This window comes from Phyllostomus hastatus, unplaced genomic scaffold, assembly GCF_019186645.2.
Source record: "Phyllostomus hastatus isolate PE091 unplaced genomic scaffold, TTU_PhHast_1.1 phas_scaffold_142, whole genome shotgun sequence".
NCBI classification, from domain to species: Eukaryota; Metazoa; Chordata; class Mammalia; order Chiroptera; family Phyllostomidae; genus Phyllostomus; species Phyllostomus hastatus.
The window spans coordinates 153005-217584 of NW_025334010.1; the positions used below are offsets into that span (position 1 = coordinate 153005).

At 51.8% G+C, this 64580-nt stretch overlaps 2 protein-coding genes and 1 gene segment (V, D, J or C); 1 reads left to right on the plus strand and 2 right to left on the minus strand.

The window, feature by feature from the left end:
* Positions 1-399: 399 nt before the first annotated feature.
* On the minus strand, positions 400-1355 carry LOC123830941. The segment is given in 3 exon segments: positions 400-494; positions 586-873; positions 1215-1355. Coding segments are annotated over 3 exon segments (444 nt in total).
* Positions 1356-29567: 28212 nt separating this feature from the next.
* EPHB6 (EPH receptor B6) lies at positions 29568-44553 on the plus strand. 2 transcript variants are annotated; one of them, XM_045857559.1, is made up of 18 exons: positions 29568-29879; positions 34915-35082; positions 37104-37303; positions 37575-37639; positions 37934-38687; positions 39385-39540; positions 39843-40193; positions 40299-40423; positions 40631-40793; positions 40999-41113; positions 41344-41396; positions 41611-41730; positions 41843-42090; positions 42362-42535; positions 43255-43404; positions 43659-43852; positions 43990-44145; positions 44252-44553. In XM_045857559.1, exons 3-18 carry the CDS (start codon positions 37204-37206, stop codon positions 44358-44360), a joined length of 3033 nt encoding a protein of 1010 aa, XP_045713515.1. In that variant the 5' UTR covers positions 29568-29879; positions 34915-35082; positions 37104-37203; the 3' UTR covers positions 44361-44553. The 2 variants fall into 2 exon arrangements, with proteins under 2 accessions (XP_045713515.1, XP_045713516.1); XM_045857560.1 differs by having other exon boundaries at positions 29568-29824.
* An 80-nt stretch (positions 44554-44633) lies between these two features.
* Positions 44634-59676, minus strand: TRPV6 (transient receptor potential cation channel subfamily V member 6). Of its 2 annotated transcripts, XM_045857563.1 has the most exons (16): positions 59594-59676; positions 59180-59334; positions 51064-51161; positions 50813-50935; positions 50317-50454; positions 49942-50040; positions 49679-49854; positions 49029-49175; positions 48727-48939; positions 48343-48429; positions 48178-48254; positions 47775-47940; positions 47365-47431; positions 46757-47025; positions 45537-45643; positions 44634-45350 (listed from the first exon to the last, which is right to left on the minus strand). In XM_045857563.1, the coding sequence occupies exons 2-16, from the start codon at positions 59305-59307 to the stop codon at positions 45080-45082; spliced, it is 2166 nt and encodes a 721-aa protein (XP_045713519.1). In that variant the 5' UTR covers positions 59308-59334; positions 59594-59676; the 3' UTR covers positions 44634-45079. The 2 variants fall into 2 exon arrangements, with proteins under 2 accessions (XP_045713519.1, XP_045713517.1); XM_045857561.1 differs by lacking the exon at positions 59594-59676 and having other exon boundaries at positions 59180-59556.
* Positions 59677-64580: the final 4904 nt, after the last annotated feature.

Here is a 64580-nt window from a genome sequence, read left to right on the forward strand (position 1 = left end):
CTGCACGGGGGAACGGCCCACGGACACCATGGCCCACGGACACCTCGCCCTTCCCTGGCCCCGGCCTCGTCCAGGCCTCTGCAAAATGTCAGAGCTCTCAGAGGAGGCTCTCCGGGTGATGAAGAATAGCCAGTTAAGTCCCCGGAAGTGGCGTCCTCACATTTGGTCATCAGCCCACCACCGCACCACCTCCGGCGCCAGGTGCATGCTTCCTCTCTCTCCTGCACCTGCACAAACCGCCCCCCAGCGCAGACCGACAGGGGCTGGGGAGAACAGCGCACTCTGAGGGCTGCAGTACGGTGTGGCCCGGGGCTGGCCATCCCCGCGTTGGGGACTTGGCTGCGGGTGCGGTTCACAGGTTCTGCAGACATAAGTCTTTTTGTTCTCCCTGAGAACTCCTCAGTAAGGTTCTTTGGGGAGATCTGGCTCGAACCCGTTGCTCTCATGCAGAGTGGCAGTGAGAAACCCGGTGACGAACACCCTGCACCCGGCCCCTGGGAGAAGGCCCCTGGAGAGGGTGGTGAGGGCTGGGGGCGGGGTGTGGTTTTTGCACAGAGGCCTGCCCCACCCAGCGCAGTGTGATACTCCAGGCGCAGAGGTAGAGGCCAGAGTCGTTGAGGAGGAGCTTCTCAGAATGCAGGCTAAAGTGGCCGTCCTGGGGCCTGGAGGCTGTGAAGTGCTGGGGCGCCTGAGACTCTGCGTGGCCAGCACTGATGGAGAAGAAGAGCAGCTGGAGGGCCCCACCTCCGGCCTGCCGGTACCAGTACAGGTTGGGGCTTGATGTCCCCTTCACTGTGCAGTCCAGGGAGAGTGGCCTGCCCACACGCTGGATCTTGGTAGGTGGCCACTGATGGATGGTCTGAGCTCTGGCACCTGTGAGGAATGTAAAGGCCACTCAGAGTGAAGAATCCAGCCCAGCTTGCCTTCTGTTCGGACAGAGGGGTCACTCACATGCTTCCGTGGCTCATGCCAGTGGGGTCAATTACAGGAAGTGCATTGGGAGGGCCAAGGGTGCAGAGGGTCACTGGGCAAGCGGACACCCAGAGAGCAAACTCCTTCCCAGGGGGACAGGGAAACCAAGACCCAGCACCCCAGCCATAAAGTCCCATATTCACTCCCGCCAATTAAAGGAAGGTACTCAAGATTATCCAACCAGTAGCTGAGGCTCTGGGTTCATAGGGTCAGGGGAGGGTGAGGACTTGGGGGAGGCTTACCAAGGAGGAGGGCACCCGCTAAGAAAGTGCCCAGGAGAAGGGCAGAGAGGGAGCAGAGCATGGTTCCAGCCAGCAGTCAGCTGAACCAGCCTGGCAGACAGGGCCAGAGAGGTGGCCGGCCCCTCCCTCTTGGAGATCTGCAGGCCCTCGGGGTAGAGGAAACATTTCCCCTCAGCTGGGGAGGAAATGAGGCCAGCCACCCCTGTAAGTGTGTGGTGAATCGCCCCCACCCTGCCTGGGAAGCAGCTTTACCCTGCACTGGTTTTCCGTGTGAAAATCCTGCCGGGGTCCTAGAGCGTAAAATAGGTTTAATGACTCGTCAGGTACCTGTAAACAAGAGATGGCTCTCTGGCTCCCCCAGGAGCCCATCAGGACTGCCACTGTCCCAGAAATCGTGATTCTGGCAGCCTGCTGGAGGGGGATTTTGATCTATCTGAAGTTGGAAACCAGCTACAGGACACGGCTCCCGGGTAGCTGGGGAAAAAAGCAGATCAAGGCTCCAGAGATCTAGGTCTTCAGGGTTTTCAAAGCCAAAGAGCTCAGCCCTGCGGGAAGGTGGGGAGCTGCCCGGCCAGCCAGCAGAGGGATCTGCATGCTTCTCATCCTGGCGGACAGGATCTGAGACCCTCACAGCCGGGTCAGCGCCTGCACTGATCAAACCGGGCCTCTGTTCCTTGTGTCACCAACAACCTCGCTGGATCTAATTTATCCTCTTAATACAGCGTGAGGTGGAGGACGCATCACGGGGGCTTGGAATCAAATAGATCTGGGTTCTAATCACTGCTCTGCTTCTTGCTGGTTAGAAACCCCTGGCAAACTCTGATCTCCCATTTTCTCATCTGTGAAATTAAAATAAGGATTGTAATGCCTACAGATGGTTGAAGGATGCCTTTTGCTTGGTGCACTGCATGCACTCCTAAGCGCTGGTTGTTTTTTTAGACTGCAGGGAAAGCCTGCCGCAAAGAGTGGAAGGTTTACAATGAGATGCGGTAGAGGGTGGAGCCGAGGGTGTGACAGAGACATCAGAAGCATTGTCTGGCCATTGATTCGTAACAGCTAAGGGTGAGAATCTGCTAGGCAGCTGGTATGACCTCATTCTGTTGAAATGAGACAAAGGAACCCTACGTGTTCCTGGGAACTGCCCCTTCTCTTTGAGATTCCTTTTCAAAACAATGACTCAGTTGGGGCTGGATGTGCCGGAGAGGAGAAAGCTGGGTACTTGGGTACCTGGGAAAGAGAGCAGTAGAAGCGGCCAGTGAGCCTGAAGCAAAGCACACATTCGTGATGGGTTCCCATGTCATCACGGTCTACTGATGTATCTGTTATTGTTGCTGAGGCTGCAGGAACACAATTTAAAGTTAATGTTGGGGTTCTTGCTTCTAACAACCTTTCAGCTGTAGCACATTTTTTGTTTGCATTTGAATACACTGTATTTGTGGGAGTGTTTTTACTTCTATTCTTTCTAAATGTAATGAATCCTCTTATAATATTTACTTAGAAGATGACGAAGGGCATGGTTAGCATAGCGTGCACCCTGTGAACATTTAGAACGTAACAGTGAAAAGTAGCTGTAGGCAACGAAAGAAGCCAGTGGTGTTCTGCCATTGTTCAATCTCAACCTTTATAAACCTGCTAATAGAACTCAATATAGTGTCTGTGCACGTCAGGATCGGGGGGAGTCAGCCCAAGATAGATGGTGCCCATATGGACACACACAAACTCCTTCCTCCTCTTCCTTCCCTTTCTGTTCTCCTTGGTCTTTGCTCCCGGAATTTTCGTTGAGTTAGTCCTGAGCGGGGGTGTGAATGGAGGGAGGGTGGACAGGAGAAGGCAGCAGATACAAGAAGGAGGGAACGGCTCTTTCTCTGGGTGGGACCATGTCCTCCTTCCATCAGGCTGGCAGACTGCCACACCCACGAAGGCCGTGTGGGTCTTGCATAGCTGAGGAGCGCTGATGTCACTCACCAGCTGCGCTGGCTCAGTGTCATCACCAGGGAGATAGCATCTCCAATGCTATCTTCGTCTCTGGAGATGGTGCAGCAGATTGGAGGGTGAAGTCGGATCAGAGTGGATAGCTGGCTCCTGACTCTCTGGTTACTGTTGAAACTTGGTAGCTTGGAGCTCCTTCCATGTGGCAGATGCCTTAGAAACACATCTCCTCATTCTCCATCCCGACCTGCCACACTGCTGCCTTTTTCCTCTGCTTTCTTTCCGCAGCCACTCCCATCCTCATTACCATCCCAGACAATTCAGCTCTTGAAAAGTATATCCAACAAAACAAATGTGTCACCGCAGATCAGCCCCACTTGGAAAGCAGTTCCATGACCACCTCTTCGTGTATGAGCTCAGTCCTTTCGGATGGTACCCCCTTCACCAAAATAACTCATCTGAGTATCTAGCAGACAAAATGAGTCTCTGTCTAAGGAGAGCTCTGCCACTTAGAAAATAAGGTTTTTCTCCCTTTTGTTACCCACAACAATTAGTAAAATTATAAGGACTGCTTTGGGACACAGGGGCATAATAAGTTACAGCGGACCAATTCAGTGGGAAAAGTGCCACCGAAAGATGGACTTTTAATGAGATGTCAGGACTAGCGATGCTGATTTGGGAGTCTTTTCCGCAAAGATAGTAGTTGAAACATTTGGCATGGATGCGATTTCCAGAGTTACTAGGAAGGTAAAGAACAAAGGTCCAAACACAGGAATCACTGAAAATCCACATTTTTATTGGCAAAGGAAGGAAACTTAAAAAAAAAAAACTTGAGGAAGACAGAAGTTAGTCCTAGAGGTAAGAAGAGATTTGGGATGGCATCTGGGAGTTAAGAGAAGTCAGTGACTGAAAAGAAAAGGCACTAGGACTTAAAGGCGCTTGGCGAGGTTAGGACTGAGGAAAACCCCTGGGATCAGTGATCAGGGGTGGTCAGAGGAGCAGATGGGAGCCCTCATATGACGAGTATAGGGGCGGAGAGAACAAGGGGGGAGTTGGAGGGAATGGTGGAGTTGAGTCAAGTCTTTGATAGCAAGATAACTGCAATCTGGTTATGTTTGGAAGAAATCTATGAAAACAAGGAAATTGAAGACCCTAGAGACTGAGAAACAAGGAAGCATGAGGAATTCATTCTTGGGCACCAAGAGGGGAATTCCTTCCTTTGAAACTGGAGAAAAAGAATAAGAGAATGTATACAGGACAGATAGTGTAGAAGGTGAACAAACATATTGAAAAATGCTTAAGCTAACTAATAATCAGTGAAATGCGAATATTTCAAAAAACAAACAGCATTTCACCCATCAGAGCGGCAAAATTAAAGGAATTGATAATATCAGACACTGGCATGCATGTGGGGAAATACATCTTCTCATCCACAGCTACAATGTGAACTGCAACAGCCTTTGAAGAGGGCGATTTGGTCACGGTTATTAAAAATACACAGAACATCTTGCTCCATGATGCCCTTCAAAGAAACAGTTCCAGAAAAATACATGTACAGGTAGGCAGAAAATTTTGCCAGAATTTATGTTATAGCATTATTTGTAAGTGGCAAATATAGCAACTATGTACATATCCATCAGTAAAAGAATAAACAAATAAATATCTATAACATACAATACTATGCAGGAGTACTATTGGCTGAAACAGAGCAATTTATGGTGGCATAAAAATATTTGCAAGATATGCTGTTAAGCAAAACAAGAAAGCTGCCAAGTAATATGCACAAAGCATATGATTTACATCAAAATGCATATGCAAATATATACACTCACATATGTGCATTCATTTATTCACCCAGTAGTAATCGGGTACCTGCTATCCATTCCCATGGAGCTTATTTTAGTAAGAGATGCAAACATATTTGAAGAAAAAGGACTGGAAAAAGTGGACACTGGATTGATAATAATGGTTATCTCTGAGAAATAAAGCAGGAGAGGTAAGTAATAAGAAAGCTTTAGTTGGATTTGCAGCGTTTGTAATTTTTTTTAGGTAGCCATAGTTATATAATGTATGTTGGGTACCATCAACTGAACCTCGGTCTCACTCCCCTTCACCTATCTGAGCAGGAATCTAAGTGAATCATGGTCATCAGGCTCAAACTCCATCTTGCTTCCTTCCATCCATAGTCAATGCCTATCGGGAACAGTGTCAAAAAAAGGTGCAGAGTAGTTCAGACCGACAAGAGTAGGGATGCCCAGTGAAGGGTGAATAAGTAAAAGAAACAGAAGAAATGATCCAAGAGAGGAAGAGGGACTATGTGGATTGGACATGCTGACAGAAAAGATGTTGAGAAAGAACTGTCTTGTAAGATAAAGGCTTTCAGTGCTTGGCCCAAGTGGTGTAAGATCTGGACCCTTGAGGGGTTCCTCAACATGATGAGCCTGAGCTCATAACTAAATGCCAGGAAGCGGGGACTAGAGAAAAGACCACGAACAGGTTCAGGTTACTGAATCACCTAAGGATGTGAAAATGGGTCAGCAGAGGATGCTGAGCTATAGATTTCAAGAAGGCTGTGGACATAAAAGGCAAAGACTTCAAATAATGATGAGCAGAGGAAGGGTGGTAGAAATGGCCCAGAGGACGGCCTGTCCCACCCCCACCCACCACGGCCCCTGCTCGAGTGTTGGTTTTGGAGAAATCTCAGTGGAAGCCAAGAGTGAGAGAAGGAGTTTCTACAGAGGACTAGATAGGGCAAGCGTGTGAAGCTAAAATTAAAAAGGTGGGAAAAGAAGAAAACAGGATGTACACTAACTGCATAATGTCACCAACATTATGGGGATGACGCTGGGTGCTGCCAGCAAGATGGTTGGGGTGAAAGGGCGGTGCCCTGGCCTCTGGGTGTGGTTAATTGGGATAATGGAAACATTTGGGCAGGCAGCAAAAAGGGGAGCCATTCAGGGGAAGTCAGAATGAGAACTTGGGTGTCCGCACCAAGATCAAGGTGCCTCAAAGTGGGAAAAAGATGCTCTATAGGGGAGAGGCCAAGGAATAGGCGCACACACACACACTCTCGCAGATGCACACCCTAAGTTCCTCAATGTGAGGCTGGCAGTGAGTCATATCAACAGCAACAATTATTTGACCTGTCAGGTATGTTTATTCTCGACCGTGTTACTAAGAGCAGTGAGGATGTGAGAAAGCTTCACTTACAGCTTCATTTAAAATCTTGCTGGGCTCTGTTAAAAGTCGTGTGCTCGGTTAAACTCGAGTTCTCTCTTACTAAAGGAAGTTGAGGCAGAAGCAGTTTGAAAAGGTTTCAGGCAGGTCAACAGTTGCTGAAGAAAGCACCTCATGAGCCCTGGGTGGTGTGGCTCAGTGGACTGTGTGCTAGCTCGTGAACCAAAAGGTTGCCGGTTCGATTCCTGGTCAGGGCACATGCCTGGGTTGTGGGCAGGTATCCAGTTGAGGGGCATGTGAGAAGCAACAGACCCATGTATCTCTTGTGCATCGATGTTTCTCTCCCTCTCTTTCTTCCTCTCTTCTTCTCTCTCTAAAAAGATAAATAAAATCTTTAAAAAAAAACAAAATGTCTCATAAAAATAAAACAATAAACTTCATATGCAAATTGAAGAAACCCCCCAAAGAAGCTTAAAAACTAACGGACTAAAGAGATGCAAGGAATGTGTCCAGATGCAATGTAGTTGTTTTCATATATTATTGCCCTGAACGTAAAACTGCTTAATCCTGAGAGGTGGTTGGTATTCGTCCCATTTAACAAATGAGGGCACTGAGGCTTGGAGAAGCTAAATCACTTGCCCAAGGTCACGCACAACACAGGCAACATCTGGGTTGCATCGAATGTGGACCGGCTCCAAAGCTCATGTGTTTAATGTGCTCCACTCCATTACTCCTCAACACGGAGCGAGAGCAGCGGGATTCATTCACAGGGCTGCTGGGCAGCGTGTGGTGTGTCCTGCTAGCACCTACCAGTGTGACTCTCTCTCAGACGCTCGAGCATTGAAGTGTTTAACAAGTCCATCCTGACAAAGACCCTGTGCTGCAGATGCTTTTATTACTGCTTCCGTTCCACAGATAAGAAAGCACAGATGGGTAAGATAATGCGGCCCGTGGTCACAGGATTAGTAAGTAGTTAGATGAGCCGAGAGACCAACCCAGGCAGGCTGGCTCCAAGGCTCTTAATGGTGGTGCTGGGTCGTATCGGGAAAAATGGTTGGACAGAGAAACAGTAAAAAGTTAGGAAAGGAGGCAAGAGATGAAATTTTTTAAAAAATTTTCCTCTTCACAGAAATGTTGAGCAGGCAAAAGAACAACCTGGGATTTCTGTTAGAATGTACATTTGCCGTCTTAAGAAATTCAAGCACTTGCACCTGGCTGGCGTAGCTCAGTAGACTGAGCATGGGCTAAGAACCAAAGTCTCACAGATTCGATTCCCAGTCAGGGCACGTGCCTGGGTTGCAGGCCATGGCCCCCAGCAACTGCACATTGATGTTTCTCTCTCTCTCTCTCTTTCTCCCTCCCTTCCCTCTCTAAAAAATAAACAAATAAAATCTCTAAAAAAAAGAAATTCAAGCACTTGAAAGACAATGGGAATTTCAGAGAACCTGAGAATTTCAGGACTCCCAAAGGACTCTCAAAACTAAGGGCCTGTAAGCAAGGCTAAATTTGGTCAAAGGAAGAGGTGTGAAGGAATCAGAGGAAAAGCGAAAAGAGAAAATAATCCAAGGTAAGTGGAATCAAAGTACAATGATAATAATAACAATAGTAAACATCTACTGAGTATTCATCACTACCAGCCACTGACGCAGACAGCCGGCCCCCCGGGCTGCAGTGAGCGGCAGTGCACGCACAGCCTCCTCCAGCACGTGAACAGAAGATGGGATTCAGCCAGCAATCATATCTCTTTGCGTGGAGTTCGTTTAAAAACTCAATGAAGTAAATGAAGGCTTATTCTCTGAATGAGTCTAGATTCAATGCTTCTAGAAACAAAACAAGATTCCAAGAACATAGCCAGAGAGACAAACTGCCTGGAGAGCTGTTGTAACAAAATAATAAAACAGGACACACACACACACACACACACACACACACACACACACAGGAGTTGGGTTCTGCATGTTTCATAAAAGCCACTACCTCTAGGCTGAATGAAGCTATAATTATGAAAGAAAAAAAAACTAAGAAGAAGCCTCTATTATGGTATTTTCACTAATAGCAGAGGCTTGTCTAGGTCAGATGAATTCCAGTATTTCCTCCTAACAATGTCCCAGGAAAGTAAAGATTAAGAAGAGAAAGATTAAAGAAAGAAGCTGGCACAGGCCAGCTGGCTTCGACTTCAAACATTCCGATCTAGTGAAAAACCAAGAGAGAAGTAATGAAAAGATATTGTCATGTGCATATGCCATATTATTTATATACGGTGCATATCTAGGATTTATATATGTTACATATCTAACATTAAGAGAAAGTTAGAATCTGCTGTAGAGAAAAAGAAAGAAAAGTAAAGGGTGAAGAAACTCAGCGTAGAGGCCAGTAGCGTGTGAGGCATTGGCAGCATTCATAAGATGTGCTAAATACAGATAAGTATATTAGCAATCTCTGAGACACATGCAACTAGATAAAACACAGCCTGAAGGTGCCAAACATAGATAGAAATAGATGGGGGGAAAGGGAAAGGAAGGAACAGAGGAAGGGAGGGAGAATGGAAGGAAGGAAGGGAGGAGGGGAGGAAGGGAGAATGGGAGGAAGGAAGAGAGGAAGGGAGGAAAGAAGGGAGGAAGGGAGGGAGGGAGGGAAGGAGGAAGTTGTTCTGAGTCCTGGTCATTATGCAGATTCTGCAACTGCCCTGAGCTACCTACACTCAGGCTGTGATAGGAAGGAGAAATAAATGATCTTGTCAAAAACCACAATGCAGCCTTTTTATCAGCTCTAGACTGCCTCACTCTGGGCTTCTTTCATGTAAATAAAAAAAACAATTCCTCTTTTTGTGTTTGCTTTAAGCACTGATTATTGAACATCTCGTACCAGCAGCAGAATGCATAACCTAATAGACAGAAGCTCCAAAAGGACACCCTTCCTGTGGCCACGTGGCGTGGCTCATCCGCTTCCTAAGGCGGCACCTGGGAGACGCCAGAGTTGATTCCAGGGCACAGATGGAGGGAACAAAGCAGGGACTGCGTGAGTGGGTCTGGTAACACTTATTCCTAATCAAATGCATTTTAGACCTGAATGTGATGTAAAACAATGGCTTCGTTTCACTGACTGGGTGTACTCCGGGACAGGAAGAGCAGAGGGGAAAGGAAGGAAAGAGAAGGAAGAAAATAAGGCTCTTGAGGTAAAAGGCTTCATGCAGCCAGTATTTCATACCAAAGATCCTAAATGTACAGAAAAGGTCAAGGCAGAGGCACAGCTGGGACAATTATTCTACCCGTTCAACCCAAGTTCTCTTGATCCTACAATTTCTGGACTGAACTCTCCATTATTTGTATATTTACCTTTCTGTATCCAAGATCATTCCTTTAAATATTCACAATGCATATTATGCTAGTTCTTTTCCCTTTACCCTTTTTAAAACTCCGTCTTGCCCACTGATTATCAAAATCCCCAAGTTCTCTTGAGTGAACCAGAAATGTGTCTTCTCTGTACCTCGGTCACATTCATATAAACACGCTCGGTGGGAGTGGGGGATGAGCAGAAAATCTCTTTGCCACAGGGATGGGGTACAGGGCGGAGATGACAGCAGTCCTGCAGAGAAATTGCTCACACACAGATGCTCAGATAAATCTGTAATCAAAAGAAAATCTGGATGCTCAGCCAAGGGGAAGTGAATGCCCCAAGGCCAACCCTTTGTTGGTCCCTTTGATCTTCGTCAGTAATGGGTCCTTCCCTCCAGCTGCCCCCAAGCTACCCACATGATTACTTGCTCTCCCTATGACCTGGCCAGGGCTCAGCTTTCGAATACCCTTGCATTCAAGAGACCTGGATTAGAAAGAGAGATAACAATAACACATAACACTATAATACTATATACATACCACTTCTGTTCATGTAAATATGTATTAATATTCACAATGACCTTGAGAGACAGCCAGCTTGTTCTTCTGTCTTTGAAATAATGTGTTATTTTTTAAACAAAATTTATTCCTATTTTAGTTTGCCATAGGCACATCTGAGGTACATGCTTAATCTTTACAAGACTTCAACAGCAAGGCCACATTTTACAGCTGAGGAAACCGAGGTAGCCAGTTAGTAAGTGAGACTGGCATAAATACACTGATGAAGATTTTTAAGCCCTGGCTGGTATAGCTCAGTGGATTGAGCGCGGGCTGCGAACCAAAGTGTCGCAGGTTTGATTCCCAGCCAGGGCACATACCTGGATTGCAGGCCATGACCCCCAGCAACCGCACATTGATGTTTCTCTCTCTCTCTATTTCTCCCTCCTTTCCCTCTCTAAAAATAAATAAGTAAAATTAAAAAAAAAGAAGAAAAAAGACAAAGATAAAAAATATGAATAATAAAATGGCAATAATTACACATCTATCAACAGTTAGTTTAAACACAAATGGATTAATGCTCCAATCAGAAGGAATAGGGTAGCTGAATGGATAAGAAAACATGACCCATATACATGCTGTCTACAAGAGACTCACTTCAGATCGAAAGACACACACAGGCTGAAAATAAAGAGATGGAAAAAGATATTTCATGAAAATGGAAATTAAAAAAAAAAGCTGAGGTAGCAATACTTACCCCAGACAAAACAGACTTTAAAGTGACGGCTGTAACAAGAGGCAAAGAAGGACCTAGCAATTCTACTTCCGGGTATTTATTCAAAGACAACACTAATTTGAGAAGACAGATGCATCCATATGTTCACTGCAGCATTTTTCACAATAGCCAAGATACGGAAGCAAACTCAGTGCCCATCAGTAGCTGAGCGGATACAAAAGTGGTGCATGTACAGATAGGAATATTACTCAGCCACAACAGAAGGAAATCTGCTGTTGTCATCTGCTACAACATGGGTGCGCCTCCAGGGTATCGTGCGGAGTGAAAGAAGTCAGACAGAGATAGAAAAATACTATATGATTGCACTTAGATGTGAAATCTAAGAAACCAAATAAATGAGCCAACAAAACAGAAACAAACTCACCAACACAGAGCACATGTTGATGGCTGCTGGAAGGGGATGGCGTTGGGGGTGTGGGCGGAAAGGGGCAGGGATTAGGAAGCACAGATCAGTAGTCACAAAACAGCCGTGGGGATGCAAAGTGCAGCATAGGGAATATAATTAACGACATTCTAATAAGTATGCGCTGTGTCAGATGGGTACCAGATTTTATCAGGGTGATCACTTTGGAAGTTACAGAAAGGTCCAATCACAATGTTTGCACATCTGAAACTAATACATTGTATGTTAATGGCAACTGAAAAATAAAAAATATTTTAAAGAAATAGTGAAACAAGCTACATGTTCAACCAGAGGTTTAGCTGATAAATTGTGGTACACTACAAAGTGGAATATTTTGCATATTTTAAAACTGGTTTCAGATTATTTTAAAATACAGAAAATAGCTATATTGGCAAGGAAAATCATTTCTTACTAAGTAAAAAAGGTGTCGTATTTAGTTCAAGGTGATGGATTGAAGAAACCCATTTACCTCACCTCACTCCAAAAAGAAGCAGCAAACTACGGGGATATAAATATTGGCAAAGAAGCATAAAACAGAGGAAATTAATATGATTGCTAAACACTGGGAGGAAAATATTAGTGACGCAAGAGTGTACGCATTTCTGGCAGACCAAAGATGCCTGTGGCCTAAATGCAACATAAATCAGAGTGGAGAGGGACACCGCTCAGCACAGGCTGGGGGCAACGCAGCAGGGGAGGTGGCCCCGTTTTGCAGGGTAAGTTTGGGTCCAAAGCGCTATGGTAGGAATCCGAGAAAGAACTTCACACAAGACAGTTGGTTGAAGAACTTGTATGTTCAATGGCTGCCAAGGCAGAGCCTCCTTTCTGACCCCCACAGGCACAAATACGTCTGAGGAAAACGCCTGCAACCTGAAGCTGGAGAAACACCTCTCAAAGGAATGAGACCGTTCACGGAACAGGGGCAAGGGCTTTCAGAGGAGAGGTTGCCAGGCTGCTCGTCTCAGAGTGGCGCTGCAGGTCCCCGTACCACACCCACGGACAGAGCCTTCGTGGGTTCTCCCGCAGGGAAGGGGCCCCTTCTGCCAGAGGCCATGGTAGTCGGCTACAGGTAGCAACCCACATTTTTCATTTGTAAACATGATTGGATGACTGAGTTATTAGCAGACATTTGTTGTTGTGTTTTAAGAAAGCAGCTGTGGCGTGGGAGTGGTGGGGAAAAATAAACAAAACTCGGTAATGGATGTTTAACTAGACTTACTGTTGCTGATCATTTTGTAATATATACAAATATCAAATCATTATGTGGTATACCTGAAACTAACATAATATGTTCATTATACCTCAATAAAAAAAACATTTTAAAAAAGAAGCCACACTTTAAATCGTTTGTGGAGGCTTCTTAATATGACGTATGTGCTGGTTGATAATACTAATCAACGTCCAATAAAGACTTGTTGTTTAAAAAACAAGAAAGAAAACAGCTGTGGCAAAGACAGTGCCACGGATTTACCGAACCCTGTCCTTATCCTCCCGGGAGCACGAGGAAACGACCTTTCCCGGTTTCCCTTCCCCGGGGGTGGGGCCAGACGCCTGCCGGTTCTGAAGGGCGGAGTGCGAGCTGCAGCAGATGCCACTTCCAGGCTGGGCCCAAACCCCAAGTCTCCAACACGTGATTCTCCTCTTCCTCACTTTTGTCACACGGATAGGAAGCCTGCATCCCTCCTAGGAGAGAGCTGGCCAGGTGAGCCTCCTGGCCAGAAGCTGTGCACTGGCCTCAACATAAACAGAAAACAAAAGAAAACTTCTGTTGCAACTAAGAACTGGAGGGCAGCTCATCATAACAGGTGTCATTAATTATTCTTACTAAGTCCCTTTTTTTTCTTTTTAGATAAGTTTGAGGATATAGTGTATTCACTGATCTACAGAAGGATAAAGTGAAAGCAAATTTTAAAAAACAAGTAAGAGAAAGTTCATGGAAGTTAAAAATGTTTGCTTAAATGAAAATTTCGAAAGAGCCCAAATACAGATCTCACACACACACACACACACACACACACACACACACAGTGGAAAACATGAGGGGAAAGGTCAGTACCAATGGGTAGATATTTTTTGACATATTTTTATAAAGTGGCCACTATATCAGCTTAAGTGAAATTTGCGTAATGCTGAGGAGCAGGCTCTGCCTGGAACCCAGCGCATTCCCTGGGGTGCCCCTGAGTGTTCCTCTGCCCACGGTTCCCACATGATGAAACAACAGCCACCCAGGGAAGCCAGGACCCCCCCAGACTCAGATGCTCTGGGGATGAAGGTGTCGTGGTCACCCCGCCACAGAACAACTCCATCCTGCTCAGGTGCGGGCAGAAGACGGAGGGAAGGTGGAATGACACGAGGAAGAAGTGTAACTGCAGAACCAGCTCCAAACAGCCCTTTGTAAAGAGATACTGAGTGGCTTTGCAGAGTCTACAGACAAAAACTGCAGGTCATGCAGCCCAAGCAGGGCCAGAGGAGAAAACTCAGACCTCCAGCTGCTGCGGAACAAAAGGACCAGGACAGAACCAGAACTTGAACTCAGGAACCCTTTCAGAAGCCAAGGGTCCAGTTGTCCTAGAAGATGCAGTATTGATGCACCTTTACTATAAATGGCCAAGTTCCAAGGCTCTTCAGTTAAAACTTGCCCCACCAGCACTTCTGAATACCTGTTTCCCAGCCCCTTAAAAACCTGAACCTAGTCCAGAGAGCAACAAGGACCTGAGGCACCACTAAGTCCCCCATATTCTCAGCTGGCACCTTCTTGATCAATAAACCCTTCCTTATTCCAAACTGATGCTTTGAGTTTTGGCCTTTCAAAGCATCAGGCGCACGAACTTGGGTTTTGGTAACTGAAGGTGATAATGACTACTAATGTAGACCTCATGAGTAGCTACAGAGGCAAGGACTGAGGTAGTCACGTTTTGTATTATTTAATGCTTCTTTCCCTCCCTCCCCTGCAGCATCCCCATAATGGGAGGAGCCCTGGAGTAGGGGCTTAAGTTTTAGGTTTCAGGTAGGTCCCACTCAAACCACTGCTCAGTAAGCACTTTCTCTGGTCCTTTGATTCCTGCACCCACGTGAACAGCCTCTGTGTTCCCCATACACCAGCAGAGTGTATCAGCAACATTCGCAGCTGTAACAAGCAAACTCTAGACTTCATAATGGCACATGGTAGAAGTTCATTTCTTGTTCATGCAAAGTCCTAACTGGGTGCTCCTGATTGGTGGGAATCCCCTCTCCAGGCAATAATTTAGAGACTGAGGAGTTATTGTTGTTTTTCTCATCTGCCTTCTTAAAAATGAAGGCTTCCAAGATCCTTCTACTGATCTCTACCAAATCGGTAAAGAGAAAAGAGAATGTAGATAAAGCTTCTTGGCCGGGGGGTGACACGGTTATCTCGAACTGCACACCCTGGGAGGAACCAGTCACAGGAAGCCCTCTGGCTACTCCCCCTCCAGTTTCACTGTGTCTTTTCTGTTTCGTCAGATGTCCCTCCTCTATCTCAGATTCCAGGCAGCCCCCCAAGCAAAGTTATGAGGTGATTTTTACATCTTAGGGAAAAAGAAGAGAGGTAGCCTTGGTCAATGTGGCTCAGTTGGTTGGAGCATCATCCTGTAGACCAAAGGATCGCAGGTTCAATTCCCAGTCAGGGCACATACAGAGGTTGCCGTTTTGATCCTCAGTCAGGGCATGCGTTCAAGAAGGCAACAACATTGATGTTTCTCTCTCCCCCCACCCACACCTTCCTCTCTCTCTAAAAGCAATGAAAAAAATGTCCTCAGGTGAGGGGGCTAACAATAGAGGTACTAAGAGATTATGACCATTACCGAAAGAAAGGTAACTCAGCTATTGCATCTTTTCCTTAAAGATACATGTCTACATGTCTGCCTGTACTGGGGTCGTATCTACTGATACATTCTTTAGGAATCTTGTTAGCTTATGCTCTTGTTTCATTAGTAGATTAGAAAGAAAGTTATCCATTAATATCTAAAATAAGACAAAATAGTTGTTACTGGATCTTTTCAGAAGACTCTTGGGAAGCAAGCATAAGAGTCCTGCCCCCAGGGAAAGTAACATTTATGACCAAGTTACCCCCTCTCTTTTCAGAAGCCTGGGAGATCGAGCCCTGGGGCCACCACCATCGCCACCAAAGTCCCTGATGACGATGACGCAGGAGACGTGAAGTAGTGTAGCTGACAGCTGCCTCTCCTATGGCCAGGATGATTTATTGGGAAGAAGCAAAGTGTGATCCCAGCTTGAAGATCAGCCACCATTATGAATGACACTGTAGCTATGCAGACCGGGAAGTTCATGACTAACAGACTACCTCGGTGGTAGCCAATGGTCAATGACACCCTTCACCCTGGGAAGGCAACAGCACCAAAGACAGGAATGCAAGGACAATCTAGCCAAAACGTGGAAGATCACACCGATGTCATCTTTGCGTTTAGATCTAGAACCTGTGTTGGTGATGGCCATACAGCTGGCTCTGACATGGCTTCTGATCCCTGGGGTGACGCAAAGAAAAATGAACCCAAACATAGACCTGCAAGATGTGGTCTGCATGAGAAGAAGAAGACCTCAAGGAAACAGAAAAAGAAACACGAGAACAGGATGAAGAAAGTCAGGCGACTGCCAAGGCCAAAGCTGGTGCAGCCAAAAGTCAGCTGGAGATAGGACAGCAGAAGGAGTAGATTCCTCAGTGACTTTCCCCGTGGTGATCATGCAGATTTTTCACGAGGGTTAATAGACAAAGAACTTTCAAAAACAAAAACAAAAACAAAACAGCGTGGTCCCCTTGGACTGCTTCCCCCCCTCCCCCCACCCCCCCTGCTTTGGTATCCTGAAATTTTCCATCTAATTGTTATTTAAAAAGTAGATAAACACAAAGCCCTATACTACTCAGTCCTTTCTTATGTAAAGCAATTCAACTCTGCTCTAGCCCCCATACTCAAAATAACAAATACAGACAATACTCAGAAAAAAAAGGAGGGAGGGATGAGGGGAGAGTCAACCTGCCTAAACACTGGATTTGGGAGGCAGCTTGGGAGCACGTTCAAGTTTAGCTTAGGGACGCATTTCCTCCAAGCACGACAAAACAACGTTCCCCAAGGAGAATTTTCAAGCCAGATGCTAAGAGGAAAAAACCAAAAACATTTCCTATCATATTATACTATTTCTATATTCTACTGCTTGAATGCTGTCTCTCTGCCAACCAGTGTCTTAGCAGCTTTATTTTTTAATTATTCAGTAGCATTCAGCAGATGGAAAAACCCCGGGTCACAGGGAAAAGCACCCATCACAATCACACACAGATGTATCAGGGTCCCAACAAAAAGAGACGCAAAGGCCTTCATTACTTATTAACAAAGACATAAACTTGTTTCCACTTGGAAAAAAATAGACTAAGTAACATAACTGGTGAATAAACTCCTTCAAAGCAGGTTAAATAGGAATCGACACCTTTTATTAGGTTATTTTATTATAACTTCAATATAATCAATGTAACTACAGAAATCCCCTATTTTCAACAGCATTTAATCTACCATCTTCACCACCACTGTCACTACTACTAAAAAGAGGGTGTTTGGAAGAATTGCTTTAGAAAAATGCATACAGAATAAAATTTTGTCATTATCCTTTGGGTGTTCAGAATCTAAAGCGTTCACCAAAGAAGCTGTCCTGAAATCTTAAATTTCCTACTCAAATGAGAAAACAAATATGAAAATATGTTTAAATCTCTCTCTCTCTCTTTCCCCACCATTTGAACTATTAGCAATTGTATGGAAAGTAATTGCAAATTGTTATATATAAAAGTCCATAATACTAACCCACTCTGCTAGTTGATTGAAGCCCACTGCAAGGTAGGTAGATTCTCATAGGTAACTTTGTTCACTTACCATGATTGCTAGTCTTCAGAATGAACTACCTGGAACAAAAATGTGTCCCTGTGCCCCTTCCTAATTCCTACCAAATTCAAATGAAAGAAAATGAGAGCCCTCGGAGACCACTGGAAATAATCATCCCTTCTGCAATCTATAATTTGATCGTGAATAATTACGTGATGTGACAATAGGATAATTAGACTTGTTTCTCTCTCTGTGTTTGTGTGTGGCCCAGTCATGCCACATTTGCTAAATTATATTTTTAAATGACCTATTAAAATTAGTTAACTCGGTAAATACCATGGCTAGGAGTGTTTAGATAATTGCAGTGTTTGTGGAACTCCAAATTGTGTTTTAGTTTCCTTCTTAATACAGAAAAAGATAATTCAATAACAACTTCTTTGCCAAACTCTATCAATGGGCTAGACACTGTTGGAAGGCACGTAAGTGAATCTGACATGGAAGGCATTATGGAGTACACAGTCCCGGGGAAGAGTGAGACATTCCTCAGAAACCACACAAATAATTACATATTTACAAAGCAGCATGAATATGATATGAAAGAAAAAGCACAGTGAGTGAGAGTAACATGATTTCAGAAGGGTTCCCTGAAACAGCAATATGTGAGCTGAGATTTTTTTTCCATTTCAGTGAACTATACATAAAAATATTTATCATTTTAACCAATTAAGGTAGCATTAGGTATGTTCTAAATGCTGTGAATCACTACCTATACCAAAAATATTTTCATCTTTCCCAACAAAAACTCTGTTTCTAGTAAAGGATAACTCTCCTTCCCCTTCAGTCCCTGGGAGCCTCTATTTTATTCTCTGTCTTTATGAATTTGTCTATTTGAGGTACGTCATAAAACTGAAATTATACATTATTTGTCCTACATCTGGCTTCATTTCACTAAGCATAATGTTTTCAAGGTCCAGCTATGTTGTAGCATGTGTCAAAATGTGACTCCCCTTTCTGGTTGAATAATACTCCATTGTATGTGTACACCACATTGTGTTTATTCTTCTGCTGATGGACACCGGGGCAGTTCCCACCTTTTGGCTGTTGTGCATAATGCTGCTGTGAACACTGGTGTGCGACTACCTGTTCTGATCCACGCTCCCAATTCTTCTGGATACACACACCTAGGAGTGAGATTGTTGGGTTGTGTGGTAATTCAACAGTTAACTGTTTAGAAAATAATCAAACTACTTTCCACAGCTGCTACCATTTCCCATTCCCACCAGCCACACAGGAGAGTTCCAAATTCTCCACATCCTCGCCAACACTTGTTAGTTTCCATTTTGAAACTATGTCCACCCTAGTAAGTGTGAAGTGGTATCTCCTTATGGTTTGGATTTGCATGTCCCTAATGACAAATGATGTTGAGCATTTTTTCATGTGCTTATTGGCCATTTGTACATCCTCTTTGGAGAAACGTCTATTCAAATCTTTTGCCCATGTTGGAATTGGGTGGTTTGATTTCCATTGTCAAGTTTTTGGAGGTTTTTTTAAAATACATATTCTGCATAGTAATTACTTATCAGATATATTATTTACAAATAATTTCTCCCATTCTGTGAGTTGGCTTTTTGGTTTCTTTTTTTTAAGATTTTATTTATTTATTTTTAGAGAGGGAAGGGAAGGAGAAAGAGAGAGAGAGAAACATCAATGTGTGGTTGCTGGGGGTTATAGCCTGCAACCCAGGCATGTACCCTGGCTGGGAATCGAACCTGCGACACTTTGGTTTGCAGCCTGCGCTCAATCCACTGAGCTACGCCAGCCAGGGCAGTGCTTTTTGGTTTCTTGATAATCTTATCTGATGTATAAAAGTTGGCTGGAGCACTGTCCCCTAAACTGAAAAGTCACTGGTTCAATAACCGGTCAGGGCCCATGCCCAGGTTGTGGGTTCAGTCCCGGATCGGTCCCAGGTTAGGGTGGTTGGGGCTTGTAGGAGAAGCAGCTGATTGATGTTTCTCTTTCACATCAGTGTTTCTCTCCCTCCCTTTCCCTCTCTTTAAAATCAATAAGCATGCCTTCAGGTGAGGATAAAAAAAATCAACTGACTACATGAATAAGGGTTTATTTCTGGGCTGTGAGCTGAGATTTAAAGAATGAACAGGAGTCAAATAGATGACAAAAGAGAGAAAAGTCCCTCTAAGTAGAAAGATGAGTTTGAGCCACAGTAAGTGTTGACTTCCTTCTCAAGGAGTGTAGCATTAATATCTCATTCTTCTGTTTCTCTTACACACACTGCATTAAATCAATCTGGCATTTCAAATCTCTTTTGGGGGAGACCCTCGCTGGGTAGCTTATTTGGTTAGAGCGTCCTCCTGATATACCAAGGTTGTGGGTTTGATTCCCAGTCAGGGCACATATAAGAATCAACCACTGAATGCACGAATGGGTGAAGCATCAAATTGATGTTTCTCTCACTCTCAAAATGAATCAATAAAAAATGTTTTCATCTCTTTTGGGTGAGATTCTGAGTTACTACTTTACTCTGGAGGCTCTAGCAGAGTAACACAGGATGGCACTAAATCCATTCTCCTTATTATCTTCCAACTAATGTCATAAATACAACACTTCTTTTCTTCTGGTATCCAACAGGTAACGGTGGTTCAGAAAAGCACAATTAACAAGGCTGAACACTAATTCTCATGAGTGGTACAGAACAAAATTACAAGGAGGAAGAAGTTAATTACCTAACAATTAGTGAAGCCCACCTCGCCCCCAGTAAAATTAGTAATTATAACATTCTAAAAAGCAGTGTTAGAGAAGCTCCTTCTAGGCAATTAAAGGGTTTGTGGGAGGGGAGAAAGGGGGAGTTGGTGTTTTCAGAAGTGATTTTAGGAGAATAAACATGGGAAATTTCTGTAACTTATACTAGTTTAATTTAACACCTTACATGTCAAATGTCTCTGCTTCATTAATCTCCTTTGAAGGGAATGAATGAATGTGACCCCATTAAATTATTCTGTTTTCCAATATGAAAATAAACGCTTTCATGTTTGCATTTAAAGTGATTAAAGTCTTTAAGCCTATATTGTTGTTGAACTTAAAAGCTACGATACCATTATTTTTAAAAATCATCTCCCACTTTTGCACCACATCCCCTTGGGTTTATAATAAATAAAAAGTGAGCGCATTTCTTAGTTTTATCTGTATTCATGATTGCTGCTTTAGCTACACAATGGCTCAGATGAAGCTTTTAAATTATTGGTTGTAAGAGCCTGATCAGTTTCGTAGACACATGTCAACATCTTCCCATTTCTCCTTGCATCGTGATGGTGCGGGGAGAGAGGGGTGGAGGAGGAGAGCTGGGATGCAGGGGGAGGATGGGCGATTTCTCCTTCTAATTACATGTGCGGGTATTCGTATGTGTGTGTTTAAACTCCATGTGTAAATCTTTCAAAATGACTTAATTTTAACAGTATTACTTTGTACTGTCACTAATGGTCCCATTTTTATTCAAGAAATGAAAGCACCAAATGTCCCCTTCAATACTGTCTTGTTGATATAAACAATTCTAGAAATGCAAAAGACAACAGTTTATTTGAGTATATTATAAAATTTGAGCCTTTTTGCTGCTTTCTACATGAAGAAATTTCACGTTTATTCCCCTGGTGTACCTTAGAAATTGGTCTGGAACATTATGCTTATTAAGACATTGTACTTGGTTTGAGAGCTTCCAGTCAAGATGGCGGCATAGGCAGTCATGGCTCACCTCTTCACACAACCACATCAAAATTACAGATAAAATATAGAACAACTATCACTCAGGAATGCCAGGAATTAAGTTGAATGGAAGTCTGACAACTACAGATTGAAGAGACCGCATCCATCCATCCACAGACATGGAATGGGCTGGCCCCACACCCACATGGATAAAAACTTGGGAGGGATATCTCTGGAGCAAGGAATCCCAGCCCCACACCAGGTCCCCCAGCCCCAGATTCCAATGCTAGGAAGATAAGTCCCAACAACTTCTGGCTTCAAAAACCAGTGGGGATTGAGTCAATGGAGGAGGCTGCTAGAGCCCCAAGCAGTTCCTCTGAAAGACCCCACACATGGACTCACCTACTCAGACTCATTCCCTTTGAGCTCCAGCACTGAGGTGGCAGCTTGAAGGGCACCAGTGGCACACAGGGAGAGACTGAGTGTCTGGCGTTTGGGTGAGTAAAGGCCATTGTCCCTTTGCTGAGCCCTCCCCGCACAGAGCCAGCAGGCTGGTGCCGTATCTGAGACTCCATCAACCTGGCTAACACTGTGTGACCCACCATGGAGATCCACAGAGGCTCTGCCCTACCCAAGTTACCAGCACACCCCAGCTGCCTTTCCATAAGAATGGCTCATCTTGGCTCCTAAATCCTATCAAACAAGCAGTAGCTGGCCTCAGTGAGCCCTAGCAGCAGCCAGATTAGATTCACAGTTTGGCTTCATCTGGGAATCTCTAAGCCCAGCACAAGTAGCAGGCATCTCAGGTTGCTTACAGCTCAGGCAGGGTGTCCCTGGCAAAACACAGGTGGGTGCTGATCTTGGCCTGTACCACCTGGGAAACCCCAGAGCCAGAGCACCCAGTGGACAGCTACAGACCATGTGGGAGCACCACCACCCTGCTCCTGCACAGCTGATCCTCCATGGAGGGAGGAGGTTGGTGGTCAGTGGTCACAGCCAGTCCTTGCAGATAACTGGCCTGGGTAAATCCCTCCCATTGGTCTGCCAACAGCAACCAAGGCTCAACAACAAGAGGATGGAGTACTTAGCCCACATGAAGGGCACACCTCAAGTACCCAGTTTGGGTGATAGGAGAGGCCGTGCCACTGGACTTTACAGGACACCTACTACATTAGGCCACACCACCAAGACAAGCAGTCAAAGCAGCTCTACTTAAACACAGAAACAAACACAGGGAGGCTGCCAAAACAAAGAGACAAAGAAACATGGCCCAAATTAAAGAACAGATCAAAACTTCAGAAAAAGAGCTCAATGAAATGGAGACGAGCAATCTATCAAGTGTAGAGTTCAAAAACTGTTTATAAGGATGCTCAAGGAACATAGTGAGGACCTCAGCAGCATATAAAAGACCCAGTCAGGAGTAAAGGATACAGTAATTTAAATAAAGAATAGGTAAACAATAGTAGAGTGGATGAAGCCAAGAATCAAATCAATAATTTGGAACAGAAGGAAGCAAAACACAACCAATCAGAACAGGAAGAAAAAAGAATTTTAAAAAATGAGGAGAGTATAAACAACCTCTGGGACAACTTGAAGAGGTCCAACATTCTCCTCATGAGGGTGCCAGAAGGAGAAGAGAAAGAACAAGAAACTGGAAATCTATCTGAAAACACAGTGAAAGAAAACTTCCTAATTTGGTGAGGGAAATATACATGCAAGTCTAGGAAGCACAGAGTCCCAGTTATGATAGACGCAAAGAGGCCCACTCCAAGACTCATCATTATTAAAAGGCCAGAGGTTAAAGATAAAGAGAGACTCTTAAAAACAAGAATAAAGAAGTTAGTTACCCAAAGGTTGCCAGATGGGGGGGAGGGGGAGAATGGGTAAGAGGTGAGGGGATTAAGAAGTACAAATAGGCAGTTACAGAATAGCCATGGGGATGTAAAGCACAGTATAGGAAATGGAGTAGTCAAAGGACTTATACCCATGACCCATGGACATGAACAATGGTGGGGGGATTGCCTGAGGGAGTAGAGAATGCTGGGTGGAGGGGGGCAAAGACAGTGATCAGGACAACTGTAATACCATAATCAATAAAATATAATTTAAAAATCAAAATTAAAATGTTTCATGAAAATAAATAAATAAAATGTGAAAAAAGACATTGTACTTTGCTTGAAATCTGTCACTTTAATTATGCTTCCACATTTTAATGCTTCCTTGTTATCTCTTATTATTTTGCCTTTGGATGAATGAACTATATCCATTTGCTTTTATCTTTTATCTATGATTTGTAAGGTTAACACCCTACTTGAAAGATAATCTTACATGATTATCTTAACACATTAAAATTCTTTTTACCCAATTATTCCAACGATAACTATTGACTTCCTTTGCTAGAAGTCAAAGAAACTAACCCTGCTGACATCCCCATATTTGCCACTTCCCTTTTACATTTTGTACTAAACTAATCTGAAGTTTAATTAATATCTCCTTTAAAAATAAGACTTTCTTTTCTATATTTACATGGAGCATTTCACTTTTATTCCCATAATTACCCTCAATTACTTAATTTTTCTCTTTTTATTGCTTAGTAATTTGCAGGTTTCTATTTTTTATTTTATTTATCCTACAATTTTAGATAGTTTCGGTGATTATAACCACTTTTCCTCAATCACAACTCCCCTAATGAAGGATGCAATTGCTTATTCATCTCTTAATTGTTCAGAGTACATTTGCAATGTGTCTTACTGGAAAACAGACTGGAGTGGTAAATGTTCTCAGAATTCACAGATCTGAGAATGACCTTATCTTGCCTTTGAAAAAAAATTAAGCCCTTGGCTGGGGATATAATAATTGAACGTATATCCAAAGGGGAAATATGAAGCTACATTTTCTTTAAAAATCACAACTATAGGCTTTATTTTTCTCATATAAAAAGATGTGTAGGTGGTTGCCAGTTTTGGCTCAGCAGCCAATATGGCCATTACTCTGTGGTAGGCAGAATAATGGTCCCCGAAGTTACCATATCCTAATCCTTGGAATCTGCTGTGTTAGTTGGCATGGCAAAGGGGAATCAAGCTCGCAGAAGAATGAGGGTTGCTAATGAACTGACCTTGAGAGGGGGAGATCTTCCTGGATTATCTAGATGGGCCCAATATAATCACAAGAGCCCTTACAAGTGGAAGAGGGAGGTGGATGAGTCAGCCTGGGGCCTCCGCCCAACACTTGAAGACAGAGAAGGCTGTGAGTTGAGGGAAGCAGTGACCTCTAGAGGTCACCCTGGAACAGAAAGCGAAACAGTCCGGGTAGCCTCCAGAAGGAAAACAGTCCTGCTTACACCTCGATTTTTCTCTTTTCCAGCCTAGTTAGACTCGTCGCACGCAGACCGCTGACCTCCAGAACTGTGAGATCGTACATTTGTGTTGTTTTCAGCCACTCCGTTTTCTGTGGCATTGGTAAGAAACCAGTACAATGTTGCAAGATGACCACAAAGCAAGACAGGAGAGGACCACATCAGCCAAATCAGTCCTTTTTTATCAGAAACCCAGAGGGGCTCTCAGCAGAATTCTGTTTCCTTCAGGTGAGGCAGAATTAGGTCCAGTCTCCACTCCTAACTGGGAGAGAGGCTAGCAAGGGCAATTATTTCGCTTCTCAGTCTCAATATTTTGGGTAGCCAAGGACAAGTGTTGAGGAGTGCTTTCTAGAAGCTGACCAATAGGGTTTTATCCTTTTCTCCTGAAAACCCCAAAGTATTCATTAACCAGTGCCCCAGAGAAGAGATATGGATGTATTTTAATTTTTAACTCTTGTGTGTACATGTAAACTTACGAGAAAGATATGGATGGAAAACATTTACCACAATATAGCTTGGCACTGATTTCTGCTTATCAATTTTGCTTAGAAGATGGCAAAATCTCCAAGTTTTCAGTCTCATGACTCTTTTTAAAGTTAGTTTAACTATTTAATAAATATTTGTTGAGTACTTAATGTGTGCCAGATGCTAAAATACATTTTTTTAATTTTATATATATTGTATTTTTGCCTTTTGTGTATTTGGTGTCTTCTCATTCCAGAATTATCATTTTAAGGTTAAAATTGCCTATTGTATTTGCAGGCCTTTTACTTTCTCTGCTATTTAAAAATAATCTATTCATGCCTCACATCTTGAATGTCTTCCCAGGTTCCTGTTAGACTTCACTGGTTTATTTTTCCCGGAGTTTTGTCATTTTTTTTCTTTCTGCATGACGGAGGTTTTATTATGGCTATTGTGCTTTTCTTCCTTTTATTTTTTCCCACTGCCTTTTATTCCAGCCTTTAAAAATAGCTTCTGTATCTGTTTGTAACACTCTAAGAATACAAGTGGAACTTTTTCTTACCCCCCTTACATCTTGGTTCCATTTCTATGTTGCCTCTGATTTTCAAAAGATCCCAAGTTGTATAGTTGCTGTGGCTTACTTATTCTTGATGGTGATTTGTACCCTGTGATACTGGTGCTTAAAAGACTGATGGGTTAGATTCTAGAATCGCATGTGAATGGAGAGAGAGAGAGAGAGAGAGAGAGAGAGAGAGAGAGAGAGAGAGAGAGAGAGAGAGAGAATGGCTGTAAGACAAGGGAGCATCCAGCAGCTGGGGAACAAGGAGGTGATCCAGCCACATCTAGACTGAGAGGCGGGTCTTGGCGCAGGCGGGCGGGTCACCCTCCTGTTTAGGGGGATGTGGATGTTTCCAAAGAACACCATCTGGGACCAGAGCTGGAGGACACAATGGCATTGACAGAGGAGCAGACAGGGGACCACCTGCTCCACGGTGGGCATGATCGCATCTCCTGTCTGAGTATAAAGGGAGCAGACAGCACAGACAAGGGAAGAAGCAGAGTGGAGTGGAGCCCTTACCAGCCCTGTCCTGCCAATGTCTCATTAAGATCCAGGATGCTTTCAACTCTTATTGCTTATATGAGTAACTCCATAGGGTTTGCTATTGTTCTTCTGAGTTGGTGTCAGGAGTTATTTTAGTGAGAGAAGGCTTCTAGTGTGTCCATTCATTCTACTAACCACCTGGAAATCATCTTTGAACATTAAAAGAAATGTATTAACGATGATGGTCTGAGGGGGGAGGGGCAGGTACCAGCAAGGGTGCCCTATGGACAGCAGTCATCTTTGTACACTGCAGGAAAAGATGTCGATAATTGTGCTCAACCACCAGCTGCTGGTTGCCTATCTAACGTTCTTTGCCTCCTCTCCCTAACCAAACTTTCATTGTATTCGGTGCCAAATGCCATGCCCAGAATGCAATGCCCAGTCCCTTTCAGACAGGGTCATCATAGGGCACAGTCTTGGACAGTAATATACAAGGAGATGTCACAGGGTAGAGCTTCCAGAAAGGTTCTTTAAAGGGTGCTAACTCAGCTGAAGCTATGCCCTTTCTTCTGTGCTATCTCCTTTTTCTTGACTGAAACCAATAGACATGACCGCTGGAGCTCTGGCTGGCATGCTGAGAACAGGGGAGCAAGGCCACCCTTGAAGACGGAGGCCAGAAACCTAAGTCCTGTTGACCTGGGGCTTCATAGCAGTCCTGATTCACGCCGTGGAAATCACTGCTGTGGAAATATAGCTTTTCTGTCACACACAGCTGACTGTCCATCCCTAACTGATCAAATACTCTGTAATAAGAGAAGAGCCCGCCTCTCTCTCTCTCTCTTGCTCTCTCTCTCTGCGCGCTAACACCTCCAAGTGTGTCTTTCCCTTATTGCTCAAAGCCATGTCAAAGTGTGGACTCTCATGGGTAAATTTTGAAGATTGTTCACATTCCGCATGCATTAGGATATCAATCACCATGAGTCTACAAATCAGTGGCAGACAAGGTGTGTCGGCAAAACAAACCAGTACTGTGGGAGAAGGCTGGAACACTCTGGAAACTTCTAAACAGGAAAAGAATAAAAAACAGTTCAGTACTATAAATGGGCATTTAACACTTTTATTAGAGACTAGACTGCCCAGCTTTGGGGAAGTCAGGTCACACCGAGAGAGGTCATAGGGCGTCCAGCCAGGTCAGGAAAGGGCCGGGACCCCTGCAAGGTGGGACCTCTGGAGCTATAATGAATGTTCTGGAGTAAGAGATCTGGGGACTCAGCAAATTCTTTTATTGCTTTTTACTAGAATTCTCATCATTGAAATTACTTATAAAATTCCTTGTTTATAACATCCGCGTGCATGAGCCATTCCAAAGGGAAATAAGGAAAGAGACGCTCGCACACCCTGGGGGAGTGAGCTGCTGAACACAGAAAAGCCCACAGAGGCCAGAGCAGAAAAAAAGCAGCAGAACCAATCAGAGCCAGCCCGAACCACCTGGCCTTTTCCACTCAGGAGCTTCTTCTTGGCTCCAGATTTGCATTATAGATGGTCGTGTCCCCAGACGATGAATTCTGTGAGCCACAAACTTTATTGTCCTGCCCTTCTGCACAGAACAAGTTTAAATACTATCTTTTATTTTATTGACTTATTCTAAAACACTTCTGAGTACCTAATATGTGCCAGGCATTGGAAAAAAAAAGTGTAGCAAAGATTTATGTTCAACTTGAAAAAAGGAATTCGTTACTTTGGTTTTTAATAGCTGCAGAGAGCTGCATAACTTAACAATGCATCCTGTGCTATCCCCCTGCCTTTAAAATTCACTTTGATGACAAATAGGAAATTAGGTTACAGGGGCAATCACAGTCACAGAGTTAAACCTCTTTGCCTCCAGAGTTCGATGAGCTTTCTCTGAAGATTGGATGCCTCTCAAATTTTATCAACAACAACAAAATAATAACTAATCACATAAACCTTGAACAACCACAACTTAATTTTATTTTCTAGGCATGTAACAGGGCAGTGTAAACAGTAAGACGTGTCAGACCACAGATCGGAATAGATATATTTTTACTATAAGGTCGGTATCTGATGTGTTGCAAATTACTCCTGGAATGTCTGGCTTTTATGCAGTGACGTCTATGTTTTGGTTTGGTCGATGCTTTTATTTTTAAACATCATTTAATTCTACGCTTTCCCAAAAAGAGGAGGTCCAGTATATACATAGCTGTCTGGCAATCAGTCGTATTGTTAGAACATCAAGGATCCCAAGTTACATAATTCTGCATAAAATGTAAATTCAGGTTTGGCGGAAGTCTGCCAAAGCCTTGGAGATAACTGATCTGGAAATGAAGGCGATTCTCTACCGCTGACTCTCAGAGCAAAGGAAAGAAACGAGATACACTGTTGGACTCATTAGTGCAAGTGGACTTGTTAGTGATGTCCAAACGCAGAATCATCCAACGCCATTAGGCTTATTAATTAACTCCAGATATCGGGAGTGAACGGCCCCCTTGCCAAGCGGGGATTTGTCCGGCGGCCATTATCTCTCCTTCCATCACTCATTCAGCCGATTCATTACAGCCCGTGTGTCTCTCCCAGGTGCCTCCTAATGAGTTTCATTGTTTGGTTTATTGTGCTTGTTGGCTCTCAGATCTCTTTCGCAATTCTCCTCGGTTTCTGGTGGCTCCTTAAGTGCCGGCCTGGATCAGCCCATTTGCGGCTGGTGCTTTAATAAACGCAAACGTGTCTTGACGAAATGACAGACTTGGGAGAATAAGGTGGGACAGGACAGGAGGAGTGGGGGAGAAGGAAGAGGCCGGGGCGAATGCCACCAGGTGCCTGTGTTCCTTGAAGGAGCCAGCAGGTGGTAGCAACACCTCGCGGGAGGCCCCGGCCCCGCGAGGTCGTAACTGAACACTGGACCCCCAGTCCTGCCTAGGGTTTGAGCGGAGGCTAGGGGATGAGAGGAAACAGCGCTCCTTGCAGCCCCCCCCCCGCCCCGGTTCCCCACCCCTCCCTTGCAGGAACCTGCTGAGTCCCTTCCACCGCCTCTAATCCCCCAGGGGAGGTTCTCTCTGAGGAGCGGGCAAAGGAGGCGGCACCCAGAGGTGCAGCGACTTGCCCGGGCCGTGCAAAGCCGGGCGCCGACTTCAGGACATCCCCTAAGACCCAGACTTCCTTGCCCTTTGGGGAGGGTAGAGTCAGAAGCCCCGACGATGACAAAGATCCAGGGCCACGACCAGGGAGAAGAGTTTAAAGGCTAGGTCAGAGGTTCAGACCTAAACGCCCTCTCCCTCGCAGCCCACGCACGCCCACCACCCCGCACCCTTAGAGACGTCTCAGTTTGTCTTTCCCTCCACCCCCTGCTTTTCCTTTTCTCCTTCTTTTTTTTTTTTTCTTCTTCAGTTCACACCCACCTGAATCCAAACCCGAGTAGGAACTAAAACTGCGGGTTTAGTTCCTAGAGTTGAAGCGGAAAAGCAGGGGAGGGGGAGAGGGCGCAGGTGTCTGGCCCGGCTGCACCCCGGCGCGCCCCGCCCGGGCACCCCTTGCCGCTCTCCCCCGGGGCCCGCGTCGGTCCCAGGGGTTTTCAACGAGTCTCCCAGGTGCTCGGATCCGCGCCTCCGCCAGGCCCCTGGCGCGTGCCCACGTCCCTCCGCCCCGTGCAGCCACCTCGCTCTCCCGGCGCGGCGCGCTCGCCGCCCGGGCCGGGAGGGCGGGCTCGGCTCCCCGGAAGAGGGGAGAGCGGGGCGGCCGCAGGGGCCGGAGAGGGGCGGGCCGGGCTGGGAGGGACGCGGAGGGGCGGGCCGGGCTGTTCTGGCTGCAGCCACCTCTCGGGAGCAGAGCCGCGGGCGGCGGGACCCGCGACCCAGCGCGGCGACTGTGAGCGCGACGCGGGCCCCGCACCATCCCCGGCGCCCCGCCTCCAGAGCAGCCCCGGCCGCCAGCCACCGCCCCCCCCCCCTCCCGCCGCCTCTGAGCCCCGGAGACGCGCTGCGCGAGCGGACCCGGGCCGCGGAGAGCGGGGGCCCGGCACCGGAGCTGAGACGCGGGCGGCGCCGGGTGAGCGCGGGGCCTCGGGGGGCGCAGACCTGCGCAGCCTGCGGCGGGCGGGAAGGTGAGACCTGGGGTCGCAGGCGGTTGTGGAGGGTGGGGGTCGGTGCGCCTGGGGACAGAGGGATGAAGGTTTGCAAAAGTAGACGGTCCCTCCACCCAGGGCCTCTGCAGATCCTCGGGGACCTCCTGGGGAGAGAAGGGGGTGGCCGAGTACCCCTCCCAAGGCTAGAGGGGGTTCGAGAGGGAGCGCGGAACTGGCCCACCTGGCTCCCCCGTCCCCTCTAAGCAGCCTCACTGACACCCCCGTTACCCTTGCTGCCGCGACGCCCACTGTGTTTGCAGACACTCCTCGGGCTCTGCTATGGGGGTCTTGCTATAGGGGTCCTCGCAGAGGCCGGGCTCCAAGCCTTCTGCAGAGGTTTGCCCACCCCTCCGGTGGCATCCCTCCAATCCCGGTGGAGCTGGGAGGAGCAAGGAGGTTGCTTCCACACCTGCCCCCAGCTCCCCCTCAGCTCTCCTGCTCCCCACCTCCATCACCACAGGTAAGCCTTGGGGTGGTGGGAAGACTTGGCTCTTGCTCCCCAGCCACAACCCCAAGTCGCACCAAAGTCGACTGCTTGCTGCCGCCCCAGCCCCGCCCCTCTCTGTCTGGGAGCTTGGCCCCGCCGGCCCCCACCCACCAATCTTGGCTGTCTGGTCCCCTCTCTCCTCCCATCCCTGGGGGAGCTGGCGCGGGCCCAGCGTAGCTGATGTTGTAATGTCCCTGGCAGTGCCCGTGGAGAGAAGCGGCTGGACCTGTTCCCAATCAGTTAACCTGGGCCAGGCCCTCTGCTGCCAGGGGAACTTGACTCAGGCTCTGGAAGGGGAGATGCTGGTTCACTGGGAAGGGGCTCTGGGACTGGGCAGTGCAGGGAAACTGGCCAAATGGTGGGGAACTGGGGGACTGAGACAAGCTGGGAGCTGTTCAGAGGGGCCACTTGGCTCCTTGCAGGTGATGGACCTTTTCTGTCACAGGAGGATTAGGGTCCTGGCTTCTCCGTACCTACCTGGTGGCTTAGGGAGGAGGACTCCTTTGGAGTCTATCGGTTCATTCAGGGTGCAGGAAGATGGCTGGCAACGGCACTCCTGTGCCACCAGGACGCTGGGGAGCCCCAGGCAGCCACGGGCTGAACATGGGGAAGGCCGGGCCATTGCTTCTCTGGGCCAGCTGCTCTCTGTCCCAGCTCATCACCATCTCCTGAGCTGGCCCCGGCCCTGTGTTCATCCTGCACCCCCTGCTAGGTGGAAGGGAGAGGGGGCAGGGGGTGCGGGCTGGCAGCCTCTCATTTCCCTTTCTCGACTTCCCCACCTCCCTATCTCTCCCTCCCCTTCTGCAGAAGCAACTCCTGGGGCAGAGAGCAGTTCACAGGCAGACTACGGGTGGAGGGGGGCTCATGGGCGTCTGAGGACCACTCTGGATCTCCACTGATGGACGTGTTCACACACACACACACACACACACACACACACACACCTCCCAGCACCCACACCTGTCTCACGCCATGTTCACTCCCTTACATCCTCTCATACTAGCTCTGGTCCTGGCACTTGGGGGCTTTCCTCCACAGTCTTCCATTTACTCCTTGTGCATGCGCACCGACTGCCCCAGCACCCTCCCTTACGCCCTCTTCCAAAGCCACGCATGTCCCCAGTCATTGCACAGCCGGAGTGGCTTGTTCTGAGTGGCCGTCTGGCTAAACCCAGACACCGCCTGTATCTTAAGAGCCTCCCCCGGCTCCACAGTGGGAGGCACATTCATCAGCATCTTCATGCAGTAGGGGACATTCTCAGGGCTGGAGGCCTCAAGGGACACGAGACCGTCCTCTGCTGGGTAATTCACAAATTGGCTTCCCCAGCCGGGGAAGAGGGGCGAGAGCACTGAGGGACAGCCACCTCCTCACTGTCTGCTCTGGATGCTGCCTGAGAGGCCAGTGGGATCCCTTACAAGGCAGGAGGCCAGAGCTCAAACAGAAGGCGACTGAGACCAGGTCCAAGGAGGAGATTAAAGGGGAGAGGTTGCGGCATTAAGCTGAGCAAGGATTATCCTGGAATTTCCTGGGCGTTTAAACAGCTGCGGAACAGGACAGAGGGCAGGGCCTGGGTGCTGACCCCTCCCACGCAGACCCCGTGGCTAACAGGTGTAAGGACCAGCTCAGCAACCACGCCAGAGATAAAACCATCAGCGGCACCTTTGCCCTTGGGACCTCCCCTCGACCTCCAAAGACCCCTGCGGCCTGCTTGGCCTTACTGCATGTTCCTGTCTGAGCTCAGTTCACAGTGGTGCCCCTCCTGTGTATTCTGAATGTCCAGTCCCTTCTAGTCCCCTCTTTCCTTTTGAAGTCACAGTCCTGACATCCTGTAAGAGACGCGAGATGTTATCAGTGGGACACTGTGAACTTCTGGGAGAGTAGCTTAAAGAAAATCCAGAGATAAAAGTTCTTTGCTTTTCTTGCTGGCATTCTTTTGCTCATTCATTCCCAGCTCCTCCTGCCTCTCTATCTCTGCTTCCTTGTTATAGGTGAAATGTTCTAGGTATGTTGAAATCTAGAGGAGGAAAAAGAGGGGAGAATAAAATGTAAATGCTATAGGCTCTACTTGCCTAGGATTTTAAAATATTTCCCTCTTTATTTAGATTTTAATTATGTGATTTTTGTTTTAATTATAAAAGTAAGATGGGCTCGCTATAATAAGAGAAACAATTCAAATATATGCAAGATACAGTGAATACCTCTCCCCTTCGAGTCCTACCTCCTATAGTAACCAATTTTAATGCCCAATATCCCTCTGCCATACCAAGCTTATCTGGCTAATTTATTTTTAAAAATGCATTTTGTGGATTGAGGTACATGAACTCTATTGTCAGCTTGGTTTCTTCATAAAATTATCGTCTTTACCATGCTGATTAAAGAACAGTTAACTTTTAAAATTCTTACAAATTGATTCCTGTTTCAGTCTTGCATTTTTATAGAGAACTGAAGTCATAAGCTATGATTTAATAGCTAAAATTCTATACATCTTTAATCTTTGCCAGTTTCTGAAACAAAATATAGTCCAGATGCCTAAGAAACTGCCATAGTTTTGTAAACCAGAGACATGTAGCAGGCCGTGGATGTAGAGTCTCTGCTGTATGAACAAGATATAGAGTGATAGAGCCATCAAGGAGCGAGGGGAAAAAAAAAAAAGGAAATCACAGAATGCAGTTTTTGTCCCAGGAAACTTGGTCTAATCAGTCTCATTTTCTGAGCGATCGTTTTATAGCTATATTTCTGCTGTTTCTGGTGTTTTATTTTAAAAGCATGGAGGCATCTGAAATTTGAAAGTTTTCCTGAGTGGGCTAAGTTTTCTGCTCTGTCATGGGGTAGAGGATTTCTAAACAATGCTAATTCCTGTCACTCGTTGGAGAAGAGAGAGGAGTCTCAAGTGGGCCACCAGGAAGAGGACCAGAAGGACATCCTAGTCCTCAGCCACTGAAGGCACCTTTGAAAACCAAGTTCTAAGTCCTGCTTATTTAATATTCTAGGCACGTGTGTGGAGTATCCATATTCTTGTCACTTGTATTTCTGCCTTTGAAACTTGTTTCAAAGGACTATGCAGTGGCCCCGACTGGTGTGGCTGAGTGGGTTGAGTGTCATCCCACAAACCAGAAGGTCACTGGTTCGATTCCTGGTCAGGGCACATGCCTGGGTTGCAGGCCAGGTCCTCGGTCTGGGGCATGTGGGAGGCAATCGATCGATGCTTCTTTTGCACATCAGTGTTTCTCTCCCTCTCTTTCTCCCTCCCTTACCCTCACTCTAAAAATATATAAATAAAATCTTTTTAAAAAAATAATCTGCAGTGGTAGGAATTAGCTGAGAGCAATTTCTTTCATAATCTTAACAAAGTTTCTTCTTTTTATATTTTTATTTTAGCCGTAGAGATGCACTCTGATTCTCTTTACCAATTAAAAAAAGAAAAGACTTGAATTTATCTGGGTTCTTTGATAAGCGAGAGCCGGCCTAACTGTCTAGTCTCACTCAGCCACGATTCTTTTTCTGAAGAAACCTATTTCTAGCCTGCAGTCCTCTGGAGCCAAAGCTGAAAGATATCCTCACCAAACAGCCAAAGTACACTTCGGGGTACTTTATCACCCTCAACCATTTCTTTTTAATGACTATCTTTATTCTTAGTAAAATTAAAAGAACATTCCTGAAGTGGCAATCCATTTTATTCCTTCCTTTCTGATTCCTCTCGAGGACAGAAGCTGAGTGGCTTTAACGTGTTTTATAATTGCTTTTGCTCTTTTCTCGACTTTCTGGACAGAGGCCAGCTTCATGTTGTCATGAAGATGCCTGCGAAAACGATGCACACACCCCCCATTACAGCCACCGTGATACTCGCGCTGCAGGTCATCAAAGCAAATGCTTTGCCATTCCTCATCTTCTAGAATGTTCCATATTGCACAGCATCTTTTCTCCTGTGTTTTGCTGCCCTTCAAAAAAAAAAAGTCATTGAGATGGACCTAAATAGGTTTTTTGTGTCCCTTCTCCATGATTATTTGTCTAGTTGATGGGTTTAAGAAGACACAGTGCTTATAGTGTGTTCTTTGTACAGACTCCAGAGTCCATCCGTGCTCTGACTGAGGCTATTTTAAAGAGTGTCTGCTGGGCAAATGGTATCACAGCCTTTGCTGTTTAAAGACTGTGTGTGGGCATTTTCAGTGCTTGATAAGAGCATTTCTAAAGACTCTCTGGCTCTGGGCAAAATCTGGTCGGTTTGGGTGAGTCAGGCATGTCTCCAAATTAAGCCATTGAGAGTCTGGGGGTGCCCCTGCCCCGTGAATCAGTTCGGCATAGTTACTAACTATTTGATCTGTGCATGATTCTAGTAGCATTTGGCAAAGGACCTTTGCTTCTTAGGAATAACATGCCCTATGGAAACACTTCTTGCTTTTCCGCAGCTTTATTGCAATATAACTGACAAATACCAGGATGTAAGATTCAGGTGTACAACATGGTGATTTGGAAATGCTCCTTTCTCACCTCCACACGCCCTGAGTTGAACTCTGTCTTTCACAATAGGGTTCCAGAAACAGGAAAGGCAAACGTCAGCGGCCGGTTGGCAGATACCCACCGACCACACCATCGGCTCGTTCGGGTGTAGAAACGCTGTCTTTTCACGGGAAACACACGGTGTTCACACCGAAGGCTTCATCTTCCTGTAGAGCCAGCATTGCCAGAGAAAATTAGGTTAGTAGAAACCCAATCACGATTTCCGTGCTCATCCAAGTTGAATATAGTTCGATTTTAGCATGGTTTCGAATGTGTCGTTTTCAACAGCACTGTGGATCCCGGGGCCACAGATGCCCAGGTGCCAGCTTCCGGCTGGCTTTCCCTGTTTACCCTCAGCCCTGTGCCTTTCCACCAGCGTGTCTGTCTCCTTCTCGACAGAAATAAACGCAGTCTGCTGCTCTGGTCCGTGCAACTCATGGACTTTTGAGACCCAGTCAGTCACGAGGAGAGAGACTGGCCACCGCTCATCGGCATTAATCTCTAGGGCCTGTTTGTTGTTGCTGTGACCCTGGAGGCAGCCATGCCTCCCTGTCAGGTGCTTGTGGGCTGCAGGGTGCTCCTGCAGGCCTGGGGCGTTTTATATAAAAGGGCAGCTCGTTACATAATCAGTCATTTTGACAGCATGCACACTCTTTCGATTCATTCTACTAAACAGCTATTACTACAGATTTAAAGGAAAGTGTAATAAATAATTCACTGGAAAGATGATATATATATACAAGATTTTAAAAAGACAAAAGTTAAAGAAACACAACGAGTCTCCCTTGTACCAGCTGCCGTCTGGTCCCTGCACCTTTCTTCCCAGCCTTTGTCTACTCATCACAATGGTGCACACACAGGTACGCACATCATTACACGCCCAGTCGGGAGCACACTTTATACCGCTCTGCACTGGACTTCCCCCGGGCAATTGTTTTCATGTCAGTATGCAAACAGTAGCCCTTATTCCTTTTGAAGGTTGTGCCATATTTTTAAAAAATGTTCAATTACAGTTGACATATAATATCATCAGTTCCTGGTATACAACAGAGTAGTTAGACATTTATGTACCTTACAAAGTAATCGCCTTGATTAGTCTTATACCCATCTGACGCCACACACATTTATCACAATATTATTGGCTATATTCCCCGTGCTGTACTTTGCATCCCCGTGAACCATCGTCCTGATTATGAAGAGTTACTCTGCAGTCTTTTCCTTCACGCACAGCTCTGCAATAAATATCCTTGTTGGAACATCGGTGCAAAAGGATCCAAGTGTATGGCACCTGAAGGACACATTCTTAGAAGTGAAGCTGCTAGGTAGACATCCCCGATTGTCCTCCCGAGAGGCTGTTCCAGGTTGACCTCGGAAGCACAGTGAACCTCACGGAGCCTCCTGTCCATGCCCTCTCCGACCTGCTGCCCTGTTAACCTCGCAGGACGGAACGGCACGTCCCTGCCGTCTCAGCACGCCACCCGTTCATCCCGGGCAAACTAGAAGCATCTTTGCATATATTGAAGGCTTGCCTTTATTTTTCTGGAAGCCATAGACAAGACGTGCCCCTCGTGGAGAGAGGACCTCACCTGGGTTCACAAAGTGTCAGTATGCCAGACCTCAGTAGCTCTCCCGCCTCGGTACTCACTCTTTAGTTAGATGGAGGGCTCACCCCAATGCTCCACACGTCCGTTCTGGCACCTCTCTCCCGCCATGCCCCCCAGCTCTGCGGCAGCGGTGCCTCTTGCTCCACTGCCTCCCTGAGGTGCCTGGAGTATCCCAGTGTGATGGGGATGGGAAGGTGTGGGGGAGTGGGAATCGTGTGTCCCCAGGGAAGGAATACCATTTAACCCACTTGCTTTTGATGAGAAGCGCCTCCCAATGCCCAGTACAGGGTGGCTGGAGGAGGGAGGAAAAGAAGAGAAGAGGGGAAATGAAGAGAAGGAACTGGAGCAGGTCCTTCCAGAAGAAAAGGCTGAGACCGGCCCAGAACTAACTGCCCTGTGCTCTAAGAGGGAGGGCCATGGGGGCCAGAACCACCGGCACACGGCCCTCCGAGCTGGGGGTGTGGCACCAGGCAGGAGAGAGTCGGGTCCCTGCTCTCACCCCACGGTCGGTGCCGGGACAGGTTGAGAGCTATGGAAAGAGCAACCTTGGCCATTGTGAAGCGATGCGGTTACCTCCCCCCACCCCTGGCCTCTCCTGGTCCTGTGTCTCCCTAGGAAGCAAGCTTGGCTGCAGTCCCCAGGTCTTGCCAGACAGCAGCCCTGCCAGGGCGCAGGGTGGCGGCCAGAGCAATGGTGGGAACGCCGAAGATGCCCCATGGCTGCTGAGGGTGCTGCCCGATCAGGGAGCGGAGTGGCGGGCATGGTGTGCGGTGTCTGGGCCCTGGTCCTGGTGTCCTCTGTGCTGGCTCTGGAAGGTAAGAGGGGGTGGGGCCCAGAGAAGCCCCACCTGCCTGCAGAGACCCTGAGCAGGTGGGAAATAGGAAAGGTTCAGGAAAAGCAGAAAGAGGGGGAGGGTTTCAGGGAAAGGCTCCTGGCAGTCTGCTGTGCCCCACTGGTGGGTTAAATGATCCAGGGAAGTAAATTCTGTTTTTTTCTCATGAATAGGGCAGGGGGCAGGGGGGTGGTGTGGTTAGCGGTGCTGGTGGGAGCCTTGGCCACTGCTTGTGGCTTCTTGTCTTTGGGCAGAGGTATTGCTGGACACCACTGGAGAGACGTCTGAGATAGGCTGGCTCACCTACCCACCAGGCGGGGTGAGTGTCGTTCTGCACCCGTCGGCCCTCCCGCACCCTGCTCCCTGGAGGGTGGAAGTCCGGAAGGAAACTGTGGGTAGGGACTAATGGAATGAGACTCTCCCTCCAGGAGCACAAGGGCTTCAGGGTATCCGTTACCCAGCTTTACATGTCATTCACTTTAAGTCTCGGTGGAAGAGACGCGCCCCCCATCCCCCGCCCCCCCCCCGCCCCCCCCCCCGGCCTTCCTGCACCCTCTGAGTCTGGAGGCGCTAACACCGGTCTTCTCCCGCCGCGCCCCGCCCCTCCCCGCAGTGGGACGAAGTGAGCGTTCTGGATGACCAGCGCCGCCTGACTCGGACCTTCGAGGCCTGCCACGTGGCAGGGGCCCCGCCGGGGACCGGGCAGGACAACTGGCTGCAGACACACTTCGTGGAGCGTCGCGGCGCCCAGAGGGCGCACATCCGACTACACTTCTCCGTGCGCGCATGCTCCAGCCTGGGAGTGGCGGGGGGCGCCTGCCGGGAGACCTTCACGCTGTACTACCGCCAGGCAGAGGAGCCCGACGGCCCCGACAGCGGTTCCGCCTGGCACCTCAAACGCTGGACCAAGGTGGACACGATTGCTGCAGACGAGAGCTTTCCTGCCGCCTCTGCGTGGACGGTGGGGCCCCGGGGGCCCGGGCCCAGGGCCGGGCTGCAGCTGAACGTCAAAGAGCGGAGCTTCGGCCCCCTGACCCAGCGCGGCTTCTACGTGGCCTTCCAGGACACCGGGGCCTGCCTAGCCCTCGTGGCCATCCAGCTCTTCTACCATGCCTGCCCCTCTGTGCTCCGTGCCTTTGCCTCCTTCCCCAAGACTCAGGCCAGCGGGGCTGGGGGGGCCTCCTTGGTGGCAGCTGTGGGCACCTGCGTGGCTCACGCAGAGCCAGAGGAGGATGGAGGTGGGGGCCTGGCCGGGAGCAGCCTCCCCAGGCTGCACTGCAACGGGGAGGGCAAGTGGATGGTCGCCGTGGGCGGCTGCCGCTGCCAGCCTGGGTACCAGCCTGCACGCGGGGACAAGGCCTGCCAAGGTGAGACCCCCGCTCTCTCTCGCTTGTCCAGGATCTCCCCACTTGCCCCGACCTTTGGTCTCCTTTCCTGAACACCTCAAGCTTCAGTCTGTTCCCAAAAGGTCAGGCATAGGCTATTGGAGGGAAGGATTCCTGTGTATCTCCTCAAGCACACAAACTCCCTCTCATCCGCTCATCTGAGACACCTCTAGCACCTTCTGGAGACATCCACAGTCATTGCTGAGGCTCCAAAGGCTGCAGGCCTGAGAAGCAATGGAGAGCCAAAGGAGTTGAACTCCTGGGTTATCTTGGAATGGGGTCCTTTGTCCTCATTTGCCCTATTTTGGGGGTGGGCTCATCCCAGGGCCAGGTGCCCAGGATGCAGGTGGAAGGCAGTGAACCCCAGCTAAGGAAGGACCAAGGAGAAGGATTCTGCAGCAGGTGGAGGTGCAGGAGGATTCTGCAGAGGGGGTTATGCAATCCAGCCCACAGACACCTGCCTCTGGTGCTTGGCCTGCCCGTAACCCCCGCCCACCTCACTTTTTCCATCACTGGAAATGTAATTCCACCCCAGCGAGCAGCAGCGGGAGTAATCTCTGCCTGAGGGAGGGAAAGAGGGAGGAGAGGGTGGGGACTCCCCGTTCAGAGAAAAGGAGGAGCCAGCCCTGTGTGTGGGGGGAGGAGTGCGCTGAGGCCTCCCCTCTCCTCTGCCCCTCAGCCTGCCCTGAGGGGACCTACAAGGCCGTGGCCGGCAACGCCCCCTGCTCATCGTGTCCTGCCCGCAGCCACGCCTCCAACCCTGCAGCCCCCGTTTGCCCCTGCCTTGCCGGCTTCTTTCGGGCCAGTTCTGACCCTCCAGAGGCTCCTTGCACTGGTGAGTCCACCATCTGTCCCAGAGCTGGGAGCGGGACTGGGGGTGGGGCCAGAAGAGGAGGATCCTGAGGGTGACCCGTGGGGCTGGTGCGCATTGGCTGTGACTTCTCTTTCTCCTGTGTCCTCGTTTCCTCCCCTACCTGCTCCCCTCTCTCCCTGACCCCGTGGCCCCTGGACCGTCTCCTGCCTCTCTCCTCCCACCTGCCTCTTCTGCTTTCTGGCCCCACCCCATGCTGTTTGTCTCCTCCCTCCCTGAACCACACCTTCCTTCCCGTCCCTTTCCTACCTCATCCTCCCACCCAGGCCCTCCGTCAGCTCCCCGGGAGCTTTGGTTCGAGGTGCAAGGCTCCGCACTCATGCTGCACTGGCGCCTGCCCCAGGAGCTCGGCGGGCGTGGGGACCTGCTCTTCAACGTCGTGTGCAAGGAGTGCGGAGACCGCCAGGAGCCTGGCAAACGGGGTGCTTGTCACCGCTGTGGGGATGAGGTGCACTTTGACCCCCGCCAGAGGGGCCTGACCGAGAGCCGGGTGTTAGTCGGGGGGCTCCGGGCCCACGTGCCCTACATCTTGGAGGTGCAAGCCGTCAACGGGGTGTCCGACCTCAGCCCCGACCCTCCCCAGGTGGCAGCCATTAATGTCAGCACCAGCCACGCAGGTGAGCCCTTTCCTCCACTCTACACCTTACCTCGCCTCCTTGGGACCCCTCTCCTACTTTCGCCTTCCGGCCCCCGGAAACCCCGTACTGACTCCCCCATCCCAGTTCCCTCTGCAGTCCCAGCGATGCACCAGGTGAGCCGCGCATCCGACAGCATCACTGTGTCCTGGCCGCAGCCAGACCAGACCAACGGGAACATCCTGGACTACCAGCTGCGCTACTACGACCAGGTGGGGTGGGGTGGGGCGGGGCAGCCCAACAGGACTGGGGGAAGCTTGCAGTGCCCCTCCTGGGGCTAGAGATAGGGGGACATGGATGGGAGGAGGGAGGGAGCCCAGGAGCCCTGCGCAAGGTGGGAAGGGCCGAAGCCTTGGAGGTAGAAGCAGGGGTGAGGGGCTGGGACAGCCCGACAGGCAGTGAGTGGCTGTCATCCCCAGGCAGAAGATGAATCCCACTCCTTCACCCTGACCAGTGAGACCAACACGGCAACTGTGACGCAGCTGAGCCCGGGCCACATCTATGGCTTCCAGGTCCGGGCGCGGACTGCCGCGGGCCACGGCCCCTTTGGGGGCAAGGTCTATTTCCAGACGCTGCCTCAAGGTGAGAGGAAGCCTGGATAGATGGGGGGCGGGGGGCACTAGGGGTGGTGCGGAGAGGCCTGGGGCCCTCCAGGCCAGAGGCTGTGAGGAGAGAGCCGAGGCTGTGTGTGGCGGTGGGGGGGGGGGGAGGGTGCATGCTGGGGTTTGCTGCTGAGCGCCCACGCGAGGCCTTGACCACCTGTGATCCTGGGTGGCTGGTTCCCCAGGTGAGCTGTCCACCCAGCTTCCGGAGAGACTGTCCCTGGTGATCGGGTCCATCCTGGGGGCTTTGGCCTTCCTCCTGCTGGTGGCCATCACCGTGCTGGCCGTGGTCTTCCAGAGGTGAGCCCCTCCTTGCCGTGTCCTCACACCACTCACTCCGCCTCACACCCCCAAGTCCTGGAAGCCCAAAGCCCAGTGTGGAAACCCCCATACCCAGCCCCAACCAGGGGCCTGTCCATGCAGAGGTGGGAAGGAGGAACCTGGTCCCCAGCTAGCCGGCAGCATGAGTGGGGGTGGGTGGGGGAGGAGCGGGGTCAAACGTCATCCCATGACCCTGGTTTGTCCCTCAGGAAGCGGCGTGGGACAGGCTACACGGAGCAACTGCAGCAGTACAGCAGCCCAGGTGAGCGGTTGTCGGGGGTCAGATTGGGGAGCTGCAGAGATGAAGAGCTGGGGGCTCGGGCCAGGCATGCACCAGGCAAGGCCAGGCTCCCCTGAGGTGGGGGTGGGGGGGAGACCTCATTGGCTCGTTCTTCAGGAGTCAGGGGGCATGCCTGCAGTGTGTGGGCGGTCCTGCCTTGCACCACACCCTCATAACACACCCCACACACCTACAGGGCTGGGGGTGAAGTATTACATCGACCCATCCACATACGAGGACCCCTGCCAGGCCGTCCAAGAATTCGCCCGGGAGGTGGATCCCGCCTACATCAAGATCGAGGAGGTCATTGGGGCAGGTACTGCACCAGCGGGGAGGGAGGGCCTGGCAGGGTTCCTTCGAAGCGTGGCCGGACACCGTGAGCCCACCGTCCTTGCCCAGACACCACCCAACCTCCCCCCATCCCCCAGGCTCCTTCGGAGAAGTCCGCCGGGGCCGGCTGCAGCCCAGGGGCCGGCGGGAGCAGGCCGTGGCCATCCAGGCCCTGTGGAACGGCGGCACCGAGAGCCTGCAGATGACCTTTCTCGGCCAGGCCGCGGTGCTCGGCCAGTTCCAGCACCCCAACATCCTGCGGCTGGAGGGTGTGGTCACCAAAAGCCGGCCCCTCATGGTGCTGACGGAGCTCATGGAGCTGGGCCCCCTGGACAGCTTCCTCAGGGTCAGTGGGCCTGGGGGAAGGTGGAGGGCCCGTGGGCCTGGGAAGGCATGCCGCTCTAGACGATTCCAGAGCCAGAGCCCTAAGCTTTTGCTCCCTGCTGCCCCCACCTCCAGCAGTCCTCAGCCTCCCCTCCCAGGCCATTTGCTGATTTCCAAATCCCCTGCCCTCCCATGCTGATTGGCGTCTCCTGTGCATGTGGGCGGGGAACCTCGACATGCGTGTGCTTCCGGGTTTCCCACCCAGGAGCTGACCTCTGCCCCCTGCCCCTCAGCAGCGGGAGGGCCAGTTCAGCAGCCTGCAGCTGGTGGCTATGCAGCGGGGAGTGGCCGCCGCCATGCAGTACCTGTCCAGTTTCGCCTTCGTCCACCGAGCGCTGTCGGCCCACAGCGTGCTGGTGAATAGCCACCTGGTGTGCAAAGTGGCCCGTCTTGGCCACAGCCCTCAGGTGAGAGCACAGCCTCGGGGGCTCTACATTCTTCAGCGGCGGGTGCCGGGGGTGCTGGGACGAGCCAGAACCTGGGGGGGTGGGGGGGACCTCGGGCGGCATATCATTGCATTTGGAGAGCTGGGGTTCACCTGTGCTCCCTCCAGGAGAGAAGCCTGGGCAAGGGAGGCATTGAAGAGTTTCAGGAACCGAGGTCACTGGGGAAGGGGGAGACCCCAGAAACTTGGGACCACCTCCTGCCTTTCCCCCAAAGGTCACAGACTCTACCAAGGGTGTCCAACCCGTGGCCCTCGGGCTACACACGGCCCAGGATGGCTATGAACTCGGCCCGACACAAAATCATAAATTCATTTACAACATTGTGAGATTTTTTTGCGATTACGCATTGCAGTGTATGTAGTGTGTAGCCCAAGACAACTCTTCCTCTCCCAGTGTGGCACAGAGACGCCAAAAGGCTGGACACCCCTGTGAGTCAGAGCAGCTGGGCACAGATCCTGAGCACCCTGCCCTAAGCTCTGTGACTTCCCCCAGTTCCCTTTGCTCAGTGCCTGGGCCTCTGCAAAAGGAAGACAATGTTGTCTACCTCATAGGGTTCTTACGAGGATGAAGGGAGATGCTTGATGTGACACCTTTGACTCATGTCTGAGCAGAGTAGTTGCTCCGTAAAGGTGACCGAGGCTGTGATGATCGCTGTTGGTACTTTTGACCCTACCCCTCAGGGCCCAAGTCGGATGCTTCGCTGGGCAGCCCCAGAGGTCATTGCACATGGAAAACATACGACGTCCAGTGACGTCTGGAGCTTTGGAATAGTGATGTGGGAGGTGATGAGCTATGGAGAACGGCCCTACTGGGACATGAGTGACCAGGAGGTGAGCTCTCAGCCTGGACATTGCCACTTCCCCACCTCACACCCCAATCCTTTCAACCCACCAGCTTCCCCAGCTTGCACATTCTGAGACCTCCATTTTCCTATCCCTCCGAGATCTCACGGCTCTTGTCTTCTGTGTTTTTAAGTTCCTTCGACACTGCGACCCATCCTCCACAGCCCACACCCTTACTTCACAATGTCCTCCTTTCCACTTGCAATAGCTTCCCCTCGCCACATTCTTCCTCTGATCCCCAGGTACTAAATGCAATAGAGCAGGAGTTCCGGCTGCCCCCACCTCCAGGCTGTCCTCCTGGACTACATCTGCTTATGCTGGACACTTGGCAGAAAGACCGTACCCAGCGTCCCCACTTTGACCAGCTGGTGGCTGCGTTTGACAAGATGATTCGCAAGCCAGAGACTCTGCAGGCTGGCGGGAGCCCTGGGGACAGGTCTGGGGCTTGGGGCTGGAGTCTGGGAAAGTCAGCAGGGGGCGGGGTGGGGGGGTCAATGCAAACCAAAAAGAAAACTGAGGAGCGGGGACTAGCCTGAAGAGGAGACTTTGACCCGCCTGCCCCTCCCCCCTTAGACCGTCCCAGGCCCTTCTGAACCCTGTGGCCCTGGACTTTCCTTCTCTGGACTCACCTCAGGCTTGGCTTTCGGCCATTGGACTGGAGTGCTACCAGGACAGCTTCTCCAGGTGTGGCCTCTGCACCTTCACTGATGTGGCTCAGCTCAGCCTGGAGTAAGCAGGGAGAGGTGGGCGGGGGAGCCTCTGGGCCGGAGGCCCGGGTCCTGCCCTGGGATCTTGGAGAAGCTGGCCTGGATTTGATCCACTCCTTCCCCACCAGAGACCTGCCTGCCCTGGGCGTCACCCTGGCTGGCCACCAGAAGAAACTGCTGCACCACGTCCGGCTCCTGCAGCACCACCTGAGGCAGCCAGGCGCAGTGGAGGTGTGAGGCCTTGGCAGGAAGCTGTGGCTGACCCTGCTTAGGACGCAGCCAGGACACAGGTCCAAGGAGGGACGTGGGAGACATGAGCCGGTCCCCATGTTGTCCTCTCACTCCCAGAACACTCAGCCCAACCCTCTGGATGCTCCCTTCTCCTGTCCTCTGCCCCTGCCCACCTTCCCTCCCCACATTAAAGGGAAAGAAGGGAATTTGCAAGCTGGAGGTGTGGTGAGGCCTCAGTGTGCAAGGAGTGCTGGGAAGGTGACACCACACAACAGGGGAGCAGAGTAGGGAACCATTTATTGGAAGGTAGAAGGTGACAAGACTCAGCCAGCATCACCCCACCCCAGGGTGGTGTTGGTCCCCTTACTCACGCCCTCGCTCCACCAGCCTCCCCAGAACTCCCTGGAACACCGGGCAGGGCTCGCCCCTCCCACTTGGACTCCTGGGTGGAGACGGGGCGCAGAGGTGGCAAGCCTGTCTTTAAAGTGCTTTGCTCTGACAGTGCAGCGGACTCCATTGAAGCCAAAGAGGCGGGGCCAGCCACCTCGTGGCCTGCCGTTGGCTCCAGAGCTGAGCGAAAAGCAGAGACCCAGCTGGGCACAGCTGTTCCCAACTATGCTACTCCTTTCCCCCTTGACCTGGGGGGGTTAGACTGCTCGATATTTTGGGTTTGGGTTTTGGAATGTTCCCAGGAACATGAGCGCGACTGCTGGGAACACACACGCTCAGATCTGGTACTCCCAGCTCTCCTCTTCCAGACCCCTGTTAACCACGCCCCTCAGTTCTGTCTTCAGGGCCCCTTGCCGAAGTTTCTCCCAGTTGGTGCTGCTCCGGGAGGTGCTTCGAGACACCGAGGGGGTGGGCAGGGGCAGGTTGGGGCCAGAGGGGCGGCTCGGCTGCAGTTTTTCTGAGTCCTTATCCAAGTCGTAGGAGCCCCGGTTGTAGAAGGCCCGTGCGTAGCGCCGGACTCGCTGCTGGTCCTGCCTGTCTTCCACCCTGAGGAGGACAGAGGACTTGAGAGGTGCCCACAGGCAAAGGGCTGGAGCTGCTTGTCTCCTGTGCACGCCAATGCTGGCATGGCAGAGGGGACCGGCCCCTCAGCAGCCAGGCCGTCGGGACTAGGGAGGGCGCAGGGCCCACCCCTGAGGTCACAGGAATGCCCAGCCCCTCACTGTCACTCACCGCAGGAACCAGCGGTCCCCCAGGCCGTAATCTCCCCCAAAGATCCCAGAGCGAGGCCACAGGCAGCGAGGCAACTTCCGCTCCAGCATCACCGTGGTGGCCACAACCTGCGTGTGAGGGCAGGAGGGGAAGTCAGCGAGGCTGGGTGGGGACGGAGCTGAAGTGGAGGGAGATAGATGGGTGGGTGCCGGCCAGTGGGAGGACAGTGAAGCAGCAGCATGGAAAGTCAGGGACTCTGTGGTTTCCCAGAGGGGACAAACAGCACCCCTGAGCTGAGGAGGATGGTGTCGGCTCCGTCAGCCCTCTTCTGTAGGGGAGTCAGTGGGACGTGAGCCCCTCCGTCCTGGGCCCAGTGACCTGACACCCATGCAGATGCCAGGCTGGTCCTGCAGAGGCTGAGGGACCCGAATCCCAGGACAAGGGGAAGGTGAGGAAAGCAAATAGAGAGAGGCCCTCGGGGCTACAGGATGTTTCGGCCCTATAGACACACAGGCTATGTGTCAATGCAAGCTTCCTACTGAGACATCTAACATCGGTACATTTGCCTGGCAAAGGTATTTTTCTGAGTAAATCTCATTTAACCAGTTTAGGAGGGTTTTTTGGTGGTGTTTTGTTTTGTTTTTTTGGTTGGTTTTTTTTTTTAGCTCCATTTTCTACACAGCACAGTTAAATGCCATCCAATTTTCAGGATTTCCATTTTTATTTTGCAGGAATTATTTTCGTTGAGATAAATTATTTTCTACGTGTATTTTTAAGTGATGATTTGATTTTTTTTTTAATGGTCTCTTGTCCCCACCGTGACGCTCTGACTGGAGGACGTTTCTGCTACTACAGGGGAGTTTTTGTGGCGTTATTTTTAACGTGTCTGACTTTTCTGGGTCAAATCTTGAAGACTGAAATATTGCCAAGAAGATGGGAATACTCCAGTTTGTATTCGGTTGCAATGTTTATGAAATGCCATCACCTTTATTCTTGATTTAATTCGTGTTGATTACTCGAGAAAAGACAGGTTTTGATTTTTGAGCAAACCGTGAGGAATTCTTTTCAGCTGTTCCAGCATTGCTCAGTGGTATTGCTAATCCAGCTCTACTGTACACTCTGTATCATCCTGTGCACTGTGCAATAATGGTCCAATCGTGTGAAGTCAAAATAACCCTGCTTCTGAGTTTGGCACGAAGGAAAGGACTTGCACTAGCCCACCCAGCCACCAGGGGGCTCACCTGAGCCCGCCAGAGCTCATCCCGCTCGTGAGCCACCCGCCAGTGAGTGTCGCCCATCATGGCGATGAGGAGGTTGAGCATGAGCAGGGTGGCGATGATGGCGAAGGCAGCGTAGGTGATGCTGTACATGAAGGGCAGGTCCACGTCGTAGTTGGCGGGGCCGTCGATGATGGTGAGGAACATCTCAAAGGTGCTGAACAGCGCCATGGGGTAGTTGTAGAAGTGCCCCAGCTCGTCGGGGTTCTCTGTCTGGAAGATGATATAGAAGGCTGCTCCACCCAAGGGGGTGAGAGTGACCGTGGTGAGGGCGGCCGCGGACGTGACCGAACCACAGCCAGCTCTTTGCTGCCCACCTGCCGCATCTCCCCGGCACCAACCCAGCCCTTCATCGCGCTGTGCTTTAGGCTCTCGGGTTGCCTTATTTTCCACATGGCTCACCCTTCTGCTCCCAGGAGCCACCTCTCCCTATCACCCCTCCCCCTCCCCCCCCCTCGTCTGTCACCTCCGCCTCCTCCCACCTTTCCCCAAGTCTATCCGAGCCCTTCTGTGCTGCCTAGGCTCCTCCAGCCTTTCCCTCCCATGGCCCCCATCCCGACCAGGTGGTTTACCTGAGGTAAAGCCCAGGATGACCACGGCCATCAGCCAGCAGAATCGCATCAGGTCACCAAAGATCATCTAGAGCGGGGAGGGAGAAGGTCAGACCCGTCGCTCCAGCCGCTGCCCCTCCCAGCCTCCAGCGGACCTGGGAACCCTCGTGGCTCCGCCCTCCAGGTCTCCAGGTCAGGGCTGGCCAACTGGCTGCAGGCCAGGGCTGTTTGGTCTATTTCGGTATGACCCTTGAACTAAGAATAGTTTTTACATTTTTAAAGACTTGGGGAAAAAAGAAGAGGAGGACAAGAGTATGCAGCAGAGACTGTATGTGGGCCACAAAGCCCGGGACGTCGTCTATTAGGTGGCTTTTGACGGGATGTTTGCAGTCCCTTTCTCTAGGAAGCCTGGGGCGGGGGGGGACACAGACCTTCTGGATCATGATGGTGAAGGGGCCCAGCATCTGGAACCCTCGGGCGAAGTACATGACGTTGCACCAGCCCAGCACCAGGGCGAAGGACATGGGCACCACCTCCCCGCTGGTGTTGGTGAGCCTCATCACCATGGTGACCAGCACCGTGCACGCGTAGGTGATGCTGGGGGGAGAGCAGAGGGCAGGGAGTGATGTGAGGGGCCTGGGGTTATCCTGAGGACCCCAGGGCAAGAGTGTGGCTGAGGCAGTATGAACACGCTCAGATTCCGTCTCTGCGAGCTCCGTGCTCACGGTCACACACACGGCTTGAGGGGGCAGGTCCTCCAGGGACTCCCCAGGGGCCAGGAGTCCGGGAATCCAGGGGGGAAGGGATGGGATTCCCACGAGGAAGGAGACTCACATGAGGACATGGAACGGCCCCCCGAGGATGGTGTGTCCGAAGAAGCGCATGAACCCCACCCTGAAGATGTCTGGAATCTGCGGACACAAAGGCAGCTCTAGGCCGGGGCCTTGGGCTGGATCCCCCGGGCAGGCGGCCACGCCCGGGGCCCAGTCCACGCCGCACCTCTACGATCAGGATGATCACAGCTCCGACGACCGTCACCAGTTCCCCCACCAGTCGGATGGCGTCCTGGCGGGTCACGTAGGCCTCCTGAGGGGGGGAGTGTGGTCAGGGCACGCAGGGTCTCATGCATCTGCCCTGCTTGGCCCCTGGTCAGGGGTCAGCATCCCTTGTTCGAGTCTTTTTAACCTGGTGGTTCGGCTCTCTCAAACCCTGCTCTTCGAGTGCACACGTGTGTCTGTGTGTGTGAGCATTTGGGGGCTGTGCCTATGTGTTTGGGACCCGGGTGAGGGGAGACATGAGGGCTGTTGGACAGGAACAGGGTTCAAGTCTGAGAAAGGGCAGACCGCTGACCCCACCCCGGGCCCTGAGGCTCCCAGGCGCCACCTGAAGGAGTTTCTGCTGCAGGAGGGTGTTGTCCCGGGGCTGGGTGCGGTTGTCGGTCCTGGGCTTCAGGGGGCGGTAGACGCAGCACATGGTGAAGCAGATGATGTAGAGGACGTACAAGGCGCCCAGCAGGCAGAAGTAGGGCCGCCCGTAGCGCTTCCACTTGAGGCTCACCAGCTCCTTCACCGGCGTCTGGTCCAGGATCTGGCGAGCCTGTGGCAGGAAGACGGCAGAGCAGCAAGTGGCTCAGAGACCCTGACGCCCCTCCCCCGCTGCTCTCCCACCTGAACACCCCCCCGTACCTCCCGCTTCTTGGTGGTGACGATGAGTTCCAGCAGCGACGGCTCATCTCCGGAGGAATCGATCTCCGTGAGGTCGTAGAGGGTGTAGGTCGTCAACCCAAACGTCCCCTGGCTGTGCCTCCACTTCTGCATCAGGTGGTGGAACATCTGAGGTGGAGGGGACAACAGGGGCATGAGGGGCAAGCCAAGGGGAGGGCCACAGGGTGGGAGCAGGGAGCAGGCCCAGGAGGACAGCACTACTGGAGGTGGCGGCTGCTCTTCATCGACGGCCACCCACCACCGCTGGGGCAGAAGAACCCATGCTCATGCTGACCCCCTAGGTTGCCCTCTGACCCCCCACAGCTCTCCCTAAACCTTGGGAAGAGGAGAGAGTCGGGAAGGCTGCAGCCCTGTGGCCTGGAAGGCGGATGTGGGCGTCACAGCTCCAGGGTGAGAGCTAGACTCTGTTGGCCCCCAGCACCCCAGGGAAGAGAAAGTGGGCGAGAAAGGGACCAGCGGACAAGGGAGACGGGGCCTGAAAGAAACACTGCAACCTGAAAATGGGACCTAGGCATCAGGGATGCGTGCTTACATCTGCTCTCCCCAAAGACTAAAAGTATGGGGCGGGGGTCACTGGGACAACACCGTGGGGTGGAGGGTGTGCCCCTCACCACAGTGTTGCCCTCCACGCCCGCCAGCTTGAAGGGGGTGAGGCCCTGGTGGTTGGGCACGAGGTCCAGGGGCTGCAGGCGGCCTCCGCGCCCGTCGTAGGACAGCAGCAGGTTGTACATCTGGCAGGCAGAGGTCTTGTTGGGCTGGAAGACGAGGATGTGCAACACTGTGTTTCCTGGGGGAGGACACGGGTGTCACGTGGCCACTGGACCCACTGTCCCAGCCCCCTCCGCGCCCCTCGCTTCCTGCTCCCAGCGCTTACCCAGGGAGTCCTGGGCCCGGATGTTCGCTCCGTGTTCGATGAGCAGACGCACGATCTCCTCGTTGCCCACGCAGGCAGCGAAGGACAGAGGGTGCTCCCCTGGGGACACGGAGGGCTCTGGAGCGTGAGTGCGGGCTGGGGCGTGAATCCTCCCAGGGACTGCCTGTTCCTCCCCAGCTCCTCCCCAGTTCCTCTCGGTGCTGGGCTTGGGGACACCCGTCAGCAGAACCAGAGGCAGGGCGGGTGCGGGAGTGGCTCTGGCCTCAGGCCCTCTCAGGGCGGACCCTGCCCCCAGCCTCCCAGGCACGGGGCACAGGGCCCCCCTCTCTTGCCCACCACTCACCTCCCTCCCCCCGGGCCCGCCCCGGCTCTCACCAAAGTAGACGTGGTTGTGGGGGCTGTGGCGGAAAGCTGAGCCCGTAGCTCTGGCAGAGATGCTGGTCCCGTGGGCGAGCAGGGCTCGCACCAAGTTCACGTTCTGGTTCAGGATGGCCACGTGCAGCGCAGTCTGGCCTGGTTCAGAGAGAGCCCTCGGTCGTGGGGTCTGTGTCCAGCATTACACAGGGGGTGGGGGGCCGTATCCATACAGGATCCTACACCCGGGCAGCCTGGAGGGGTGGGGACTGGGGGCCCTGAGCCAGGCAGGGTCCCTACGGAATCTGGGGGCCACCCACTTCTTCCCACTCTCTGGGCCTCTCCATTGCAGTGGGTTGTGCCCTAATGAGGGGCGGTGAGGAGGACAGGGGAAGAGGGGACAGAGAGCGGCGGTGCTCAGATTCCCTCTTTGGTTTCCGCAAATTATCCACCAGTGCTTGTCTAGACATATCCAACGGGCCTCCCCTTCCCTCCACCCTGGCCCCTGTCTCCTCACCCTCGTAGAGCTCAGAGGTCATGGGCTCAGAGACCAGGTCCGGGGCAGCCTCCATCAGCAGCGTGGCCGCCTCCAGGTTGTCGTAGAGGGCCGCTATGTGCAGCGCCGTCTCCCCCAGGGCTCCTGGGCGGAAAGAGGAGGTGTGGGGCTTCTGTGCGCAGGGAATCGGGGATGACAGTGACGTCGGTGCCCATGGCACCTGGGGCCGACCCAGCAGGAGAGCGGTGCCCGGGGCTCTGCTCCTTCCTTACCTCTTTGGTGCACCTCACAGGGCTGATACTTGAGCAGCTTGTTGAGAGCCTGGACGTCATTCTCTTTGGCAGCTAGAAGGAGAGGACACCCCAAGATCCTACAAGGGAATGGGGCCAGACAGGTAGCAACCGTGAGCGTGCCCAGTGGTGGAGCAAGGGAGGATGGCTTTGCTTCATCCTATACAAACACGTAGCTCAGTGACAATGTCCCCAAGATCCCTGGCACAGGGAAGTGAGGCCATTGAGCTGCAAAGTGTCGCCTGGTCTCTTTCTTCCTGAGCAGTTAGCTCACAGAAATCTCAGCGACCGGGTTCCTACTCGCGGGTGCAGACACCAGAGTGCGTGTGAAGGTATCTGTGCTTGTCCCGTATGGAGGGGAGGGGCTTTGCCTACGCACTCACTGGCCTCCTGACCTATTGACTTTGCAGCAACCCTGATTCAAGTTCACTGAGTGTCTTGAGATTACCCTCCATGATAAGCCTTGTTTTCTAGGACAAGGAGTACCAGGCATCCCTCCCTCTTGTTTGTGGAGGAAGTCAACCGGGAGAGCTTAGCAGATTTTCTCCTGGGGCCCTGTGCTCTTCCTCCCGGACTTCTCGGAGAACCCTTTGACCCTGGCACTTCCCTCCCTCTACCGGCATCTCTAGGGCTTCATCCAACAGGAATAGCCCATCCTTTTTGTTTTCCTGGCCCCCGAGTCAGGGAACAGTTTCTTCCTACTTCCTCTATGTTTCTCACTTGTTCCAAGCACAAATCATCTTCTCTTCAGACTCCCCAAACCCTCTCAAGTTTTATTCCTACAGCGAACTCTAAAACTTCTTTAAAGATCAAGCCTTACTTCAACCAAGACCCAGGGGACCCCTTTCACTCAATTTTCTCTTTCGCCCCAGAGCCATGGGATCCTTCTATGGGAGTGAATGAAATAACCCTGTGCATCCAGAGACGGCCAGTTATGTGACCGACAAAGAGATCCAGACAGGCACTCACAGGCTAAGGACTGGTAGTGGCAGGAACCCCCTCCTTCACTGGGGGTGGGGGTGGGGGATTGGGAGGGGAGGGAGAGCTCAAGACCCATCCCCCACAACGCTGGCTACAGCCCTCCTCACACCACACGGGCAGCCCCAGCCCTGAGATTCTTCTTCAACTCATTCTCTCCCCCGTCAGTCCCCACCTCCTCCTTGATTCACGTCCTCATTCTCCAGCCCCAGATTCGCAAAAGCCTCTCCTAACTAGTCTCCCTCTCTCCTAACTAGTCCCCCCACACCCTGTGTGCCCCTAGGCCATCCTTCTGGATGCCACCAATATACCCTCTTTGAATGGCAAATGTAATCACAGCTTCCAAACCACCCCTACCGTGGGTCATTAAGTATCCGAGGAGAAGGAACCCAGGGGTCCTTTCCAGCCTTGGGGCAACACTTTTCCATGCTCTTCTTCACCCTCACTCTCCCACACAGCCTGTTGGCCGCACCGCCCCGGAGCACCCCATCCTGTACCACTGCCCTACCGCTCCTCACACCTGAAATGTACCCCCCCACCCCCATAATCGTCTCTTCTGCATTCCTAGGATATGCGCCCGGCGTGAGGGAGCCAGTCCCTCTCTCTGTAGAATGAGTAAGGAACGGTGCCAAGATGAGGTTTAGTCTTACTGTCTCTCCTTATTATCTTTATTGGCCACCCTGAAGCCAACCTGAAGCAAACATATACTCTAAGTAAAAAAAAAATAGTATGCTTGGTATGCAAACAGCTGCAAAACAAGTTTTCTGTGCACCCCTGCACCACTGCCACCGCCGCCACCACCACCACCTTCCCAACAACTGGGCCAAACCCGTCCTCAGTGGATGTTCTGGAGTCGGCACTACGCACACGCACACGCAGGACCGCACGGCCTCCCCGGGGATGTCGGCGCTCGGCTCTGGCCTTCCCACCACTGAGCATGCGCGTTGTGATTCACGTCCATCTCTTGCTCTGCACCGCGGACTTGAAGGCAGCGATCAGCCACTGCCTCTCCTCTGTATTCTCGCCCTGCCCTCCTCCAATTACCTTCTAGCTTTGCGCCTGGCTTTGACGAAACGCGTGAAAGGCGAATGGCAAAGCTAGGGATGGGCCCCAGGGCTCTCACTACCCAAGCTCCAGCTTTGCTGTAGCTCCTGCCTTCTAGGGTATGTGCGAGGGGGCAGGCCAGTCTGGGGCAGGCCCGAAGATATGTCTCCCTTTGGGTCCCTCCACCTCTCCGGGGTCAGTGAACGTCCCCTGCGGGCATTCTCTACATGTTCATTTCCTTCCCTCTGCGGACAGCCCTACCGGGCGGGAAGGTCAAGGTGCTGCTGTCTGACGCAGGCTCGCCAGGTCCGCCCAATAAAAACATGGGATGCTCCGTTCAGTTTGAATTTGAGATACACAACAAATAATGGTTTAGTGTAAGTCTGTCCCATGTGGTATCTGTGACACACGTACAAGGGAGGGGGCCCCCAAAGGACGGAATTTATTTATAAAGCATTGTGCATTTATTCTCGCGTGTTTAAAGTCAGTCACCTTCAAGTACTCTCCATTTCATGCAATGCACCTATCAAAACTTTTCTCCCACTGCTCAGAGTGCTTTTTGAACTCGTTGATTTTGATGCCTTTTAGTGCTTCTGCTGTTTCTTGTTTCACCTTTCTCATACTGGGGAAATGGAAAAGTTGCTCGGGGTGGGATCTGGTGAATGGGGAGGGTGGGGCACGGGGGTCAGGCTGTTTTGGTAAGAAGCTGCTGAACACTCGGCCCAGTGGGGGCAGGTGCGCTCACAAATCACCCATCATGAAATAGGCAAGTGTGTTGAAAGAGCCTCCAAAAAAAATTCACTGAAGCCTAATGCAGCCTCTCACAACAACACCAGCTGGCACACTGACACAGATGGGTCCCTAGAACACTCACCTAGTGGGGGAAGCCTGTATTACAAGGGGCCCGCCCTCCAGAATATAATTCCTTTTGGGGGGTGGTCCCTCATCGCATACTAATAATGTGTTGTTTATCTAAACTTCACGTTTAACTCCACGTCCTCCATTTTATCTGGCAAGCGCAGTCAGACCACACTCTGGTTAAAGACCCCGCTTAGAACCCAGCTCAGCAGGGTTTGTAGAGGACTGGCCTCCTCTGGTTGGCAAATTCCAGAATCCAGTCAAAAGGGGGTCAGGGGTGGTGGGGGGGGCCAGCAGTATGCAAAAGGCTCTGAGGGGACCAGGCAGAGCCACTACTTGTAATAGCACCACAGGGCCACAAGGGGACAGTAGAGAAAGCCCTGGTTCACATGCTTGGCAGTAAGGGGGATCCCCCAAAATACCCAACAGTCCTTGGGCCTCCTACAAAATGGTGCAAGAGCAGACCCACCCAAAGATTCACAGGCCTGAGGCACCTATAGTTTCTTTGATGGCGACCCAGCGCAGAAGTTTAGATCTGGAGCAAACTCTGTACACCTTCCCCAGAAGGCTGCCAGATGCCTCCTGAGGGCAGGAAGCAGAAATACACTAAAGAAGCAGCTTCCCATTTGAATGGTTAGATTATACTCCCCTTCCCAGGGGAAAGCTTCACTTTATTTAGCAGAATAATTTGCATTGCTACCCAAACCCCCTAGTTACAAAGAGCAATGGTTCTCAAACAGGGCCAATCCCCAGCCCCTCCCCCAAGGAATCTGGCAATGTTGGGGGTACATTTTTGGTTGTTACAACTGGGGGAGGGGTGCTACTAGCTTCCGGTGGGCGGAGGGAAGGGTGCTGTAAGCACCTTACACAGGCAGCTTCCCATAACAAAGGGTTTTCCTGCCCATCATGTGCCAAGGGAGAGAAACCCCAACTGGGAAGGTATAATTATTCCTAATCCATTTTTTAAAAAGGGTACTTCACATTACAAAGGACGAGAAATGACCTATACGTGCATGGTTGCGTACACACCATTAAACAAAAAAAGGTGAAGCCTTTGAAACACCCACTGATTAAGGAGCACTGAGACCTCAGAGAGGGCATCTGGCATTGGCACATGAAAGGTGTTTGCAGGATTTGGAGTGTTTTCTTTTGCTGGACAATTATTTATCACATCGAACAATCTAGTTCCATATTAAACCGGTGTGAGTCTTGCTGTGGGGTTCCTGGCAGAAAACCTAGCGCATCATCCGTAAACAAACCGTGGCGCTCCCTCCCCTCGGGCCTCCCCGTGGCCACCAAGGGAGGACCTCTCACTTCCCCCTTCCGAGTTCCTGCCACCCCGTGCCCCGCCCCCCCCGTTCCTGAGGATGTGTACGTGCCGGTGGGTGTGCACACGTGTGTGTGCAGGGTGCACGAGTTCTGTTTACCGTCGCTGGGAAACAAGGCAGGGCCGGGAATATCTGCAGGAGACGTCAAGTCGGAATTTTAGAGCAGGGAAGTCCCTAGGAAACTAGTCTAATCTGTTCGTGCAACAGATGGATCCTGCTCAGGCCTGGAGTCTGAGGCGACTTGTCCTAACACGCCAGAGGCAGAGCTGGGACGAGTGCCCCAGTTGTCATGACTCTGTCCTCATTCTCGGTGTCATCAGGGTTTGAAACGGGTTTGGAAGATGCACAAGGGGCTCTACGGGCCTGTGTGGGTTCCCCTGGTTGAGCCATGAGCATCCTGTGTGTGTCTGTGGGGGAGGGAGAGGTGGGGGAGTCCTTTGGGAAGGGGAGGGCACAGACAACACGGTGGCTCAGAGTACATTCCCAGAATGCATATGGCCCTGACAGGAGGAAGTTCACAAGCCCTCTCAGCTCCTGCCATCACGGGAGGTGCCTGCATAGGTGGTGAGGTTTGTTCATCCCAGTAACCCCGTGGGGCACCTGTGCTTTTCCAGCTTCCACAGCAGCACCTCACTCATTGCCCCTTTTGCTCCTCCCAGTCCTGCCACGGAAGCCGGACAACACTCTCATTTTTCAGGAAAGGAAACCGAGGCCGAACAGCCCAGTCCTCCCTGGAGGAGGATCACACAGAGAGTTAAGAGCAGAATGTTTCCCTAAGAACCTAGCCTTAGGCGCTCACCACTAAATTATGTGGTTCTTCAAGTTTTATGACTCTTCCCAGAGGGAGAGGGCCAGCCCAGAGCAGTGACCACAGATGAAGGAAACCACAGTCACGTCTGGGGAGGAGGAGGCACACACGGACCACTTGCGGGCCACCTCCCTCCAGGTCAAGTTCTTGGCAGTGGGTTGAGGTTCAAAGCTTCCAGGAAAGTGGCTATTTGCAGACTTGGAGTCGGGCTGCAACCCCGTCATGAGTGTAGGTAGACCCGTGTGCCTGCAAAGACGCATGTGCATGTAGTTACTGAGGCAGGGAGTCCTGATAACGCCGGAGTGTCCCGGGGCTGGCTTTCCACAGACACGTCCGCTCACCTAGAGTTACGGGGGTCTGCCTGTCTGTCTGTCTCAGCAGAGGAGAACCCACATGCTCCTTGCCTTCCTGCAGACTGTGGGGAGCAGGAAGGTGGATGGTGACAGCAAGGGGCCCGCTCCGGAAGCTGCCCAGCACAGCCCACGCTGGCCGAAATCAGACACCCCGGCACCCTCCTCTGTGCTACCGTGACACTGTTCACCGCCTCCTTCGGGCGCTCACCAGGCATCACCAGGTGGAGGCACATTCGCCCACAAGAGCCTGAGCTCCCGGCGAGCAGGGAAGGCGCCCTGTTCTTGCTCCTGCAGACCCAGCAGAGCACTTCCTGCTCGGTACACGTTTAGCACGCTGGCGGTCAGGAAAGAAGACAGCTCAGGGCCGGGGGAGGGTTGCGACGAGAGCAAGGGGAGAGTTCAGCCTGGATGACAATGCCGGGCGTTTACCCAGAGCGGGTTTCGTGACTGAGACCCAAGAAAAGTCTCCACGTGAGAGAAGCCCTGGCTTCAGCCCAGGGAGACCAGAAAGTCCCCCCTTCTCCCTGGACCATGCTCCTCCCCCTGGGGTGCCCCCGAATCCCACTCTGAGCCCTTGGCACAAATCCCTATGCCCTCCCCACCCCTACTTGCTCCCCCTGGGCCTGCCCCTTTCCCAGGGGGTAAAGTCCCTCCCTCCCACTGTCAGACTGGGGCTTCTGAGATAAGACGGGTGCTGGTAGCATCGTTGGCTGCTTTCTTTCCTCAGCGCATCCCCTGACCTAGCTATATTGTCCCTGTGTCCATGGCTATCTCATTTTTTCTAAGTGCCTGGTGACTGCATGGCCTAGACCTCTCCCCTTCCTGCTTACTTCGGGGTCCACCCAGGGGACAGACAGTCAGTACTCCTGACTCCTGGTATGTGGGAATAAGAGGGCTGAGGAGCTGGGGAATCAGGCAGGGAGATCGGTCACTGGAGGGGGGGGTCCCTCCAAGTGGTAACATCCAGCCTCTGTAGCCGAAGGCACAGCAGGAGGCGGCTCGCCAGATGGTCTTCAGAAGAAAGGAGGCAGGAGAGGCAGGTGGAAGCCACCCACGCACAGCCAGGCCATGGTCCTTCACTCTGTCCCCACCTCGCTCGGGCACACGGGGAACTTCCTTCACCCCTTCCAAAACCCCCGGGCCTTCCTGCGCTCTGCGCCTGCTGCCCCAGCCCCGGGGTCCTGGGAGTGGGACAGGGACGAGTGGGACCCATGGTGGCTGCGTCTGCAACAACACCACCATTCTGCGGCCGCCAGACGTCACCGGCCAAACATGCGCTCAGCCCCCACTCCCCCAGGCCTGGGGGACAGAGGTGGGCGGTGGGCGTGCGAGACGGGAGGCCCAGACTGGAACCGCCGGGGCTCATGCCAGCCCAGGATCCTGGAGCGCAAGTGGGAAAACCACAGCGCCCCCGGCTGGCCTCCGAGCCTCCCCCCTCCTGGTCGGGCTCAGGCAGGCCCCGCCATGGGCAGGTGGAGAAAGATCCTCAGACAAAAAAAAAAAAAAAAAGTTTAAGCTTTCCTGTCTGAATAGACATATCACCTGCCTTCTTAGGGGCCCAGAGGGGGAACCCCAACTGGAGGACTTCCTTCAGGCGTGCCATCGCCTGGGTGGGGCGATCCGCAGAGACTTGGGAAGGCGACCACATCGTACAAGGGTGGCTCAAGCCCCCGCCATGTCCCCTTCAGCCGGCTCCCAGCTCTAAGCTGCCAGGGATGGGGTGGGGGTGGGGGAGCATCAGATGCACTGAGTGTGATTTCTTTAGAGCTCAGACTCTGGAGCCTCTCCGGTTCCCCAACCCGGGTGAGAGAGCGGGTGAGCACTGGTCCTAAGTATACGCTCTGGCCAGGTTTGCGCACCCGTCTGCCGCCACGGCAGGGAGCAATGAATTACAGGCTGGGTCCCGGGTCTGTTCCTCTCCATACCCTCCCATCAACAGCTGAGGCAATTAGCGCACGGGAATGATAACTATGACCACATGATCCCATTTGGTCTTCTTTTTGGGTTATCCGAAGATCCTCCCTGCGTCATTCATGCCTGCATTCATTCATTCCCACATTCCTGGTGGGGGGGCCGGGGGGGGTGCTGCATGATTCTGCCAGAGAGGTCCGAGGGGCAGGGACTTAAGATAAAAGTCATAGCTGTGACCCACCCGTCTGGTGGCGGTTCAATGCCGCCACAATCCTTCCAAGGCCCAGCAAGCTGTCCGACCACTAGGAAAATACAGTCAACCCTTGCACAACATGAGTTTGAAATATTGGACCCTCCTGTAAGTGACTTTTTTCAATGGACCCGCTCCCTTCAGTTGACAAGTACTATTCGTTGGATTCTCGCCGCTGAAACCCACCTTGTTCAAGGGTCAACTGGCGGCTGAGAAACCTCGTACGTGGAGGGCCGACATCAGTTATTCATGGGTGTTTTTTGAGTGCACACCCTCGGCAGCCCTAACCCCCACATTGTCCAAGGGTCAACTGCACCCTCAAGAAGCTGCATCTTAAAGACGGTGAGAACCTGTGTCCGCACCAGCCCTCCTCCTGGAGCCCTGGGGACCCTCAGGCCAAGACTCTTGAGACAAAATGCTCCCAAGAGCCAGGCCTGGAGCACGATCTGTCCAGACAGAGGAGCCGAATAAAGACAGGGAAAAGGGGGAAGGGGGGAGGCAGGGGGGGAGGAGGGGGGAGGGACACACCTGGGGAGGGGGCGGCTGGCGGCAGCAGGTGGAGACTTACCTCTTCTGCTGCAGCAGGTTCTGCTCGTCTCGGCTCTGGGCCCAGGACTCCTGTCTCTGGAACCATCTGCAGAACTTTCTCCACAGGCAGAGAATGGGCCCCGTCTTCTTGGGCAGTGGCAGCCCCATGTCGCGTAGGGCCGGCTCCTTGTGGGGCTGAGGGGGAGACCAGACCCCAACTGGACTCAGCCTTGGGGCCGCATCGGTCTCCCCTAGGGCCAGCCTGCCCTCTGCCTGGAGAGGCCCCATCTCCGACCTCCCGGGCCCCCACAGGAGTCTTGGAAGCCGCCCCAGCCGGACTGCAGAAGGCTCCGAGGTGGTTACACTTGGCAGAGCTGAGACTCCCTCATTGGGCTCCTCTGGCAGGAGCTGCTGGGATCTGTGCAGACGAACTCCCTCCCTCCTTCCAAATTACCTGAGATTTAAAGAGACAGGCCAGCAGACCGGTCTGCCACCTGGGGCCTTGCGTAAACTCCTTCACCCTGGTCTCTCTCCCTGCCCTCGGGCCAGTCCGGGCAGGGAAGGCCGTCAAAGAGACTAGAGAGACCTCCCTTGGACTTTGGGACACCTGCTGACCTTTTATAGAAGGGCCCGAAGGGTCAGGCTAGCCTGAGAGCCTCAAGGCAGTGACGGAGGAGGGAGGGGTCAGGTGATCCTTTGGGGGTTGGGGGCCCCTCAAGTGAGCGAGTGAGTGAGCCCTCCCCTCTCACAGGGCTTTTCCCTCAGCAGTCCCCCATCCTCCAGGAGCCTTCCCTGCTGGGGGCTTAGCTTTTCTCGACTCTTCCAGCTTAGTCTCTCACCTGCCCCAGAGTAGGTACACAAGTCTCAGAAAACCCATAGACCCCTAACCACCGCCAGACCAGCAAACTTTTCTGTAAAGGGCCAAGATAGTAAATGCAAATATTTAGGTTTTGCAAGCCCAGGCAAACAATCTCTGACATTCTTTTTCTTCTTCTCCTCCTCTTCCTTCTTTTTTCGCAGCCCTTTAAAGATATAAGATGTCTTCTGAGCTCACGGGCCAGGACACGAAACAGGGCTGGGGCAGAACCGGGGCCCGGGACCCAGCTTGCAGTCCCCCACCCTGGACCTCCAGAGAACCCCCCGCCCCCGCACCCAACGCAACATACATGCAGTAGGGCGCCAAATAAAACAGAGGCTGTCCAGTTCAACTTGAATTTCAGATAAACAACAAAGAATGTTTTTAGTACACATATGCCCAAGTATTACACATACTTTCTAATAACCTCTAGTTTATTGGCCACCTCCAGTTTATTCACCTGCTCGCTGCTTCACTAAAGTGGTCCCAGGTAGGCTTACACCACACCTGGGAGGCAGGTATTGTTACCTGCACTGTACTACTGGGAGGAAAAACAAAGCTCGGAGCGGCACAGTAAATGACCCAGGGCCGTACAGCCATTCAGTGGCAGAGGCAGACTCAGCCTCTGTCCCCCGATGCCCACACCGATGTCGCTGTCCCTGCCCCACCACACCCGCTCATCCCAGCCGGCAGGCAGAGTTCCAGCGAGGGGAAGGGACCTGCAGTCCCAGTGGTGAAGGATGACAGAGCCCATCCCAGTCCCACAATTTAGAACTCTGACTGGCATGAGCTGGGAGCCATGATCAGTTAGTTCGACCCCTACACTGGGAAGAAACAGGCCTTGGCTTCTGCGAAGGCCCACGCAGAAGGCAAGGGCCTTCCTATGGCCTGGGCCTGGGTGTCAGAGCCCCAGGCATGTGGGGGTCGCTAGCTTCAGAGCCTGCTTTGGTCCTACGCGTCCCTGATCCAGAGGGCTGGAGGATGCAGCCCGGACAGAGAGCACTTAGGTGCGGGGTGGGGTGTCTCCATGGGCGGGCGGGTGGAGGAGGGTCAGTCTCAACTCTGGAGAGAAGCAAGTCTGTTCCTCCTGTTGGCCCGAGGCCAGGCCTGAGTGCCCCGATCAAACAGTGCAGTTCAATTAGCTGCCTTCCCCACCCACCCAGGGGTCAGTGGGTTCAGGCTGGGGTGGGGAGGGGAGAAGGCGCTAGAGCCCAAACCTTGAACTAAGACCTTTGTGCCCATTAAGCCAGTGTTTGTCTGCCTGCCGACCCACCCACCTTCTTTGTCTCCGGCCAAAGACCCCAGCACGGTGCCGGGTGGGGGAGAGGACACGGCCGTGAGGTGTGTGCGTGTGGAGGAGGAAGGCGACAGGAGGAAGCAGTTGTTTTAGGCTTTCCTTCCTCCACCTGGTGCTCCTTTGGGCGGGTCACCAGGTCAGGCGGGAAACTGAGAGCAGACTGAAAATGGGCACGGAGGGCTGGGGACAAAGGTACCAGCTTCTGCCCACAGCGTCCTCTCCCCTCTTGGACCCAACATCATGTGCTTGGACAGAGGGAGACGCCAGGCCACAGTGTGGGCGACACTACCTACGTGGGTCCTCTCACACCTTAAAGCCACATTGCTGGCCCCGAGGGGACGGTGGGGGCTGTCCTGGAGCTCCTCCTCTCTTGAGGAGCGTGGCAGGGCTTCCCGGCCCACTCCACGGCCGGGGCAGCGCCTCCCAACAGGGGAGGCCTCCGGTGGCTCTGCAACCCACAGCTCCAGACTCGGGTGTCCAAATGCAGGGGGCTGTAGGTGCCTGGGATGAGCGGGGAAGGAGACTGGGGCTCAGGGGAGGGTGAGTTTTGCCAGCACACCCTCTCCAAGTTCCCGTGCCCAGACTCCACATTTAAGAAGACTCTGATGACTCTGGGCAAGCCGTTGTCCCTCTCGGTGGCCCTATCTATGAGGATGAGCCCATGACTGGGGGTGGCTGTTGTCCAGTATACCCCTGGCCTCCTGGCGGTCCATCTTCGGCCTTGGGGGAATGAAGAGCTGGGGGCCCAAGGGGGAGGAAGGGCTGGAGGGTTCATGTTGACAGGCTCTTGAACAGGTTCTTACTGCCTGGGGCTGAGCTTGAACTCGAAGCAAAAGTTAGGTCCTCAGGAATCAATGGAGGGGCGGGGTGGGGGGTGGGTCAACCAGAGTGCGACTGGCCTTCTCTGAGGCCCACACCCGCAGGGGCTGAGGGGGATCAGGGAGGTGCCGTGTGCATGCGTGTGTCGGTATGCGTGGGACCGGGCCGCTGGCGGGCCGGGGACCTGTGTGGTGCTGAGTCCTGCGTCTGGGGTGCTGTTTCTCACAACCTGGGCACCACTGATACCTTGAAACAAAGGGCTGGAGCGTGGGGGCTGCCCGGGCATGGCAGGGTGTTTGGCTGCCCTTCACTGGGTCACAGGAGCAGCCCCTGGCCCAGGTGTGACAATCATAGACTATGCCTGATGTCCTCTGGGGACAAAATCACTCTCCACTGAGAACCGCTGATTTAGGGCAAAAAGTATAAACATATTTTTTCTGGTTTTGTCCACCTCTGTCTCTCTGCAGCTGTGTTTGCTCCCTTGATCCAGGGCTTTGTGCCAGCCCGTGTGGAGTTGGTGTGCATGTGTGTGAGTCGTGTGTATATGTGTGTGGTTGGTGTGTATTATTTGGGAGCGCGTGTGAGATGTGTGTTTATGGGGTGTGTGGTGTGTGATGTTTACTATGTGGTTGAGGTGTGTGATGTGGTGTATGTGTGGGGTTGTATGGTGCAGGGGGTGTGTTTTGGGGGGTGCGGTGTGTGATGGATGCTGTGTGGGGTGTGTGGGGTGCTTGGGGGGGTTGTGGTGTGTAATGGATGGTGTGTGTGGTTGTGGTGTGTGACATGGGGTGTGTGTGTCCAGGGCTCTGAGTGGTCTCTCCGTGCAACCCTGGGCTTCCTTCCTTCTCTCCTCTCTCTCCTCTCTGCCTCCTCATTTCCCTGCTAGCTTTCTGTGTCACCCCAGCCCTGCACCCTACGCCCTCTTGGAGGGTGTCCCTTAGCTCTGCTGTCACGAGCAGGGCAGGCCCAGCAGGCCACAGGGCTGTGATGACGGAGCTGGCTCGGGGCAGCGAGGTCACCGCCACCGCGCGCTCAGCTTGGAGTTTGTTCCGGTCACTGGGTTCATACACTGGGTGCCCGCTCAGGTACAGTGTCAGATCGACAGTGAGTGTGCGCCACACACAAGCACATACACACCCGTCGCCGCACTGCCCAGGGACTCTGGGAGGCAGGTGACTCCTCCCATGTCTGACTGTTGCCCCTGGGTCTGTGGCCACCTAGATGGCAGTTCGTGCTCGAAACCCCCCATGGCCCCTCTGACCTCCAACATGCTGCGACGCTGAAAGACTACAGGTTGCACGTGGCTCCCTGTGTACACACAGGCACTTCCTCGGCCAGGGTCCGGGAGACCCGAGTTGTTGCACAACCGTCTAGCTCTCCTCCCCCAAATGTGATCTTAGTCCCCTTTCTCATCCCAGGTGGCACTTGCAGCTCCACGCCTTTGCCCTCATTTCTTCCACGGTCATCCCTGAGCCCGCCTAGGTGCCCACCCCACGGCGACACTGCCGCAGCTTCAGGCGCCCCCCGCCTTTTTGGTAAGACTGGAGAAAGCCAAGAGAAAGGCGGTTGAGGAGCTCAAGTGGAAACAGGGCACCCTGGGAAAGGGCAGAGCAAAGGGCACCCTGCAGCCAGTTCCCACCTTTGCGGGTGCATGTGTACATGTTATCTGGCATATGTTCGTGCATGGCCTATTTTGTGTGAAGTGAATCGGTGGGTCGTAGCGATGTTTTAGAGCAGGGGTGTGTGTGTGCGCATGCGTCTGCGTTCTGGCATTGTCCCAAGAGTCTGAAGAATTTACAGGTCACAGGCATTGGTGGACCCTTAACCCTTGCAGAATGAGCCCAAGGGGACAGATGGGCGTGCGGGTATAAGGTGTGGGGGATGTAGAGTGTCAGGGAGCACCCTCCCCTCCTGCCCCTCTTTCGCAGGGAAGACGGTCGGATCCAGCAGAGGCCTCCCTAGGTTTGCAGCCCCTCTCCCACCCCCTCAATGATTTTGAGCATCTTGTTTCCAAAATCCCCCTTCAGGAGATGACAGGGAAGGGGCGGAGGGCAGGAGGGAACGGCTCCCGCTCGCACTCAGCCCTGGCCCGACCCTAACTCTCTCTGGAGGTTTGTGCAGACTGGAGCCATGGCCCGTAGTCCCATGTGGCCCCTGGGGAGACAGAGCAGCGTGCTGGAGGGTATCAGAGCCCACGGCTGTGCTTCCCAAGCCTCGTTTCCTTCCTCCCATCCTTCTCTCTCCCCCTTGCAGACCCCAAGGCCTTTTCCTTTCCCGAGCTGGCCCCCGCTGCTCTGCTGGCCCCCTGCCCCCGACCCTTTCAACCCCTCTTAGCTGATCCCAAACTCCTTTATGTCAGGCACTGAAGAAGCCACCCAGGAATTAAGCCACTGCAATGTGCACAGACACCAAAGAGCTTTCCAACTACGGGGAGAGAACCGTGGCTTCCGGAAGAGGCAAAGCGGAGCG

Excerpts from the sequence above, each read along its gene's own strand:
- EPHB6 (XM_045857559.1), top strand. The coding sequence starts at position 37,204 with ATGGCTGCTGAGGGTGCTGCCCGATCAGGGAGCGGAGTGGCGGGCATG. Across the intron at positions 40,794-40,998 it reads TTTCCAGACGCTGCCTCAAG|GTGAGCTGTCCACCCAGCTT; the intron begins GTGAGAGGAAGC and ends CTGGTTCCCCAG. Across the intron at positions 42,091-42,361 it reads CCCTGGACAGCTTCCTCAGG|CAGCGGGAGGGCCAGTTCAG; the intron begins GTCAGTGGGCCT and ends CCTGCCCCTCAG.
- TRPV6 (XM_045857561.1), bottom strand. The coding sequence starts at position 59,427 with ATGGGGCCTCTCCAGGCAGAGGGCAGGCTGGCCCTAGGGGAGACCGAT. Across the intron at positions 49,855-49,941 it reads CCGGGCCCAGGACTCCCTGG|GAAACACAGTGTTGCACATC; the intron begins GTAAGCGCTGGG and ends GTCCTCCCCCAG. Across the intron at positions 48,430-48,726 it reads TGCAGCAGAAACTCCTTCAG|GAGGCCTACGTGACCCGCCA; the intron begins GTGGCGCCTGGG and ends TCCCCCCCTCAG.